Source organism: Tachysurus vachellii, chromosome 11 (genome assembly GCF_030014155.1).
Source record: "Tachysurus vachellii isolate PV-2020 chromosome 11, HZAU_Pvac_v1, whole genome shotgun sequence".
Lineage (NCBI taxonomy): Eukaryota > Metazoa > Chordata > Actinopteri > Siluriformes > Bagridae > Tachysurus > Tachysurus vachellii.
Genome location: NC_083470.1, coordinates 8610169 through 8682257, shown reverse-complemented (window position 1 = coordinate 8682257; position 72089 = coordinate 8610169). Strand labels below are relative to the sequence as shown.

Below are 72089 nucleotides of genomic sequence, written 5' to 3'. Positions count from 1 at the left end.
TGGTGTGGCTTCAGGCTTTCATTTCAACCAGTCAGACGTCAGACCTGTTTCTGTTTGTTTAATCGGTTCTTTCCTGTTCCAATCAACTATCAATTGTGGAATGAATCCCTGAACCCACAGAGGCCATTTTCGGATGAGATATGAAGATGCCTAATCTAAGGACATGACACACTCTTTCAGTGCTCCTTGGGGTTGCATCTCTGCTCCCTAGTGTTGTAAGAACAGGAAGGCATGCTATTGCTCAACCTTGGGCCTTATGATGCGAACCTTGAGGCCTCACGACACGTCAAGAGGACGCTGGCGCTACATGGCCACTATGGCCAGAATAAGAGAAGTAAATTGTGTGTTGAAATCTGGGCCTGTATAAGGGAGGGTCAGAGCTCCTCCTCTTACGGACAGTGCAGATGCCTGAGTTCCCGACAATGGCACCGCCAAAAACCGGACTTCCGCCTGCCGTGGACACGCTGCGGTTTTTCTTAAAGTCATATGAATGAGCTCGCTCGAAGATCACTTAATTCTGCTTGGTAACGCTAAACAGACCAAATGTTAGAAAGAAACAGGGAAGAATATTGCTAGAACTCACTTTCAAGGCAAAGGTTCCCTGATGAATTGCACAGTCAAATTATGACTTCTGACCAAATTGAATTTTGACATATAAACCATAAGGGTCACGAGGTAATATATAATGTAGCACTAGCTACACATTTATATAATATTGCAGTAACAGGTGAAATGTTGTAGATTTTCCACCAACTCAGTGACAGAAAGCACAAAATTTTCCCATGCATATCAGATGAATCTCTGCTGTAAGGTGTTATTGTGATAAATTTCAGAAATCTTCTTTATTTTGTTGTATTGAGGGCACTATGAACCTTGAACAAGACTCTTGTTGTGTCTTTAAGAATGTCAAGATTTTGTCCAATTGGCTTTCAAAATACTCTGTCCATGCTCAGATACCTTCTTATCAGTGTATGTGTTATCATTGCTAAAAAAACAATAATTGATTCTACACAGAACATAGAAACACTGCCACTTTACTCCTTCTATTCTCTTACAGTACTTCACTTTCAATTTAGAAGTCAGTTGGTGAAATATCTGTATAATGATCTACATTTTGCATGGCATGACTGCTGGGTATTTGGCAACACAATTGTTATCTTTTTGATGCATGACTAAGGCTTTTGAGCACATTAAACCTTTTAAAACCATGCAATGTTATTGTTATACAAGTGCAAGACACATAGTGTATGTACTGTTTTAAATATTTCACCCATTTTAAAAATGTAATTTGGTATTTTGGCTAAAGACTTTTTAATGTTACAATCCCCCGACCTCCACTACCACACACCACAAAAAAAAAAAAAAATAATGCTATGGTTGAACAGGGAGGCCCACATCAGGGGCCAGTAGTTCTCCTTCTTTTATAATTTGCACTTTAAAACATACTTAGTTTGTTTGACTGTAAACATTCACATATTGAAATATACTCAAATTTAAAACTGAAAGCAATATTTTTGAAAATTGAATGTTGGCAAAAAGATGAGTGCAAATAGCTTTGTACATATGTTATTAAAAGAAAATACTACAAAGGACAAGTAATATATTTGAATGAGTTTTGGCACTGAAAACATAAAAATATGATCTAGCTGTTTTAATGGATTTTTCATGTCATTTAATGCATTTATGCAAAATTTATTTTATACAATAATTTTTTGCTCATTCTCTTGAAGGGTGCTACATATTTTGGGTTGACTGTTGACTGTCTATAATAACTTGCTGGCTATATTCCTGGCCTTTAAAAACCTTTTTGGCAGAAATGTATTTTTTCTGTCAATTTATTTAATCATTTTTATTGATGCCGTTTTGTCTTTCGTATCAAAAGAAATGTGAATTGATGATTGTGTGGCAAATATGAATCACAGCTGGAGACCTCATGAGAGATGATGCAGAAAGCTGACTTGGCCTGTCATGAGTTCTGTAATGATTTAAGATTTGACTGCATAAGATAGTGAACACCCTCTGTTTATATCTCATTTGAAACATGTTCTCTTTTCCCACAATTTGATTGTGTGTGCATTTAGACAGGATTTTTATATATGTTGTATGCCTTTTTTTTTATATATATATATGTTGTATGTCATACATATGTTGTATGTCTTTTCACCACTGGTATGTATGGATTTCCACAAAAAGAAGACACATTTGGTTATTTAGAATTCATTATCCACAGATATTTTGTCTTATACATATTTTAGTGCTCATGTCAGTTTATTAATGTAGACATGCTCAGAATGTGTGAATAAATGTAAATCAAGTCAAATTGTGACAAGTATTATTATAGACCTCACTGCCAGGACTTATTTGGAAGTTTTTCCCTCGGTTATGTGATGACAGAATGTAGATTACAATGTGGAAAAATACTTGCATACTGATACTATTCAATCAGCTGTGATGACTGGTTATCAACTGACCTCAGATCAGCAGGGGTGTGCAATGCAAATATTACAGGCTAGTAACTGACATAGCTATGATATAAATCCGGAAGTACACAAAAAACATATGACATGACATACTATGTGAGTGATTATGAAGGCACTTGGTGTTGAATTAGACTGCTCCTACATTTACAGCTCCTAATAATGCTGAACAACTTGCAAAATGTAGTAACTTATCAAATCAAGTTAGACTAAGCTTCTTATTTGAAAATAAATGCATAATTAATGTTAGTTTTGAATTTTCATTAATAACAGTTCTAAGGTTTTATTAATAACATGATTTATTATCACTACTGTAATGAAAACAGAGTATAATGTGGGATGTTGTAGCCTAGAGTTTAAGGTGTTGGACTACTGATCGAAAGGTCATGAGTTCGATTCCTAGGTCCACCCGAGCAAGTCCCTTAACCCTCAAGTGCTCAGTTCTATAAATTGAAATAAATTATGTCACTCTGGATAAGGGGGTCTGCTAAATTATGTAAATAATGAATGTAAATCAGAAACTTTGAGAAGTACAGAAAGACTTGTCTTATACATTGAACATTTACCTTAATAACATGAAATGATTTGTGGGTAATTTGATATTTTATTTGGCAATTTGATATACTGTGTATGATAACTTCGCAATTTGATTTATTGTTACATTTCTGCAATTTGGGCCAAAGTAATGATCCTGGTTACAGTGTGTGATTTTGGTACGCTATATTACAAGAAATCCTAGTTTGTGTCAGGACATAGTTTACTAAATCACAAATTTAGGTTATGTTATTCAGTTTGAACTAGTTGTATTATAGCTAAGTTTGTGTGAATTTCCCATTGGCATGAATAAAACATCTATCTAACCTTTCAGTATGTGTGTGTGGGGGACGTGGCTTTCAATGGTGAAAGAATAACATAAAAATGGCTTAAAATAGAGAAGTCAGTCTAACCACTTACTAAAAGTCTGTTAAAGCTGATTTTTTTTTTTTTTTTTTGGGGTGGGGGGGGGGGGGGGGATGTACTACAGTGTTCTCTTAAAACGTTTATTTCGCCCAGATTAATCAGTCCTAACTCAACCACGACCTTCCTAGAGAGAAGACTTCCTGGAATAGCAGTCAGGAGAATGGAGATGGAATGTATTTCCTCTTTTAAAAAAAAGCATTGGAGTGTAAGAGATTTGGAGCTCGTCTCAGCGTGTGGGCTGCAGGAGATATTAGTTTGTTTTGCATGAGGAAAGATTTACGCAACAACCGTTTACGACCACGAGCACCGACACTGCCGGTAAACTCCAGTCGGGAACAAAAGTAGGCGTGGCTTTCTGTCCAGGAGGAGACGCTCATGTAGGAATGATCATGTGGGAAAACCCAGAGTGCGCGCGCTGAAGACACGGACACAAGCATGACTCCAGGGGGCGGGGCTTAATCAACCGCTTCCGGTGATTGACCCATCGTGTGCCAGAGGGTTGGAAAGTCCAAGATGTCGTGTGCTCCGTGTAGCCATAGGTTCACAGGATGCAGTGGTCTTAATAAGGCTTGAAGTGTACATATCAGCATTTTTACATGGTAGAAGAGAAGTTAGAAACGTAATTAAAGACGGAAAAATACATTATGCTCAGTTCTGCCTCTGTGAGAATGACTCGCTGATTCAGAAAACAAGTTTCCCAGCTTCCTATTTTTTAAGTGAAAATGGAGTTAACTATAGTGCAGCTACAGGGGAGATGATTACTTTCGATGGTTTTTTAAACTAGATTTAAGGAGATTAGCTCTTGACCTCAAAGACACAAACTCGGCCTACAAGTATTTCTTGTAGAGAAATAAATAAAGAAAGACACTGATTACGAACACACTGTTCATTCAATAAAAATGGCTTCTACAAAGTCTACACAAAAGTTAATAAAAAGAGCATGATTTAATGTGCATCAGGTTACTATTCTCTTTTACTGCTCCGAAAGAGCTCTGAAATTTATGGATCTGCAGCCTGTGGGAATAAAGAGGTGGGAATTGATTTTCTAGGATATTATTATTATTTTATCACAACACATCATTGCTGCTTTGGATATCATCACTGCTGGGTCATATGTTCTTCCAATGCCCTTGATAACACAAAATATGTAAGATGGTCAAATTATACCTAAAAAAGTATAAAATGTTTATAGGAAAATAATATACAAGAATAGAGTCATCCCTGCTAAAGTTGAATTAAATCTGAGCATTGAATAAAGACATTGCTATGAAATAATAACCAAATATTTTGTACATTCTACTAATTCTTGTAGTTTCGACTATCTCTAGAACTTTTTTTGTAGTTGAGGAATATTGCTTCTGCCGCTTCATTGTTTAGAGATGAAAATGAAAATTAGGGCACTAACTTTTAATTGAAGTACTATCACTATGTGTGGCTTAAATAATACTGTTATTTAAGTTTTTTTAAGTGAGGTTTTTTTTTTTATACCGTAATCATTTTGCATGTACGATGCAATATCATGGCAAATGCTATAAGGTTTGGTAAAATGTGTGGTAACATATCCGTGTTACTATTGTTCTTTTGGTCTTTGTCTAATTTTTGCATCAGTGTAGTAGCTGTTTTTGAGTGGTGCTTGTGATGGTTGGGAAACAGAAAAAGGCTACTTTGAAGGAGAAGGAAGTGGCATTAAGCAACACACAGCTACTCTGCTTTTCTACTCCAGAATGGGAAGTGTTGTGAAATGCACCTTATGCAAAAACAATGTCAGGTCACCAGGCCTGTTAGTTTATTCCACCAAATTTTTGTCAAACAAAAATCAATACCCTTTTAACATTTTTTCTTATGGTATGACACTCTCCAAATAAGGTTTTTTTTTAATTTTTATTATTTAAAGCTAAATAAACATAGCCAAACATAGGCCTAGCTGGTACAGAAGTATAATGCTGAAATTAATCTAATCTTTGGCAGCCACAATATTACCTTGGTGGATCTCAAGCCAAACCAAAGAGCATGAGGCAGAAATATGTCCTGGATTGGATGTCAGATCATCAGCGCTCCATGCACACAAATATTCACACCTAAGTGCAATTCGAAGTTGTTAATCCACCTACTAGTTTTGGGAGTTGGTAGGAAACCAGATGAAACACACATTGAAACCGGGAGAACAGGTGAAACTCCACACAGATTGCTCAGGATCAAACCAGGAACTTTTGAGCTGTGAGGCAGCAATGGTACTGTACCACTGCCCTCACTCCTGAAGATCAACAAAGTTTTTAAAAAAATTGATTCACAAACCTAAAGAATTTTAGAATTTTTGCATTTCGTTTAGTAGGTATTTTAAACCTTTTTAAGTCACCAAGGCCTGCTTCTGTGTGTCCAATTGTAATACAGTGTTAAATGATCCATTATAAATTAACTTCAATGACCTTGTATTATTAATATTCTGTATAATGTTAACAATGTTTAAGAAAGGCTAATGATTTTCCTCTCTTGCTTTGTGAAGAATGTTTAGACAAAAAAGATGGTAGTTTAAAGTTTTATAAGATTTACATTATATAACTTTACATACAATATGTTATATTTAACAAATGTTATATGTTATATTAATAATATCTTAAAGTGTCACAGATATGGTTGACCCCATCCCCCACCCTCCACTCTCTCTCTCTCTCTCTCTCTCTCTCTCTCTCTCTCTCTCTATCCCACCCTTGATTGTCATGGTGATGACCTGAAGGGCTAAAGTTGGGTGTGTGAGCTGTTCTCTTCTTCTCTTCTTCTCTTCTTCATGTGCATGTACCACTGAGCACCTGTCCGTCTGGTTCCTCTGCCCTCACTCTCACACAACAGCTCTGAGAAGTATTTTACCTACAGGGTCAGATATGCGCACACCGCTGGCAACCCCAGTAAAATAAACAGGTTCAACTACCTTGCTATCCAAAAAACTTCAATCGACAATATTATTTCAACGCCAAGTTTCTCATTTAAGCGATCTTTTGTGCTGTGATGCAACACCTTTTAAGATTTGATCATGCAGTTTTAATATCAGTGCTTCTGAAAACCTCTGTGCATGTTTGTTTATTTGATAACATGAATAGAAATATGCTGCCATCATTACACTTTAAGCAAGGAATTGCCAGAAAATGGGTTTTATTGGCTCATAATGGAGAAGTTTATTAAGGCCCAGAGCACTGGCTCATGTGTGGTTAATTACAGCCTAGGCCTTTTTTTTTTTTTTTTAGATCTGGGCATAATACTTTTGCATATTACAACTGTTTTTATGTTAGTAATATGATGAAAGCATTAATTAAGATGATTAAATATTATGTTTGTTTCTGGACTGTTGAGATATTTTGAAATGCCCAAACATAGACATCTTAAATCTTTTGACACCAAGTAAAAATTTTATTCAATAAAACATTTGCATTTACAGCATTTAGCAGACACCCTTATCCAGAGCGACTTACATTTTATCTCATTTTTATACAACTGAGCATTTTTATACAACTTGAGGGTTAAGGACCAAAAAAGACCTTTTTGTATCTTGTGGGTCATAATCTTTATACTAGAACACAAGCTCAGTTTTCTGTTCTTTTTTTCATGTGATTTCTAAAACTAAGCTACTTTGGACTTTTAGGTTTGCCATAATATTAACATTACAATTGTGTGTGTGTTTAGAGAAGCAGCAGCTACAGCTTGGTCGTTTTGGGGCGTTGCTAGTCTAGCCTTGACCCCAACTCTGAGAGAGCACTGAACCCAGTACACTATTGACAATGCCTGTGTGCTTTAGATAATTCTGCTTTACTGCTGCACGAAGTGGACAAAGGACAAACCTGTAAAAAAAACAAACAGCTTTCTTCCAACTCCTCTGAATCTAATGCATCTTATGGAAATGTTAAATTTAACAGATACTACTGTATTATTAACAAATATTTGCAATATATATGGCTCCAAAAGCTTTTACATCATAAAAGTGTAACTGATATTCTAACGCTTAATGTTTAATCTTAAAATTATCACCAAATAAAATGGATTCAAACTACAATCCAGTAACTCATTAACTGAATGATTAGCTTTTATATACGGAATGGTATTTTTTCATTGTCTATCTGAAGTGTCAAAATATGATAAGTCTTTCTACACAGAAAATGTAAGTGTGTCTTGAGTCACCGCCATTAGACAGAAAATAGTCAGACAACCAAGCTCAAAAAGAAATAAAAATCATTTAATTCAATAAAATATTATATAACATTACAAGATTTCTACCATTATTCTGTTTTAGCACACTACTTCATTGCATGGCCAAATACTGTTACAATGCGTTGCATCATACCTCTGCAGTACAACTCTTCCCTCGACAGCCACTGCCCCAGATTATGGGGGAAAAGGTATTTAAATAACAGAGTATTATTAAAACAGTAGACATTTCCACCCGTACAAAAATACTGTACAGACCAATGAATATGAGCGGGCTTCCACAACACCACCAGAGTGACACAGTCATCGGGCATGAGAGAAAGTGTTGCGCAATCCAGGCGCCAGTTCCCTTTACACACTCTTTCGCTCTTGTAAACATTTTTAAAATAACTGTTCGTCATTTTCAGGCAAAATTGACTCATTTGTTAAAAAAACAAACAAACAAAACAAATGGAACTCTTTGGAACCGATGTTTTTAGTCTTATGCAGAAAGGTTGTTGAAGCAAGCGTTAGCACTGGCCGGTGGCGGAGAGCAGGTTGCGCAGCGTGGCCAGCTCTCGGGACAGTTGCTCTACACGTTTCTGCAGACGCTCGTTTTCAGCCGCCAGCTCCAGCACCTTGTGTTGCGTCTCCAGATTGCGCATTTTCGCTTTGTCCCTGCTCTTGCGCACGGCCAGGTTGTTGCGCTCACGCCGCATCCTGTACTCATCGCTGTCCTTGTCCAGCTTCTTCTTGCCTTTACCTGTAGATGGGATTTTACCGCCTGATTGAGGCGATCTGGCATTGCTGTTTGGAGCGGGCGTACCAGGCGGGCTAGAACACGACGAAGAAGCGTTGGAGATGTTTCCCAGGCTTCCACTGGGCGCCGACTGGTACTGTAGGTAGGCGCGCATGTCGAAGCCCCCCGATCCGTCCATCCGAGGGTCTTCGTTCACCTCGCCTCGCCACTGACTTTTTCCGAAGGCGCCCAAGAAATCCGGGCTGAAAACGGTGTCGAGGCGCGTTTCCTGAAGCTCTGGGTAGCCCAACTGGCTCCGGGTGGCGTCGCGTTCAGTCAGTGACGTGTAGCTCTTGTAAGCGGGCGCCTCCGCAGCAGATCGCTTGCTCTTGGCGTCCTCGCTGATTGAGAAGTCCGCGTTGAAGATCTCCTCGCCGTTGACTGCCGGCTGGTGATAGTGGAGAGCGGAGTCCAAGTAGATGCTGAAGTCGATCGCCTTCTCCTGCTCGGAGATGCCGAGTTTCGTCATGGAGTCAGTGGAGGGTTTGTACACACCGCCGTGGACGGGACTCAGACTGTGGCCGCTGTGGAATGCAAGGCAGTCCCTTTCGTAAATACCGACCACTTCCATGGATCTTAACACCCGCCGGATTGCGGCAGGACGCTAAAGCAAGGGCTGATTGCCCTGACAAAAGTTTACACCCACGAACTCGCAAAAACAAACAGCAACAAGCACTATTAACGTTTCAGTATGAATATTCCTGAAACCCTAGTTCTTAAAGTTGCCCAATCAGTCTGATCTGATAATCTTGATATACGCCGCGTGCTCGTATAAGAACGCGCTGTCAAGTCCCATGTTTTGGAAGTGTATTTATACGCGCTTCAGGAAGTGGGCGGGTCGTAAGAAGAAGAAGAAAAACTGCTCCTAGTGCAAACCGGCCTAAACCTGCCATTCTGTGCTAACAGAGGTGGGATGTCATTTTCCCCTTACTACAAAGTACACCAAACAAAACATATCAACTATACATCAACTTGATCCGATCCTCTTGTGCCTAAAATAGCCCACTGAGTAATGAAGGACTGGAAAGTTTAAGCTATTCTGAAACAAACACAATATGGTTCTAATCAGAAAATCTGATCAGCCCCTTTGGCAGATATTAGGTCTACACAATTTAGACTGTTAAACAAAACAGAATGATACAGTAACATAACACCAAGCACACAGACAATGTTATGATCTGGATTGTAAAACTGCCTTCCTACATTTATCTGTCCTTCACAGCACACAAAAAGCAGATTTGCTGGATCATAGTTGTTAAAAAAACACCTGTCAATCACAGATAGGTAGGTTATAGTGCTCTAAACCTACACTGCGAATTTTCCATGAACCATTTAAATAATTAGATACTGTTTTTAAAAAATGGAGAGCCATTCTTATATAATTTATCATTAGAATGTGTTTAGAAGTATAAATAAAGTCAGTATGGTCCAAAGACAGAAACAATCATCTTAAGCCCTCTGTACATTGTTCGATAACAGCAAGCTTATCATATCACACTGTATGAGATGCTGGCAATAAAATCTTGGCCAAATTCTGTCTCAGACTGCAATATCATACATACAAGATTATACAATAAAGATTTTCTGAAGATAAGACGAGAGAAGAAAATGCTTTCAAGCACATTTAGTGTTTTTTAAATGATCATTTATGTTTGGATTGTGGGGTGCACGGTGGCTTAGTGGTTAGCACGTTTGCCTCACACCTCCAGGGTTGGGGGTTCGATACCCGCCTCCGCCTTGTGTGTGTGGAGTTTGCATGTTCTCCCCATGCCTCGGGGGTTTCCTCTGGGTACTCCGGTTTCCTCCCCCGGTGAGGACTGCGTGAGTGAATGAGAGTGTGTGTGTGCCCTGCGATGGGTGTCCAAGGGTGTATCCTGCCTTGATGCCCAATGACGCCTGAGATAGGCACAGGCTCCCCGTGACCCGAGGTAGTTCGGATAAGCGGTAGAAAATGAGTGAGGGAGAGTGAGTGTTTGGGTTGTGTCTGCATGGAACCTGCTTTAGGACGCCAATTTTAACAATCCAGTTCATCAGTGTTTTAATAGAAAATGTGTTACATTAAACAAAATATAACTTTAGAAGCACATTTCAGAGTGCACTCTAGATCAACTTCATAGTCCTGTGGATTAATTTATCAATTATACATCAGGCTATGAATAGAAATCCTAAACCTCTTGAGTAAAGCTGACATTGCTCTTGCCATCATTCATGACTTCCCCAACCTACAGTGTGCCTGGTCCAAGCTTAACTTCATGTAAAAGGTCAACTATGTTGACAGACCCAAATGACAGCCCTTGTTTTTGGTAGCTGGTTAGACTAAGCTGTATTTTTAACAATGAAAGACTCTGTTTTAGTTAGCTACTTAATATTAATAATGCTAAGTGCCGGTGAATGTAGAATATATAGATATATAGTTGGTGTTAAATTTACACTATAAACTGAATAGATTTGATACACTACAGATGTGTCTGCAGATGGGCACAAATAACTATTTGAAGAGTTGATTAAACACTGTAAAAACATAAAAGGTCATTCAATACCTTTTCACATAGGGGGCTTTACATAATCAGTAAATTTGAAAGTGTGCGTAAAATCCAAAGAGCTAAAGTTGGGCGTCAGAGCCTAAAAGACAATTACCACAATGACACCTAGCGGTGACTTTGCGTTACTGTTGGAACAGACGTCTTCAAATTCTCTGCAGAAATATCTAGCGTCATGTCGCAAATTATATTCAAATTATATGCAAATGTAACTTCTACGTGCTTTTGTTTGTTGTGATATATCATGTATACTTATTTACTCTATTGTGTGTGACAGTCATATAAACAGCATTCATTTTAAATGGCATATTTTGTATATTGTTCCTTTGCTACTAAACTAAGCAATGCAGTCAGTATCTAATACGAAGTATGTTAACACTTTTTCCCATTACATCTAAAACACTTTGTTGACTTACTCAGGCAAGATGTTCAAATATTCTTCCATGCTGAAAAATCTGGGAACACACACACACACACACACACACACACACACACACACAAAACTGTCACATGTCCCATTTACAACGTCAGTAAGCTGTTTAAAAAAACAAAATAACAGAACAGGCAGGCAATTAGAAAATTTCCTACACTTACAGATCTGATCTTCCTTTCTTTCTGAGACAATGCTGGCCTATAAGAAACCTGGACTGGCAGCTGGTCACTGGTACTGCATACTGCCTATTAAATCTGTACAGTGTATAGTATATAGTATATCAGAATCAGAGTCAGAATCAGAAGGATCTGATACACCATATACTACACACTGTACAGGGTACACTATAGGCTACAAGTGAGCAAAACACAATGTGCAGAAATGTTCACTAGAGTAAACTATTTGGGAGACTGTCCTTTGGACTGTATTAAATTAGTGTAAACAGATACAGTACAGAATAACCATAATACTCCATTCACTTACGCAGGGAATAGAAAGTGGGGCAGTATTTTGGACACAAACGGATATGTCCATCTCTCTCTCTCTCTCTCTCTCTCTCTCTCTCTCTCTCTCTCTCTCTCTCTCTCTCTCTCTATATATATATATATATATATATATATATATATATATATATTTTTATATATATATATGTTTTTCAATGTGTTTCACTCACAAAACACATTGAAAAACATAAAGATTCTTGACATTTTATGTTTATATGCAAATATAAGTGACGTGTCAATAATGTTTATAAGACCTGAATAATTGAATAATAAATAGAATTACTTGGAGTTGGGGGGTGGGGGGGGGGTTGGCACGGTGGCTAGCACATTCGCCTCCCACCTTCGGGGTAGGGGTTCGATTCCCGCCTCCACCTTGTGTGTGTGGAGTTTGCATGTTCTCCCCGTGCCTCGGGGGTTTCCTCCGGGTACTCCGGTTTCCTCCCCCGGTCCAAAGACATGCATGGTAGGTTGATTGGCATCTCTGGAAAATTGTCCGTAGTGTGTGATTGCGTGAGTGAATGAGTGTGTGTGCCCTGCGATGGGTTGGCATTCCGTCCAGGGTGTATCCTGCCTTGATGCCCAATGACGCCTGAGACACAGGCTCCCCGTGACCCGAGGTAGTTCGGATAAGCGGTAGAAGATGAATGAATGAATGAATGAATGAATGAATGAATGAATGAATGAACTTGGAGCTGTGCTTCACGCGCCCCAGTTAGACGCTAATGACCGATGGTTCTAATGAGCTAAACACACTACATGGTAAATAGGGTGTGGTTTTGTATCTTCTTGTGTTTTTTAAATCTGCTTTCTGATTCGTGGCATAAGAGTGGGGTCATGAAATACGTCGAGACCTTGGGGCATTGCATCGTTTGATGATTGGAGGACGCTACACGTGACCGACAGGGCTAGGGCGTGGCTTGTAGTTCGAGGAACTGATCCGGCTGGGTTGACTTCCTCACCGGGGAAGAGTGAACTAAACCCGGAGCCAACATGAGCAGCAACCGGAGTGAGAACGGGGCTGCGGAGGCAAAAAGTGAGGAAGGCGAGCTGAGCTCTACGTCCCGTGCTTCGGCCAGATGGGGTCCTCAACACGCAGGCGCTCGTGAGCTCGCAAATTTATATTCCCCAGGTGAGAGCGCAGGTTTTGTTTAGCTTGGTAGCTTAGCATGTGACAGTTTTTTCTGCTATCCGGTGATTAGTGATATAAAAATGAGTGCGAATCACGGGTTTCACCTGCTTTGAAATGTGCTGAACTTTCTGCTTTATATTCATATTTAATCTGTGTGTTAATATGTGATGTGTAAGTTAGTAGCTTCTTGGTAAATGATTAGCAGATGTGAAGTGATGGCGAGATGACCTCTTGAATTGCTTAAGTTAATGATATTCTGAGATCCTTTTGTGTTTGTAATTAATTTTATACCGCGTCATCTCAAACAGTAACCCAGTTTACTGCTACACTCCATGTCACTACCATCTGATCCTGCTGGGAGGGGCGCGTGTGTGCGTGTGCGCGCGCGTGTGTGTGTGTGCGCGCGCGCGCGCGCGTGTTTGTTTACTCAACATCTCCATTACTCAGGCCACGGAGAGAAGTTTTGTCACTTCCAGATTTATTTATGTGTGTGTTGGTTTGATCCCCAGGGTAATTGCAGCTTTACAAAAGTGTTAAAAATAAACATATATAAATGTTTAAATGAGCACGATGTAAAAAAAATAAAAATCAGAATCTATAAAAAAATATCTAAATAGTTAAAATCACAGAAGGTGCCAATTTCTGTACATAAAATTCTGCAGTTTCAAACACTGAGATTTGCACAGACTAGTGCACAAGTCTAGGTGTCTAGGTGGCAGATAAAATGTGCCATGAGATAGTTTCACTACTACTACTACTTATAATGCAAATAGTATCCAGTTATGCTTTTTTCCTGTTTTTTTTTTTTTAGATGTAGGTAATTATTTAGTTAAACATGTTTGATAATTTATACCATATAAACACTTTTATTACTTATACACCAGTTCACAGTTTAATGCAAAAGTGCATAATCATAGAACAGTAATAAGGAACACAATTGTTTTACAGATTTCATAGTATTTATGTATGATTTAGTATTATTTAATTTTCAATAAATGCATGGCAGGCACGGTACTAACGACTGAAGGTTCTTATAATTTGCTCGTTCTAATTAGCATTTCTAATAATAATAAAAAATACAAACACTAGTTTTTCAAACACTAAGTGCTCAAAAATGATCTCGAGTTTTCTGATCGAGAAAAGTGTGTCAAGTTAAAGTCGAAGGTGTAACTTTGTTTTCCTACACAGGAAAGTCTTCAGGATGGAAAGCTTTGTGGTTTCACACTAGCATGACAAGTTGTGGTTTTTGTATTATTCATTTCAAGAGATAGAAAAAGAGATGCTGGTAATGGAATGTCTGTTTAGAACTAATAAATATTATTGTCTTGGATATTCCACTACATTAAATGGATAAAACTATGACGTGTTCCTAAATTAAAAAAAATAAATTAATAGAATTTATGGCTGTGGGTCTCTAACTTCTTTTGCCTTTTCTCAGTTGTTTTCAGAACTCAAAATCCTATGAATGTTCTCCTTCAGATTAGCTTTTGAGCGTGGGCAGGTCAAAATGAAACGTCTTGTGAAAATAGACTGGATTGTTGTCTTGTTGCAGAATACCCCATTGTTTGAGTTTTTTATTTATTTATTTTGTTGGGAGATTCTAACAGAGACCTGAATTTTCCCTTTCTTTCATTTAAAATGTTTTTTGTCATTAACTGTTCAGGGGCAGTTTTGTTTTAAACAGAGTCACATGCACACAGCAGTTCTGTTGAGATTATAGAAAGCATTCTGGTAGCATATTATTGAAATTAAGAGTGGAGAGAGAGAGGAGGTGTCAAAACCAGAACATGGCCTTTATTGAGAATAGTTAAGTTGTATGAAGTGTGTGTGTGTGTGTGCGTGTGTGTGTTCTGCAAACATATTCACTTTGAAACACAACATGCAGAATAAACTATAGCCCAGTGAGAAGTATGTTAAAATTAGCATTCAGGCATGATGATGTGGAACTAAAAACTTGTTTGACCAGAGTGTGTGTTAATATTGTGTTCTCTTGTTGGCACTCCTCCTAGGTCCTGTACTCCTGCAGCCATATTTGCATGTAATGGAGAAAGTGATTAAATCCAAATGTGCCAATAATGCACATAGAGGAGTCTGTCCTAGCTATGTGACAAATAGACATGGATAACAGTGCGTAGGGAAATAAAGTCTGTTTTTTTCTTCAACTGGAATGAGTCTGAGAACCTTTTGAGAATTTTCTGAAGACAGTAAATGTTGAGAAATGTTGATTTTTCAGAATTGTAGCTCATTGCAGATTTTTCCTCCAGGTAGTTAAGAGATGAAAGCGTGTTTTGCTGTTTTTTTTTTTTTGTTTCTTTCTTTGATTAAAGAAGACATGTGAGTGGTGCTCAGTGACTGTAAATATGACAAACATAAGTGTTCAGAAAGACACTCTCTAGAGCAGTGGTCTTCAGTCATGTCCACAAAGGACTGGTGTGGCTTCAGGCTTTCAGTACAGCCATATAGGAGGCAAACTTGCTATTCACAACGTGCACACACGTGCACACACACGCACACATACACGCACACATACACGCACACATACACACACTCACACACACATACACGCACACATACACGCACACATACACACACTCACACATACACGCACACACACACGCACACACACACGCACACATACACGCACACATACACGCACACATACACACACTCACACACACATACACGCACACATACACGCACACATACACACACTCACACATACACGCACACACACACGCACACACACACGCACACATACACGCACACATACACGCACACACACACACACATACACGCACAAATACACACACATACACACACACACATACACGCACACACACATACACACACACATACACACACATACACGCACACACACACACGCACACACACACGCACACATACACGCACACATACACACACATACACACACATACACATACACATACATACACACGCACACATATACACGCACACATACACGCACACATACATGCACACACACATACACATACACATGCACACACACGCACACATACACACACACGCACACACACACACAGAGCTAATGGACTACTAGCTGAATGTACATGTCAGGTTACAATGGTCCAGTCCCCCAGCAATTATGTCCTACAACAATATACCCCCACTACTTGTTTTTTCTTTTTTGTTTTGTTTTGTTTTGTGTTTAGTGGAAATCATTTGATGATGTTTTTTAGAGTGCAGTTACTAAATGATAATCCATGATGACAGTCACGTATCAGTGAGATAAATGCATGAAATTACATATATATATATATGTGTATATATATATATATATATATATATATATATATATATACGTATATATATGTATATACGTATATATATGTGTATATATATACACACAGTATATGTATAATTTAGAATTTAATTATTATATAGAGTGTTTTTTATTTAGAACAACCCACCCATGGAACCAGTTTTTCTAAATCTTTAGATTTTAGTTGATATTCTTTATATCCAAAATAACTTGGAAAATGAATGGAAAAAAAAGTAAATCACCATAGACCTGCTGGGTATGCAACATGAAGCTCACGTTGAGAAACATGGCTATATAGGGGTATTTGGGATTTCTTCTAAATTGATTTTATTCAACGGGAAGAAATGTAAACTGAACAAAAATGATTGTGGCCAAATAAAAAATAAGTGAAACCGTATAAAAAACGTCTGAATTGCTCTTAAATACGGCAGAAATGTAGCCAATACTGATGATTTGTGTGTTGAAAGAAACTGACTTCTGCTAGTAAGATTTTGTTGTCTTTTAAAGAAATCAATGAGCTGAACTAATTCTAGCTGAGTCTCATGTATTTGCCTATGTCTTTGTATACGGCACATGACAATGCGGGATCATGTGTAATTAGCCTAGCTCAGTCGTACCAAACCTGCCTCATACTCTTGTGCAGAACATGAAAATTCTCTTGTGGACCTTTAACCTACTGTGAAGGAAAAAGATGGTTCGCTAACTTGTGGAAACCTCTGATGGATTAGATCTTTGTTTTGTGGTTGTGCAGCATGTTGGCGGGTGTCCTACTGCTGAAGAGCTGAGTTGCATGCAGGAGTGTAGAACTGAGATGAGCATGGGGCGGTACACATTGAAAATGAGCAAAAGAGCACAACGCATGGCATTTGATTATTCGACAGATTTGACCCAAACAAATGCACATGTAGAAGATTCACAGAAGCTTTGTAATGTTTTTCTTTCATGGGTATGAATGGCTCTCAGTGATCTGAGTGAAAGGAAAGGGTGGAGGTTTTAACTCATCAGCTAACATACACACTCACACACCCAAATACAGCTGCTTATAGAATTACCGGGTGTGTTTCTGTGTAACCGTATTAGAGAAACATGCTGACACAATAAAATACAGGACATTTGAGCTATTTTGTGTGTGAGTCATTCTCTCTCTCTCTCTCTCTCTCTCTCTCTCTCTCTCTCTCTCTCTTTCTCTCTCTCTCTAATTAGGTAAGAGGTGTCAGGAATGGATCAGTGTTATTCTCTGTTTCACGCTCATGGCCTTTAATTTCTTTTACCTCCTCGCCCACTTCCACCTGGGCCATGCCTGGTACATCCTTCTGGGAATTGGTGAGATTCACACGCACTCACTCATGCATACAAGATCACACACAAACATACCTGTGCTGTACTAATCACCTAGTATGACTCAGCACACACAATTGTGTCCATGTAAGCAGCTAGGCTGAAACTCTAGACTTGAATTGTGTAGGCATGTATATTTAGAACATTGTCACAGTCTCCAGTGTCCTCATACTGTGACAGATTTTTGCAGGAGGAGACAGGTTGTATTTTTTGACATAATTTCAAAATGTAGTTTCCATGATGCAACCTGTATCACAGTTACGTGAAGTGTAAAACGTAATGTGTGCTCTAGGGTTGCACATTACTAGCTAAAATAATGATTGTTATTTATAGTTATTTATCGGAAATATTCAGCTAATTTAAGAACACAATATTTGTGTTTAGAATTTCATCATTTAAAATGAAAATAAAATAGCGTTTTCTTTTATGATGTACATTATAAACCTGGAAAAGCCTTTCTTAAATTGTACAAATATATAACTACAAATGTATAAATGTATAATAAAGTTAGAATCCATATTACACAGTCATACAGCAAGTTAAAATCATTTGAACTGGGACCTCATTAAGCAAAAAATATTTTCAGCTACAGCTTCAGTACAATTAAAATTGGATCTGATTCCCTTTGTGGACTGTCAGGACAAATGTCACTTTTCAAAATATAAACTGTTGTCCAAAAAGGCTCTGAATAACTGCATGACCACTGTTGTATACATAATCAAGGCAGATTTCTAGTCACAGAACAATCTATTACGAATATAGTTGATCATGTTTGATTATGTCCTATTAAATCAACCATAATCAACATTAAGCTGCATTTTGTTGTGTAGCCAATGTTCAACATTATATATGCAAAGTCACAATAGCAATAAAATCACTAAATACATGATGAGTAATAATTTGAACTGTAAAAGGATTTATCTTGTACTATTTCTAGTTATTTTAAATACAGAGAAAAATGTCTGTCTTAAGGATTAGGGCCGGTTGTCATGAAGCGAGCATATTAGAGACTCTTATTATATAGTGCTTATTATACTGCTTTCTTATATTTGTGTGTGTGTGTGTGTGTGTGTGTGTGTATGTGTGTACACAGTGGCAGGAATCCTTACTGCAGACTTTGCCTCTGGACTGGTACACTGGGGTGCTGACACGTGGGGGTCTGTGGATTTGCCCATCGTTGGAAAGGTATGGCAGGAGACAGACAGGGCTTCACTTTTCTACTCTACTATAAATGGTTTTAAAAATAAATGTACATAAACACGCACAGAGGCGTGCCAAGAGCTGTGAAGTGTCAATTTGTAAGGAACTCTGTTCTTATTAATATGCTTAATGTTCTGTGTAGCTGCAGAAACAATAGCAAGATGCGCTCTGTTTCTCTTTCTTTTAAATCATTCAGGTGTTAAGGGGACATTAAAATTTGAACACTGTCAGAAAGATACAGTCAAGCTTTGATGGTGCTCTGTTTTCAAAGCTCAGGAGAGAGCAGAGTGAGAATCTTGTGTTTTTGCACAGTGTAGTGTGTTCAGTCTCAGTGGAACAGGTTACCAGGATTCACAGGACTCTCTCTCTCTTCCTTTCCTCCCGCAGGCATTTATTCGTCCATTTCGGGAACATCATATCGATCCCACAGCCATCACACGGCATGATTTCATCGAGACGAATGGTGATAACTGCATGCTGACGATCATTCCCCTGGCTAACATGGCCTACAACTTCCACACTCTAACACCAGGTAAAGCAGATAACTGTTTTTTTTTTTCATTACTACACAGACCCCAGATGCAATTTGAGAACAGTATTATTCCTTTTGCTCATAGCAAACCACTTAAAATGCAAATAAAAGTCAAAACATGACACGGGTGTATTTATAATCTTTGGTCCTCATGGTGGCAATAAATATAGTATTTTTATATACAGCTGTAGCTCAATAAATTTTGAGATGTATTATATAAATTCTGTACACAGACTGAAGTAGTTTAAGTCTTTGGTACTTTTAATTGTGATGAATTTGACTCACATTTTAACCTGCAAAGGTTTCTTGAGCAATCATAATGGTCTCTCAGTTTGGTTCACTAGGCTTCACAATCATGGGGAAGACTGCTGATACTGCTGTGTGTACTGAATTAATATAATACACAAGTTTCACTATTTGAGTTGAATTACTGAAATAAATGAACTTTTCCTCGACATTCTAATTAATAGAGCTGCACCTGTATGTATTTTATATACATATGATTTTTGATGAATAAGGAGATTTCTTAAGTTGCTATGACCAATAAAAAACCCTCAAAGTGCTACACTCTCTCTATTCAAGACTTTCCCACTGAGGTAAACTTAAAGGGACAACATGGACTGATTGGACTGTTCCAAAGCACTGACACAGGAGACTCCTTACAAGAATTCCAAGTCTACTTGGAGAAAACTATTTTACTTTGTTAAATAACAACACTTTTGTAATCCGCTAATTATTACAATTAGTGTATATGGCACATACAACATACAAGTCCAAGAGACCAAGCATAATTTTGGAACAAATTGGGTTAGAAAATACCACTGTACTGGCAGATTTAGAAAGTCACGCTCCCTATTGCATGTCTCTACCCATGTTAGTACTTTCAAAAATAGCAGCTGGGCAAGGGTGGGAATGGCTCTGGCCCAAAAGCTTGCAAAATGTCAGCCTTATACCATAAATTTACAGGTGCACCAGGATAAAAATAACCCCACAGACTCCATGATAATCCTATACAAGCACCACAGCTATAATACCTTATCTTAATTTTTTTGTTTGTTTTTTTTTTAACAGCGGAGATTTATCATATCTTCCCCTGGTACTGCTATTTATATTCTTTGGCCATCTTTGTTACACTGACCAATCAGATCCATAAGTGGTCTCACACTTATTTTGGGCTGCCATGCTGGGTCACCCTCCTGCAGGACTGCCATATCATCCTCCCTCGCAAACACCACAGAGTTCATCATGTATCACCTCACGAGACCTATTTCTGCATCACTACAGGTACACACAACACTTTATTTCTAAAATTTAAAATACAATTCCTTTGGGGAAAAAAAGAAAATAATTGTATTGCTTTAAACAGTAAATATATTATATAATTCTGGTTATTTCCTGTGAAATTTTTTTTGCAAATGGCATCTGATTGTTGCATAACTTCTATAATGTTTGATTATAGCTTTCTAATGTTTGAACGCTATAACTTATTGAATTGTTTGTGTGTGTCTCTGTGCACGTGTGTCTCTGTGTGTGTGTCTGTGTGTGTATATATACAGGCTGGTTGAACTACCCCCTGGAGAAAGTTGGCTTCTGGAGGACTCTGGAGGACATCATCCAGAGCCTGACAGGAGAGAAGCCCAGATCAGATGACTTGAAATGGGCCCAAAGAACACAGTAATGTTACTCTGGTGTGTGTCCCTCTCCTACCTCATACCTCTGTACAGAGGTCCAGCCTCCATCTGTCCTCCTCATTCAGCTCCCAAGCATTGACCCAGCCAGTGGGGATGATAAGAACTGAATGATGCTGATAATGCAAAATCTTCCAGCCCTCAAAGAGAAAAAAAGGAGGAGAGAAGTGGAGAGTGTGTTTGCAAGCAATACTTTTCCATACTTCTCATCCAGCAACAGCTCTCAAATCTCTTTTTATACTCATCAATATTCTCCCTATTTCCTGCACAAAGAAGCCATTTTACCTCCGCTATAGGGGTATTAAGCATCCAAAAATGCCATGCTGATGAACTTGAAACCCTGAAGCAAAATGAAAAATCCATATTTTTAAATACTTGAACAGTGAGCTGCAGTTCAAACAGATGCCTTTAAAAAAACACACACAAAACAAAAAAAAAGATTTCTGCAGACTGACAAGTATGTAGGAATGCTACTCTTAACATTTTGGTCTGCAGTAAGGAAACCATGTCTTTATTGGCCCATCTTTTATTATTGACATCATGGCTCGTAATAATGGAGGGCTGGAATCGGTGTCTTCACTTTTTGGTTGACGTCTGAACAGACAAAGCTGATGAATATGCAGTCTTTTCTCAGTCTGCCTTACTTATGCAGTACATGCAGCAGAGTCAGTTCACTCTGGTCTCTCTCTCTCTCTCTCTCTCTCTAGCTATCATACACACACACTCCACAATGTACACATTTCACTCCTCACTTACTGTAAGCACTTACTCCATACTACAAACTTTTGGCTTGTGAATCATACACACTTTTGATACAGTATGTTTTCCACATTGTTACACATCCATTAATGAAGATGTGCTATTTCTTTCCTTTTTTTGCACAAGCACATTCTCGCTTCTTAATGTTCTGGCTCTGTTCTGGTGCTCTAAAGACAAACATATAAAAAAGATTTATTTATAAAGAACACGTGCTAGAAACTGACTGTTCAGTGGAGGTTTTAAGAACTTAACACATCCTTAACCTAATTACAATTTAGATGCTTTGAAAAGACTTGTAGACTCATTTAATTCTTATTTTTCTTGTCTTAAATGATCATGTAATTATTTTTAAGCATGGTTGCTTGACTAGTTGGACGTTAATTTACATTGTTCATGCGAGAGACAGAAGGTCTCCTTTGTCTAACACTTTATAACTGCATACAGCTAATGATAATGGGTCTCTAACTGCAGAACAAAAAGAATATTAATTATCATCATATTCCAGTTTTTAGATAACATCAACATTAAGCACCACTTAGCACTAAGCTACTAAACTAGTCACTCACCTTGTTCCACTGGTTTCATCTCAATATGTATTGGGACTGTGAACTATGTGTATATTCTCAACAAAAGATTTATTTCTAATAGTGTACTAATTGCCATAGTTAGAAGGTCAGAATTCCTCCGTACAACTACGTTCTTCAAAATTATTACTTGAAAATCTATGAATCTATAATGATACGTCTGATTTGTCTAGACAGAATAGTTTTTTTGTATAAACAAGGTATTTTATTTATATATATACACCTCTTTATATATATATACAACAACAACAATCAATGGCTTTTTTTGTCCAAAGGTGTTTAATTTGAGCCATTTTTAATTTTCCGTCTTCGTCAACTGTTGAGTTTGTCCCGTTGTACCGAAATATTGCGTTTATTCCTCAGTTTAGACATTTTCCAATCTCCGTCTCTTTGAGAGTTAAATATTAAACCTTGTTTGATCAAATGAAAACCAACAAAGTTATATATAATGTGGTAATAGGTTGCTTACTATGTAGGAAATGTTCAATCATATGACAGTATGCCAAATTTTTAAAGCTCTAGTCTTTGAAGAAACTTTATATTTTTTATGTAGGCCAATATAGAGAAGTATGTAAATAGCACTGTTGGATATTTAAAGGGTCAACATTTTTAAAGGTCATTAATTATAACTGTGTCAAATTACATGGAGCATATGAACAATTGCCAGGATTTTTTTTTTTCATAAAATTATTTGTGAAATGTGCACATTTTCAGACATTTTTACATTAAGTTGTAGTTTTTTTTTTTCAAGTATGGGTTTGTAAATTAAAGTTCAAGTGTTTTTTTTTTTATTGATTATTTAGATGATTGAACTTGATCGGCATGTTGCAGTGTGATTAGACTGGTGTTACTTTCAACTATGGATAATTAAATGGTGGTAAATGGACAGTTTTTATGGCTGCACATAGGAATTTCGGACAGGTATTCTGTGAATTGGAGTCTGTTACGTGAATAATGAAATCATACATTCATAATGGTTCCCATGTGAAAAGCCACACTAATTTGATCTCATTGGTACCTCTAATTTATTGTCAAGATTGATTGAATATTTAATGTATCCACTTATTTCTGCTTGTGCGGATTATTAAGATTTTTAGGAGCACCAGTTATGTTCAAACCTTTAGGTCATAATCTGCCAATAGGTCAACATTTTAAATATGGAGAATTTAGACTATTTAAATTTATTGGTTGGAACAATCCTTCAGTAATGGTGTTTACTAGATGTGACTTTGAGGTTCCACTTTATGACTGTAAAGCTGTTTGAATTGGATTTGTAACCTGCAGGAATTTTACTAACTTGGCCATAAAACATCATAAAATTTGCCTACATGTCTGAAGTTATTATGATATTATTATTGTGGTGTAATGAATGCGGCTTTAGGTGTGTTGGACGATCTTATGATGGCGCTCGGTCTATTGGACTTTTGAAACGGTGATAGGACAGAAACAATAATGTCAGTGTCCATTGATTCATATTCACAAGCATAAAGGGTAAAAAATAATCGGATGTCATAATTCTTTTTTTATTGTACATGTTTTATCTTGATGTATTTGACTTGATTATGTTACAGAAAGAAGAAGGCAGAAACTTGGTACCTAGTATGTCTGTAGCACTTTCATATTTGATTGTCAAACATCTCAAGGTCTCAGATTAGTTAACATGACTCGAGTTTTATTCTGCTTGGACAGTTTTCATGTGGATGTGGTTGAAGTGGGTTTTGTGGCTGTCAAATTAAATATCAAATATAATGCCTTGATGCCTTTATGTTGTCTCCCAATAGGAAGACTTTAATTACATGTATATATTATATTTATAATGAAATGAATAAAGTATCAAATATAATAAAAATGTGTTTTTGTGTGGATTTTTTGAGATTGGTGATTTGGTACTGCATGCAAAATAATTAGCTGACTAAATCTATGTAAGTTAAAGGCAAAGCAAACAGTGGGTAATTTTATGGGTAAGGCACGTGGTGGCAAAATGTGACGGTGGTTTTGTGAAGCATCCTTGTGTAAAATGAACAATCACATAATGCCATTGATGTACTGCCTCCATATAGTTCCTCAGGAGCTCACACCACTGAAGGAATTTTCCTATAATTCTTACAATCTTACAACACAATGATAATTTGCATCTTCATGAGCTGCAAAAGTGATTCCTCAGGGTTCTGTGGTTAGTTTAGAGCAATCTTATCTGGAAAGGGCCGGTGTGGGTGCAGGTTTTTATTCCAACCAAACAGAAGCCACACCAGAGTCTACTAAAAGCCAAGAACAACTGATTAAACAGGTGGAATCAGGTGTGGCTTCTGCTTGGTTGGAATGAAAACCTGCACCCACACCGGCCCTTTCCGGATAAGATTGGACACCGCTGTCCTAGAGAGTTTTTATGTCTCTGAAAGGATGGCATCCCTTCCTCTTAGGAGTTGTATACATATTCCACAGAGAAACACATACATTTAAAAAAAAATTCTTTCCCTTAAGAGTGTACAGTAAGCACCGTTCCTTGGAATGCTGTCCATCGCAAGACACCATGCACATTCATACAATTGCACTTGTTTAAAGTAGCTAATCCACATACATGCATGTAGTAAGTTAAGGAAACTCTCAGGAACAAAGGAAAAACATGTGAAACCCCCCAATAAGCCTCTGCAATGCCACCCAGAGAGTAACACTACACAATGGGATAGGTATATGGAAATGTACTTCGAGGTCACGCAACATTTACTTATACACAAGCAACCTCTTTGGATAGTTAAGGGTTCCTATATTTCTGAGGCGGTTTTACTTTAAGCCCTATCTGAAAGGGAAACTTTATTTTGTAGGGTACTGTAAATATATCCTCCAGAGGGAGCAAATCAAATTACCCTTAAGGTTCTTTATCTTTTAGACCTATTAGACATATATATATAATATAATATAATATTTTCAGGTATGTAAAATGAGTCTTGCATGAAATTTACTGAAAATGTCTATTTTTGATCGTGCACGCGCATTTTGCACGTTTTGAGCGCGTCCATGCTTGCGTGCGCGCACTTGTTAACTGTTTATTTCAAAATGGCGGTCGCCGCCGGATCAGGTAAATCATTTCCCTCATTTTTCAGGTCTACTTTAATACATTGTATGAGACGGTTAAAGCGTTAACGAGAACCAGGAGATTAAAGCTGTGTGTTTGTTTTTTTCATGTTTACGATAAGAACATTCACAAAAGTGTAAATGAGCGTCAGTTCCGTTGAGCTGCAGCGCACTTTGCTACTATTAGCAAGGCTACCGGCTAATAGCGGATAAATGAATGTTAGCCTTCTGATTTCTGTCTCTACAAGAAGCCACCTCACATTTCGAATAATGGGCAAATCTCACCTCAACGTGAAGCTGCTTGACAATTAACAGGAGGAAATGATTTCTAAATGAATCGTCAGCTAATTGTCATGTATATGTTGTGCTAGGTTTATTTATTCATCTACCAGCTGCTTTGTCCCTTAAGCTTTGTTGATTGCCAAATTACATTGTTGTCCAGTTTATCCAGTGAATAATACTGGGCGTTGGATCTGTAACTTTTATCATTGACGTTTATTCTTGAGATTGTAAGTAAGCCTTTATTTAAAAGGAAATGCAACAGAACAGATTAATTGCAACATCACTGAGGCACCATTCTGACAATGCGAATGATGTAAGACTTACTGAAATGACGGTTTTTAACCAATTCAGCTTCAATTTTTGTTTCCCAGAAGCATGCATTACAAGCATTTTTTTTCTTTAAGCAGAATACACAGTGCCAGGAGTTTGGCAGAATTCACACAGCTGATTCACATGAGTGCAGTTTACTGCAAAGGCACTGCCCATCTGCAAGCATCTGATATCTTAAATTTAATTATGGGTTTCATTGTGTAACACTACAACAAAGAATTCATCCTGATATGCTCCTTTTAAAAAAAGTTAGTATGATTCAGCAATATCTTACAGGCCCCTGCGTCTTACTCAGCATTTATGGTCGGTCCCTTTCATTTTTTTTTCTTGTCTTGTCTGTCTGGGTTTTAGGTATCTTTGATGAATGCTATATTGCTGCTTGAAATATTATAGATTTCAACACTGAAATAAAAAATCAATATGGAAGAGAAGTCGAAGTCAGCAGCTGCATGTGTCATTGAAATTTGTGGAGTCCCTCTGTGAAAAAGTTCTTGCCAGCCTAGGTGTGAACTATATTACACAAGAGACTTCACATTAAAAGCTTTTAAAAAATAAATCCAAAAAAAAAAAAAAAAAAGCACTGAGGTGCATTGAAGCGTGTATAAATGAAATGCACATACCCTCATGGTGTAGCTTTGTGTTGTGGATGCATACATTGCTGGCTTTACAAAATCGGGGGACTGCAGTGGAATTGTGTGAGAGTTTGTGAAAGACAGATGAGGTAATGCAAATGGCATCCAAGCTTTCTGGGTGATGCTTGTGCAAACTTGCGGTAGGGAGGACGAGATGAATGAAGTGCACCATGGCAAATGCATCTGGCTAATGTTTAAATGAGAATTTCACAGGTTTCTACCTCCTGGGACAGATGCCCTTGAAAGAAATAGTGAAGGTCCTTCATGCCTGCAACAACAAAGAGCTAAGAATGAAAACAGTGCCATTGAGCTGTGTCTGCTACACCATAACCTTGCGTGGCTTTCAGCTAGAACATGATCAGCAGCAGTATCTGGCTTATGAACATGTGAACCATGTTCATTGTAGGAGCACTTGGGGTTCTCAGAGCTTTTTATTGATATTGACTGAATTTATACACTGACTTAGACAATACAATTCCTAAAAAAGCATACAAGATGCTTAAAGTTCCGAATTTGTTGTTAGATTGCTGTGCCATTTCTATCTACTCTTTTAAGCCTGCAGTTCCACAATGTTGTGATGTGTGTTTCCATGGTTAGGCGTGAAGGTGCCACGCAACTTCCGTCTGCTGGAGGAGCTGGAGGAAGGCCAGAAAGGAGTGGGGGACGGAACTGTGAGCTGGGGGCTGGAGGATGACGATGACATGACCCTCACACGCTGGAGAGGCATGATCATCGGACCACCACGGGTAACACTCTGGTGTCATAATCACTCCTATGGTTTATACGCTTATAAAAACATACACAGTTTTGCTGGGTAAAGCACGAACACTATGTCAGCATTAGCTCACAGTAAATATGAAAATGATCAGACCCCTGTAGGCAACTTGCAAGTCAGGCATCTTCTACCATTTCTCTTTTTTCCCGCATTATTGTAAATAGTAGTTTGCAGTTTGACTTTGTTGCACTTATATGGATTGGCATGCATTGTATTAATGTTTTCTTCAGTAGAACCCATTATATTCCACTTACACCCAACAGGACTGTGTATGATAAATACATTTTACTGTTATACAGGTGGCATATCACTTCTCTGATAAGGTTGAGGTGAGAGCTATAGGATTTTATTTGACATTGCCCAGCACAATTGAGAGTTCTTTTTCTCCTTCACTAGCCTTGGTCTGATTACTTTCATACTGTATCACTTAGAAACCGACAGTGTCAAATGGGGTACTCAGTGTGCTTTTAAAGCAGCAGGAAGTGAAATTTCAAGAAGGTGAACATACTGTTCTTATGGAAACTTTATGCTGTAGTTTCTACTTTCTACTAAAGGAGAAGTTCGCTACACAAAAATGTCAATCAGTGTTTCTGTTCAGAAAGACTCGCTTAACATAGATGAATAAACTAAGGAGCCCACACTTTTATTTTCACTTCAGCAACTACCAAGGAAATACGTATATCTGCATTAAGATCATTGCCTAAAGGTGTTATTGATAGTGAGTGTTTCAGTACCAGCAACATCTTAACCTTTCATTTCAACATTTGTTAGAATCAATTTGGTTTCTTTTCTATATCTAACCACAAAGAAAAGCAGTTTTAGAAATTATAAGAGGCATAGTCTGTCTCATTTTACTAATACGCAGTCAAAGTACTCCACCATCACACTTTTTCCAGGGTGACTTTCTTTACTTGTATTTCAGAGATCTTCCCACTGCTCTAGGAATACACTAGACCTTCCCTTGCACTCTCAGACCATGAACTTGTCATACTGATCTGCCAGTCATGAGGAACACTTGTCGCCTGGTTTATAAAGAATGATGAGTCACATCCTCTCTGTCAATCTGACATTTTTGCTATGTACCAAGAAGTTGTGTGAAACGGTGGTTGGACAAACAGCATATCTGATTTTAAATTTTGGCATAAAATAGATTTTTATTTGATGATTGTGACTGTTCCTATTTGCATACAATAAAAAATGGCTTGGTGTAAATGATCATTGTAGCCTTCTCTTGCATGACTCTCTGATTAAAGCACTAACATTTTTTCACCTACTTTTCCTCTTAGACTATCTATGAGAACAGGATGTACAGTCTGAGAGTGGAGTGTGGACCCAGATACCCAGAAACACCTCCGTTTGTGAGATTTGTGACAAAGATCAATTTAAACGGAGTACACAACTCCAGTGGTGTGGTGAGTTTTGTTTTTTTACTTTCCTTAGGAACATGCCGTAATTATTTGTGCGTTTTGATGGAGCCAAATTTTGTTTCACTGCTTACTGACGGAGCCGTTAAAACTTACACAGAAAAAAAAACTGTTTCTTAAACATTTATAAAGTATCCATCAAATTGCTTCAGAGCTGTTTTTGTGGTTTCCATTGTGTAATTACATACCTCCTATATATCAAACAAATAAATACAGTTGTAGATATTAGCAATTTTACTTGTAAAATGATAAAAATATAGATGACTCATCTTGCACTTGGTTCACTTTGGTTCACTATTCTACTTCTGCAGGAATCTACTTCCAATAGATACATCTTTTGACCTAAAAATATGAATAAAAATAAAATGAATATGTTTAAAAAAAGAAATTGATAAGAAGCAAAGTACTTGGGCACCACAAATTACAGAATGTACTACTTTCATGCAGTTACAAGAGATCTATAGTAAGAATTAATAAGCTTTGTGCAACAGTGTGCTGTAATTCTGGCTGATTCCTTTTAGCAAATTATCTGCCATTAGGTTATGATGGTCCCTCTAATGAACTTTCAGATTCCAACTCGCAATAGAGCTTCAATGGGGTTTAAAGTCAGGAGACTGGCAAGGCCATGCATGATATTCCTGAGTTATTTAAGTTGTGTGTTTGGGGTCATTGTTTTGCTGAAATATCCACAATCTAGCACTTACTGTTCTCTCTGCAACAGTCGTCCCTGGAGCTTTCAGGTCATCCTGCTACACTAGTCGAGAAACTGTTGGCTTCTCTCTTACTTTCCTTATCTTTAATCACAGAATGCATTGTGAAATCTTAAGTGTCGTACTTATCTGGGGATGATTATTTGTGGTAACTTTCCACCTGCATATTATCGAATCAGTTATGCTAAGAGGGATGTTTAAGGTCTTGGTAGGTTTGCTTTGTAGGTAAGTCCTGTAGCATTTTTCCTTCAGTTGTTATAATGCTGTTGCTGAAAACTTCAGGAACCATCCAATAACAGCAGCTTGTATAATGAAACCAAGTGCAATTTGCACGTGAACCTTTTTTGCAGCATTTATATTTTGAATTTGATTTATTATTTTGAGAATATATAATTTGAGAGCTTTTACATTTTACTGATAAAGATTTTAACATTTCACACTTTATTGCACATTTTAACGTCTATTGTAGATTTTAGAATTTCACACGATTTTAGAATTTCTTCCTCTACTGCATTTTTTTAAATTTTAGCCTTTGTTTCTGATTTTAGAACGTTGCCTTGTAATGCAGGTTTTAGAATTTCATTTCACCCACTAATGCAGATTCTTGAATTTTAAATTCAAAATTGAGTTCTAATTCTTCACCATCTCTGGGTTTAGAATTTTGTGTTGACTTTTGCAAGTTGCTTATTGAATAAGATTGAATTGAATGTGGCTTGTGCTCTAGTACACACACTAATCTTACAGCTGCAAGTACCTGAGTTTAGATAGACTTTAAGACCATGTCCCAAACCACACTGTGCCCACTAAGCGCGCCAATGGTGTAGTGACATGCTACACTACTGTGATATGAGGACAAAATGACTGTTATTTTGATTAGAGCCTCCTAACAAGAGCTTGTCTTTTACCAACCACCTAGTTATGTTGGCTTTGTAGAAGCCAACATTCTGTTTTCCTATTTAAGCTTAGACAAGAATTTATAAAATTTAATGCGGTCTAGGGCTTTCGGGCCACATGCACCAAATTCGGATATGTTGTAGACCCTGGTCTGAAGTTTGTTGCTATTACTTTTATAAGCGGTCCGAGTACCAGTACTTCCGGTACCAGGTCTCAAAATGGCCTTTTTTTTATGGGAGCCCATAGACTCCCATTATAAACTTTGGAGGTTTATAACTTGGCAAGCTTTCAAACTATCTACACCAAACTCGGCCAGCTCCTTTAAGGTGATTCTCTGAACAACGTTTTAAATTGGTGTACCGACTGGCCTTCCGGTTGTGCCGCAGCCCCGCCCCCAAAATATGCAAAATCAAAAAACTGTTGTACAACATGGACATGTGACATATCAAAACACTCAGAACAATGAGGAGAACTTCCTCAAGAGTATTCGGATGACGTCACATGCTCGTCTCCACTTACCTCCAAATGTTTTGGCACCCTAGCTTTCTGTCTACTTGCTTCCAAAAGTAACACTGACCCTTATGTCTACTCACCTCCAAAAAGCACCGGCCTTTGCGAATACTTGCATCGTCAAAGCCATCATCAAAGTTTGTTGCGACAAACTTTACAAATCTAGTTTGTTTATTAATTCAGATTCAGACATCTTGCCACACTGCAACAAATAAAGCTCAGCGTTTTTTTTAATGGTCCTACAGTAAATTCTGTAAATGCAGTGTGTGTGTTTGTGTGTGTGTTTTATGATTAGTAGTACATAATGGAATGGTGCTGTTACGACGTTTCTCTGTGTGTTTAGGTGGAGCCGAGGGCAGTGTCATCTCTGGCTAAGTGGCAGGACTCCTACAGTATCCGAGTGGTGCTGCAGGAGCTTAGACGACTCATGATGTGCAAAGAGAACATGAAGCTCCCACAGCCGCCTGAGGGACAGATTTACACCAACTGAGACTGTACTATACCACAAATACACACACAAACACGGTCTGCCTTTAGCATTTTGTTTTCTTCTCATTTGTATTCATTTTCATTTCTCTCTCTGATCAGTCATCCTTAAATTCATAATTGTGCAAACTCTTTCTTGCTCTTTGTCTCTTCGTCTTATTATCTCTCTCACACACGTATCCAAACTCCATCTGGAAAGAATCCATGCCTCAACTCGCACACATCCCACTATGTTCCCCTACTTTTCTCATTTTTCTGTATGAAAGATGAGAGATCAGTTCTTTGGTTGTCTTGGGACAAATCATTTGAATACTGTGCATCTTACTAATCTTTTTTTGTTATTGTTTGTTATAAATTCAGATTGTATAATATCATAAATAATCTTATTGAGTGTGACTTGTGGTTGTATTTTTTGTCATTTTCATATCAAAAATCTTTTTGCTTGAGTGCAATTCAGCTCAGCTTTATGCATTGTAATGTTGTTGTAGATGTTCGGTAGTAAAGTCTTGGTATTTGCAATCTGCAGTTGTCAAATGGTATTTAAAACTGGGTAAACATACAATATTTTCTCTCTGAACCACAGAAATCCATACACATTACAGCTAATTGCAAATGTACTTTATTGCATATTGCAGGCAGAAGAAATGTGCTAAAATTAAATAAAAAGAGAAACATTTATTAAAAAGTGCCCAAGAAAGAAAAAATGATTGTGAAAACCATTGAAATACATATTTTTTTACTGAGTAGGCCTGCTTGCACTCATGATTCAAATAGAATTGCTGTATGGATTGACATCATGACAGCTGTGTCTGCACAGGTTTTCTTCATGTTCTCTGGTTTCTTTCAACTTCCCCAAAACATGCTGGTTTGTGAATGGGCAAGAGTACACTGCCACCAGTTGTGTGTGTGTCCTGTGAAACTCTAATATAGGGTTTATTCCTCTCATGCCGAGTGTTCCTTGGTTAAGCTCTGACTGCATTGTAACCCTGTCCAGCATAAAGGGTTTACTGAAGATGAATTAATAAATCAAGAATAAATCAAATATTTAAAACAATTTACTCCTAGCATGATTTATACACAGACCAAGTGCAGTGCTCAAAGATGCCATAATAACTCATTATTTATAGTAGAGTTGTGTTTCTAGAATTTTGTTCACTGAGCTATAACTGTCAGCTTTACTTAATAATTAGTGAGATTTGTTCAGCTAAGACAAAATTTCAACCCAGTTAGTTAAGCCATTTTTTAAAAAGTTTGTGCTTGTAATAAATCAGTTGAAGAGTAAAATCACAACAATTTTAAGTGTCCACTGGGAGAGTGATGTACTGAGGCAATGTTCTATTTCACTCCTCATCTCAAGGTTTGGTGTAACTGAAATCCTGGAATACGCTGTTAGAATTACGATACAAATGATAAAGTTCAGCACCAGAAGGAAATCTACGGTGGCCGAGAAGTGCAAAACACATTAACAAATCCGAAAACAAATTAACAAATCCAAAAACACATTAACAATTCCGAAAACATTAACAAATCCGAAAACAAATTAACAAATCCGAAAACACATTAACAAATCCGAAAACAAATGAACAAATCCGAAAACACATTAACAAATCCGAAAACACAACAAGAAGTCAGATAACCCGGAAGAGGTTGGTATAGTTTGTGATTGGAACACGTACTGATCATCAGACAAGACACCTGTCACTCAAGGTATACATGAAGTTCAACAGTCTGCCGCAGGGAAAAGTTGGAATGGATGGATGGAATGGATTACTGTGGATTGATTCTGTTATTTTCTTATATTTAAACAGAGAACTTTACACATTACACATAAGATTCCATACCTGTATATCTTGAGTGACAGGTGTCTTGTCCAATGATCGGTAAGTTTCCATCCAAAAACGATACCTACCGTTTCCGGGTTGTCTGACTTGTCGTTGTGTTTTCGGATTTGTTAATTTGTTTTCGGATTTAATTTCTTTTCGGATTTGTTAATTTGTTTTCAGATTTGTTAATTTGTTTTCGGATTTGTTAATTTGTTTTCGGATTTGTTAATTTGTTTTCGGATTTGTTAATGTCTTTTCGGATTTGTTAATGTGTTTTCGGGTTTGTTAATTTGTTTTGCACTTCTCGGCCACTGTAGAAATCCTCTGTGGTAGTTTTCTTCACTGCACAGTTATACATAAGCACATGTCCACCTTCAATCAAATGCAAATGCGAAAACAAAAAACAACTGCTTTTGGAATTTCTACTGTAGACAAAACTAATCATCACTTGTCTAATATTTAATCTATAAGCTTGCCATAAAAAAAAAAAAGAAAGTGCACATTCATAAAGTATAATATAGTCAATCTTATGTGGTGCAAGACTGCTGTAAATCGTAGTCATAAAAACAAGGTTAATATTGAATGGAATGCTACACTAGTAATAAAGAAACAGTGTAACAGTGTCAGTTACACTCCTGCAATGCCCCAGAATCCTGTGAACATGTGAGGGCAAAATAAGGCTGTTACTTTGTTGTCCTGAAGAGGTGTTGGAGAATTTCTTTACTTTTGCTGCTGTTAAAACTGAATAGTGAATCAGTGTGACCTCACAAAGGACCTCTGGACTTGGTTCCTTCAAGTAGCTCAAACTGTGAGTAAAGAAATTTATGGATTGAACTTGGAGAAGTGAAAAGGTTGAGGGAAAATAGGAATTGTATAAAGTATAGCTAAATATGTTTATGTATTATGTATCTACACATGCAGTGTGGTAAAACAACGGGAAAAAAACATTTTTCCAATAGAAAAATCCGGTTGAATTTGTCTGAATCAAGCCAAACACTCAACATTTCATGCGCCTTGGCTCATTCAAGATGCACTGACTTTACTGCCTTACCATCGGATCAGGTTTCACAACACAAGATTCTGATTCGAAAATTAGAGGCTCAGAGATTTCTACAGAGGGGTCAAACTTACGTCGAGATGTCGAGTTGTCGCTCTTCAAAGCTCGTAAAATTTAAATCCCCATCGCATTTAAATGCACCAACTAAACTTTCCAAAGGATTTTTTTTTTTTGCTTTATTTTGGCTTTTTAAACTCGGAAATCGCGCCGAACCGAAAACGGGTGGGTTTAAAAAAGAGGTGTGTTTTCAAATCCAGAAAATCATGCTTAAAGTTTTTCCCCTCCTCAAGATAAACTGAACCGATTACACGGTTACCTTCGGACAGCTAGGTATGTAACGACTGGATTGTTGTGTGTTATTTGAGTCTATTTTGTCATTTTAGAGCTGTTTTGTAACCAGGAGGCACTTGCTTTTATCTCTATAAAGGGGAAGCGTCTCAGGCTGGCAGACAGTCATGCACGCTGTGTACTGTAGTTAGAGGTGGGGAGACTCCAAAACAAACTGAAAACTGTTGGATTTGGATGCAGTGAACACCTATAGTGACATAAAAGTCAATAATATGAAGTTTTATAGTTCGGTATCTGAGGAAAACTCATATACAGTGGTGTGCCAACATGCACTCACTTGGCACAGGAGTGTGTACCACTATTAAAACCTCTCTCTAATATCTCTGATACACAAAGGATAAATAAATCTTGAACCAGTCAATGGTGAGATGTTATAAAATAGATTTATGTAGTTTTTAATATATATTTAATAACAATATTTTTTATATACTGTCTAAAATTTGCTGTGCTCCATCCTCTCTTACTCTGATCTGGTTTTATTTATATATATACTTATTTTAACACTTCTGCAGCAATCCAACACGTGTTACCTTTATTTTGGCACCAGAAGTATTGGAATACATCCTGAGAAACCTCAGATATTGCAGAGTGATGCCAACATGTGCCATCATGAAAACAGAAAGGTCCCCCTGGACATTCTTCTACAAAAACCTCTCTTTAATATCTCTGATACACAATGGATAAATCTGGCTTTAAACAGTTAATGGTAAGGAGTTATAAAATTAATTTCTGGAGTATGTAGACTTAAATATGAAGGCTTAGATGGGGCTATTCTCCTTTGAATTGAAATCTTTTGTCAGACGGAATTTGTTTTGATTATTTTGTCTGTGTTCCAGCTTCTCTTACTCTGATCTAATAATAGATATACTTATTTTAGTAATCTCACAAGTATTACCTTTATTTCAGTACCAGAATTATTGAAATATACTTTGTAGTTTTTGAGATATACTCATTTAAATAGAGAATGTTTTTTTTTTTTTTTTGAAAAACAGCCAGGAAAATAGGCTTAGGCCTAAAGGGGTTAATATCCAAAGGCATAGGCACAGGTCAAATATATTGCTTTTGTTACACAGTTTATACAAATGAACCTTAGGTGGAGGCCAGGTGGAGTCCAGCAAGCGGAAGGTACTTTATTTTAGTTTGAAGGTAAGATGATGTTGGAGGTAATACAATTGAAATTGCTCCTGTTTGAATTAGCATGTTGTTTATAGCCTGCAATTTGCTCTCCTGGTTGTTTTAAACATTCTTGTCTCATGAATGACGAATCTAGCCAACACAGTTTTTGTATAGTTTAACACTGACTTTTGCTCTGCTGCTCATAGCTGTGTTACACAAAGTAACAGATTGTGACAAAAGCTATTTCTTCCAAAGATATTTCCACAAATGGTCTTTCAATAAACACTTGTAGAGAGCTTTGTGTTTCCCACCAGTTTTCTGTTTGGTTCTGAAGGACATCACTTTCATCAAAACTTTATCGTAGGGTAAAGGTGATCATTCTGAAGAACAATAAACAAAACCATGGCAGAAAATGCAGTGGCATTTTCTTTAATTTGTCACTTGTTTGAGAGTGCTAAATAAATAGTGTAGAGTGGTGCAATGGGTAGAATTGTTGCCTCACAGCTCCAGGGGCCTGGTTTTAATCCTAAACTTAGGTTACTCTCTAAATATAACGTGCATATTTAGAGAATAGTTGTTTCTCAGTCATCTCATTTTAGGTTACTCGCAACTCCTTACTGCAGAATGTGGTTACTTAGTAATGAGATGTTAATGTCAGTGAAATTGCTCAACTCTATCTTCATAATTACTGGGATTTGTTAGTTTCAATGGAGACAGGGGAGAAAAAGCATGGCATGTCACACACAAGCCCTTATTCCAGAATGAAGTTAATAATTAATGAGGAGACAGGAGACGTAGAAAGGAGACTTTAACTCCACTAGCATCTATAAGAATGATAAACACTGCTTATGCCCTTTCACCTACTTTTGGGGCAGTAATTCAGAGGCTAAATTCACTTTCTATAGGCATGCATGTCAATAATGTTCACATCCAGTATCAGAATGGTGAAAAACGTGACCATTAAAGCATAAAAATCCAGCTAAACTCCAGAAAGTTAAATCAAATAACCACTCTTTGCAACTATGGTGAACAGAAAATCATCTCAGAATGCACAACATCTAGAACCTTCATGTGGGTGAGCTAGAAAATCACATTGGATTCCACACCCTTCAGCCAACAACAGGAATTTGAGGCTTCGGTGGGCACAGACTCTCTGAAACTGGACAGCTGAAGATTAAAATAAAACAAGTGATGTTTTTCTGGAGGCTGTGCTATGTGCAAATACCAGAAATCATCAGTTACTAATATACTTTAACCAGACCATCTAGCACCAACAACCATGCCATGGTCAAAGTCACTCAGAGCCCCAATCTGGTGTTCAGTGTGAACATTAACTGAAGCTCTTGTCCTGTATCTGCATGATTTGATGTATTGAGCAGATGCCACATGATTGGCTTAGTAGATGATTTGAGCAGCGAGACAGGGAAAATAAAAGGCTGAAATATGTAAGCTGTGTATGCCTCATTGCCTTAATTTTTTTGCATTCAGAATTTATTATTTATTTATTATTTATTATATTTAACCATTTTGTGCTACTTTGTTTGACTGTAATAGTCATCTGAACAGAGAGTTCAGCATTCCCTCCCACAGAAGCCTACATCACCTATATTCTGATAGTTAACCTAATCCTCTGCATATGGATGGGGTTTTATGTAGGTTTCTGGAATTTATTTTCAACAATTGTAAAGGATTGGGCTAACCACTTTTCTTTCTGAACAGTAAAATGGTTTATTTTTAAAAGGTTATAGAGTAGTTTTCAGTTTTGACTGAATTTTTTGTGAAGCTACAGAAAGTAAAATTTAGTCTACAATATTTATAAAGAAAATTGTGTTTTTCTTCCTATAGAGTTTGAAACCATGCACCAGCTAAACCCCAGCCTCCTGGTTATTTATGACCATTTTGAACTAGTTGGCACTCCTTGAGCAGCAGTGTAAGCATCTATGTGATGTCCTCTGGGATCACCCTCCCTTCTCTATTCTTAGAAAAATTCTCAAAGGTTGCCGTAATATTTATGTTTCTGCTCTTCTCACAGGAGTCGTGGACCAGTATATTCATGAAGCAAAAAGACAGATATCTACCATACAAAAAACTTCAAAATCATTCCTAAAAATTTCAGACTAGGACATCCCATAATGTCTCTGTATGTCCATGTGTTGGCCTGTGCCTTTGGCCTGGGTTCGTGGGTGGCCGTTAATGGAATGTGGGTGGAGCTGCCACTAATTGTCAATGTTCTACCAGAAAGATGGGAATTACCATCGTACCTTACAGTCATCATCCAGCTGGCCAATATTGGCCCTATCCTAGTTACCCTTGTGCATAAGCTGTATCCAGGTCGGGTACGTGAGAATCTGGTGATCTATGCAATGCTGACTGTTGGTATATTAGCATGCATTCTCCTCACAGTGTTCTGGAAGAAGACAACCGTGATTTTGGGCCAACCTAGAAGCACAGCTTTCTTTATAATCACATTTTTTCTGTCTTTGGTGGATTGCACATCCTCTGTCACTTTCTTGCCTTTCATGATGCAGCTCCCGGCCAGATACATCACCACCTACTTCATTGGTGAAGGATTAAGTGGGTTTTTGCCTGGGTTGGTAGCTCTGGCACAAGGAGTTGGCATGGCCAAATGTGTTAATGTCTCCCAAACATCAGGGAACCTTTCAAACCCGGACCATAATAACTTCACATTGGAAGTTCAGTACATTCCTCCTAACTTCTCCACAGAGATCTTCTTCTCTTTTCTAGTGGTCATGATGTTGATAAGTATTGGTGCTTTTGGCTTGCTAAACCATATCGCTAAGACTTTTACACTTTCTACTGAAGATCTGGTGTCTGAGGCAGGGGCTGTTGTAACAGTCAATGGAGGTCTGGAAGACCAGGCAGAAAGCAATACAGGGAAAAACAGCCAAATTGCTGCCACTGAAGATCAGCCCAAGCATCTGATAATAAAAAGGTATTATTCCTGTTATGAGCTAGCCTTCATCTACTGCATGGTGGTGTGGGTAAATTGTGCCACCAATGGACTACTGCCATCGGTACAGACGTTCTCCTGCATGCCCTATGGGAATATGGTCTATCACCTTTCAGCTTCTCTGTCATCACTTGCTAACCCACTGGCCTGCTTTATCTCCATGTTCGCTCCCAAACGGTATGCTATAATTTCATAATTACTTATGTTATAACAGTGATATTTCCAAATTGACCATATTGGTATTATACACTCTTAGAAGATAAGTGCTCAAGGGTTCTTTGAGCGTTTAACACAATCTTTTTTTAATGGGAAACACTGTATGGCTCACTATCGGGCCCTTGTTGAGGTTTATAACTTTTATCCGTCCAATCTGTCTGTCAGTTGGATAAATAAATAATTGCCCCTTCCTCAATAATCTAATTCCACTCCACAGTAATTACATAATCAGGATATGCTTATAAATTTTTTTCATGTGTGGCATCTCATTCTTTTACATAGCTCACTGTTATTGCTGGGTATTCTGTGCATGCTGGGTACTGGTTGTGGTGGATACAACATGGCTATGGCAATTATGAGTCCTTGTCCGTTGCTGCAAGACTCAGCACTAGGAAAATCTCTAATTGTAAGTCACTTACTCACTGATGAAGCTGACCTCTGCCAAGTTCTGTGATAGACTAATTCATTATAATTCTATAATTCTATTACTATTCTTTACTACTACAAAAATATTTACTTTTTGTACATAAATTAAGATTCAACCTTCGCACAAAGTCTGCAACTTGTCCTTTTTGTTATTCTAGCAAAATGTCAAATGTTTTTTCCCTTGTCCCTTGTACTAATGGTTATGCTCAATGCTATGTTATTAGTAAATAATTATATTGGAGGCACAAGGCAGCATCTGGAACTCAGTATTCTTAAAAATGTCAGTCATCCCGTTCAACATCGTAATGCTTATATGTCTCTTAGGTCTTGTCATGGATTCTTTTCACTGGTCTGCTGAGCTACGTAAAGGTGATGGTGGGAGTCATTCTAAGGGACCAGAGCCACATCGCCCTGGTGTGGTGTGGAGCTGCAGTACAGGCAGGATCTCTAATGGGATCTTTCATTATGTTTCCCCTGGTCAGCGTTTATCATCTGTTTAAGTCAGGGGATATCTGCAACAATAAGTGCATATAATTCTGATGCTTTCCTGTGAGTTTGCATACAAATGTAATGTACAGACAAATGTACACACAAAAACACACATATTCACACCTAGGGGCAATTTATTCCACCAACCTGTACACTTTTGTGAAGCATTCTGAGAGTGGAGCAACCCTTTTTAATTATTTAATAGAAGCCAAATGTGTGAAAGCACGTATTTTACAGTTAAAACAAGTTTAATATTTGACACAGTTTCTAAACGTATAAAACAACAAAACACATTTAGCGTTGCCAAACTATTCCACTGATGGGAATGGAAATCATTTGTACTGTTGTATTTACAATAATGCACTACGTTAACCGGACATTGTTGTTACATTTACCATTTTTAAAATGTAAATTTAAGGCCCCTGACTGAGGCTTTGAATTTGAATGAGATCGAAGTCTCAACAAAACTATAACTTTTAAAGGAACAGTAAAATATACATGGTTGCCAAAGCAATTTTAAGATAATAAACATTATAGTGCACAATATATATCAGTGAGTTTAGAATGTGTGTGTGACTTAGTGAAAAAACACTGCTCAAAGATGACTGAAATATGTGTTCAGGCATCAGAATTTCCATGTGAATAAGCCATGTAAGTGTCTGATGAATTTCCAGACTGTAAATAGGTGTTGTGTGTGCTAAAAAAAAAACCTTCTTCAGAGTTGCTGCAATGATCATCATCATCATCATGGCCTTGATGTAGTCCTGGCCTGAAACAGAAATTTCCCATAGGATTCAAGAATTACTTGAAACCTTTTGCAATAATTAAGTAATTAAGGCTGGAATTTGACATTTTTAGCTTGGTTCCATACTAATCATGGATATGAATGTCACGTTATTAGAAAATATAAACCTGATGTGTTTTTAGAGATGTGTTTAGAGCAGGAGTCTAGAGCTCGTTCTAGAATTTTGAAAAATGAAAAAATCAATTGAAAAAATAATCTTTTATGATTTTACAAAGTGATGGGAATATTTTGGAAGAATATAGCAGCAATCAACATTAACATTGTATGTCACTAAAGCACTTCCACCAGAGACTTGCTGTACCCACAGCATATCTGAATTTACATTTACAGCATTTGGCAGACTCCCTTATCCAGAGCGATGTACAAAATTGCTTTTGAGTCTCTATCATTGAATACATGAACACTGGTTCACTAGGTTACAGATTTAAGATACCATGAGGCTTAAACAATGTTTTTTTTTTTTTAATATATTTTTTAAATACACACCTACAACAAACAGAGAAAAGAAAGTGCTAGTTCAAGTATTTCAGGAAGAGATAGGTCTTCACCCATAGTTTGAAGATAGCCAGTGACTCAGCTGTTCGGACATCTAGGGGAAGTTTATTCCACCACCTCGGTGCCAGAACAGAAAAGAGTCTTGCTGTATACTTACCTCTTATCCTGAGAGATGGTGGAGCAGTGAGCAGTGCTGGTAGCGCTGAGGGAGCGAGGTGCAGTGTGAGGAGTTATAAGAGCTTTGAGGTGAGTGAGCTGGTCCATTTTTGGCTTTGTAGGCAAGCATCAGTGTTTTGAATGTGATGCATGCAGCTAAAGGAAGCCAGTAGAGGGAGCACAGCATTGGGGTGGTGTGTGAGAACTTAGGTTGAAAACAAGTCATGCAGCTGCATTTTGAATCACTTGCAGAGGACAAATTGTGTTCATAGGTAGAAGAACAAGTACCTGAGCAGCCTGAATTGAGCCTTACCCAGATCCACATCAAGTCAGCAGAGTAACTATGTCTCCTGTTTTGACATTTCTTTGTACTGTATTTGAATATAAGCTTGTAATGATGCATGCAAATCCCTTAAGGGTGGTTAGTTTTGACTCTCTTTGGAAACCCTTCAAAGGTTTCAAGTAGATCCCCACGCTGACATGAAGAACTCGTAACTATCTAATATTCAAAGCACCCTCGAAAATCCCTTTTCACTTATAATAGAGACCTGTGGCTGAACAGGGCCCCACATAAATTGTGTTTTATTATTATTATTATTTTTATTATTAACAACAACGACATTAATAATAATGATAATAATAATAAAGATCAAAATGCATAACTGTTTAGAACTTTTTAAACTAATTTTAAATTTTAAGATCATCGTGTTTGAAACAATATAATAAATCCACCACTAGGTGGCAACAAAGAATCACTTTGGTAAGCTCGTCTGACTTTTATTGAATTTTTATAAAGGAGGAAAAAATACAAATGCCTTTCACTGGATGTCTGATCCATTGAAGTGTTAAAGGCTGTGAGGCTGTGGCTTTCTCTGTCTTCCTCCAAATCAAGATGCTGGTGTGATCAAAAGTGTATGTTATGCCGGCTTTAAAAGGAGTGCATGTTAGATATGCTCAGGCAGGCTTTGTGTATAGGGGAATTTTTATATTTATCTTATGTATTTTCCACAGGACTTTTAGTTTACAGGCCAAGCATTAGCTGTTTTAGTGTTTTAATAACCATAAGTAGAAGGTCCTCACTATGATATTAAGACAAGTGTGTGTGTGTCTGTGTGTGTGTGTGTGTGAGCGTGTGTGTGTGTGTGAGCGTGTGTGTGTGTGATAAAGAGAGAGACTGGGGGTCTAATCCCTATTCTCTGGCACTTGTTGACCCAATTACACATTAAGACTATACAGCTCTTACTGCTGTTCTTGTAGACAAAGTCTCGATGGGAACATGCCTCTCTGCTTGAGTGTCCGGTCCACAGCTGTCCTGCTTCCTCTTCCTCATGGGCACATGGGACTGTACAGACTCATGGGAGGTGGGGGTGAAGGAATGGGTGTGACAGACACACTACAAGGAAGAATGGTAGCAACATAGTGACAGATTTGGAATTATGAAAAAAAAAATGCATTCAAAAGAAGCAGTAGAGAAATCAGCCAAAGATTTCAAAAGCAACAGTGCAGTCAAGAACAAGGATGATTAATCTGTATAAAAGCATTAATATGTTGCTTTTGGACTTATAAGATGGGAGCCAACATTGACAGTAGAGCTTCCACTAATCTGGTCATTTCTCATAAGTAAAATATCCTCAGTGTGTGTTGATCCACACCCATTCTCATCTCAATAACAGGTGGATGGACTCTTAAGAGAGAGGGATGGGGGAGTGATGTCAGCTGCTGACCCTGGCTTCTGGTCACTCTGCTTGACTAACCCTAATACTGGGCTTTAAATAAAGACCCCCAAACCCGTGTTAATCTTAAAGGTTAAAAGGTCATGGAGATGCCACATTCTCACTGTAGCCAAGGTCTCACATGACCTGGAGCTTCTCCTGGTATCACTGTTGCTGAGCAGCTAACAAGCTCTGCCACATCACACTACCCCCATGCCATCACAATGCAATCAGTATTGTACTGAACACAATAAACCAGATATCAGTTAAAGGCATTTAGTTTCAAATGAAATTTCATTATACTCCTGAATTATGAACCAGTAGCTATTTTTTTAATGTTTTTTTTTTCCTGTCTGCAGTGCACAGGCCTTTCCTCTATAACAGTTTAGTGCAGATATTGTTCATTTACATTATGGGTCTGTTATCTCATTATCCTCTTGGCACCGTGCTCTGTCTCGAGTACTCGATTGTGCTCTGATGAAAAACTGGAAAAAAAAAGAGCAGACTGTCACGATAATTAGCTCCATTCCTTGATTGGCCTCCCCTTTTCTGTGTGTTTTATTGTGCCGTGGACGTATTGACATGCAAAGTGTGCGGTGTGGAAAGTGTATCATTTTCTTCCTGAATGTCAGATGGCCCATCACTCTCGCAGCTGGTCCGAGGGGCCAAGGCCACCTGGCTTCCTTCTTGCTGCTCATGTGGGACTGCAGTGGCCCTATCGAGGGGCGAGGGGTCCCCCTGAAAAATGCTGCTGCGAGGCCCATCTGCTCCAACCATCCAACACCTACACAACACTAACACAACCTGACATTTTCTAGACAATCTATGAATCTTAGTCAATCATATAGACAATATAAATGCAATTTTCCTGTTTTTATTCATTACCTTAATAAGAGTTGAAAGTATACAGAAGAATGTGGATGCTGTTAACTAATTAAAGATTGAACTGATCTTTTTCATTTTTGCACGTACAACCTGTAATGCACCATGTTCACTTGCATTGGATTGCTGTGTCCTTACAGATGTTTATTATGATGCCATGACAACTTACAATAAGATATTTTGCACAGTTCAGTTTCTACACATTTATTTTACTACTATTTATGAATTTATGACCTTATACGTTTTGCAATTTTGCTCATCTCTTGCACGGAATGCTATCAGTACTTCCTCCTGTGCTCCTGTCACATTCTGGATTGCACCATGGTACTGAAAAGCTGCCAATCTGAAGAACAAGCTTTATCTTCCATACAGGTTTAGAACGATGGCTCTTATTCTGCATGGCTGATAATTGACATTTACAATACTGTAGAAATTATAATACAGAGTATCAGCTGCAGTTGCACCTTGCTGAGCTTGTTTGATTGTGAGAAATAGTAAGCCTGAGTTTCCTTGGACAACACTGACACACACATTGATGATTTGATCATATAATGCCATTACTTGGAACACTCTTTACTACTTCAGCAGTATACCATAATAAAACAAATATGTAAACACAAATATGTGTTAAATATATGGGGTAGTAAGGATTGTCGAGCAAGAAGAATGATGAGGCTGTAATATGCTGTAGGCTGTAGTTACTCTTCATTTAACAGCTCATCCTATTGTTGGTATTGACAACCCTGTTCATTGTTCTGTGTGTGTAGGGTGCAGTTAGTATAGTATATATGTGTAAATGTTTCCCCCTTCTGTTGTACTGCACAGGTTCATCAAAGGTCAGCACTCTTCCCCTGGGGAACCTTTATATTGTGAAGGTTTACAGTACCACATATGGGCTCTGCTTATGGTGCGACACAAAAGGGGAGGAAAAGAGAATGTGTAAAGTCTTTTATTGAGCTCATTATTACTCCATCATGTTGTCAAAAGCCCAGATTGGTCCAATTGTGCTCGAGGACAGCCTTTCAGCAAGAACCCACTATTTTACAATTTTACTGGATAATTGTCTCTGGAGAAGCATGGTGAGGATAGAGTTCTGTTTAATGAGGTGGAGTATGCTACAAAACCTCTATATCTACATAGCATTTGAATTAATAAGACCAATACCCAAAAGTAAACACCTCAACAAACTCTCAATTTATCACAGCAAGCTCTGAGTATAGAGTCTTGCTGCCACACTACAGTCACAATTTCATGTACAGCTCAAAGCTTTACATGTTTCTATAAAGCCTGCATTTTATTATTATTATTATTATTTTTTTTTTTTACAATACTGGTGATTTATAATGGTTTATACCACACTGCTACCGAATTTTAAAAGCTGATTGGTCAGAAGTTGCTATTTTTTAACTACACAGGTCCTACTGTAGTCCTGGCTGCAAGGCAAATCTCAGCTCATTATAATACTAAATTGTTTCTATAGTAACTACAGTACTCATTCACAGGGAATTAAAACAGGAAACACTACATTTTCAAAGCTTATTAATATATAGTTTACAACATGTTATTTATTTCACTGATGTGGTCATGCTTTCTCTAAGGAAACATTTATTTAACATTCATGGAAAGTAGTGCTTTGTAAACATTACAATTTTATAACATAATAACTGTAACTTGACAAATTGCTGCGTAATTAGAGGAGTAAAAGTGAAATAATTGAAAATAATGAACTTTAAGATATCACACAACCCTTTTGTTTTACTACTTTTCACTAAAACCTGACTTTTATTGTGTTAAATTCTTTAGACACCAATTTCGTTAAATTCTTTTCTAATAGACACCAACATTGACCACAGAATGCATTTCATCCTGTTAGGATTTAGGTGCTACAGGACAATACATTTCAATGCTTCGATTGGATCAATGCATTTTGGAAAAAAACACGGTCAGAATTCTTTATTGTCTCAATACAACACTAACATACAAATACACCGAAATCTAAAAAAGCCTTGCAACTACAACAGATATGATTGTATATCCACATAGGTAGCTCAGTATTGCACAATACACTGCAACTATTGCATCTTTTCCCTGTATTGCATAGTAGTTTTTCACATATAACTGTCTATACAGCTGCCATCAAGATTATTTGAGTAATAAGTAATATTTCTTAAACCTGGCTGTCAGGACACTCAACAGTCTGTTTGAAGGCACTGTATAATTAATCCTTGTGTGTAAATCCAGCAAGCTGTCAGGAATACCATCTTAGCTCAGCCTGGCTTCAAATTAACTATGCCAGCTTGTAACAGGTACAGTATTGCATCACACTCAGAATTAGGGGATCGCTCATTTTTCTTATACTAGTGGAAGTCATAATACATCATTATGGAAAATTATTATTAATTATAATTGAGTTATTAGCCTGCTTTACTGGTCACGTAGATTAAATTACTTAAAATGTGCTACTGTATGTCGGTAGAAACACGATGAATGAAAATCTGCTTGAAATAACAAATTTACTGCATAAACTGTCAGAAGATGCAAGGACCATCACTGGTGCCACTGAGCAACCATGTCTGAGTGAAATAAAGCAGCAGGTGTCCTTGCTGCTAAATATTTCAGCATGAAATTCATAGCCTAGTGATATACAGTAAACTTTCAGAATGTTCTCATTTTCCCACAATGTAAAGTTTTTCATAAATACAGTACATAGTGAAAAATGGATGCTACTTGCTAAATATTGCAAACACAGTGTAAACCACTAGGAAATTGATCTGCATGAAAGAAACAAACTTCAAGACAGTCAAGACAGACTTGATGACGTTCAGTGAAGAGGTGAAGCTTTAAAGATGTACGTCTTGACTGCAGCTCTCAAATTATTATAGACTTAAAAAAATGGAAAAAGTTAAAGTTTGACAGAGGTGCAGAAACCTTTAATCTGCATCATCAGGGAGTGCAGGACTTGTGGGGTCTAGTAAGAGCTTGTTTTATACTGCTTGTGCTGCAGTACTTAAATAAAACATATTACTTCCATTCCAGTTATGTGGCCCATTCCATAATTAGTCCCTTAAGTAGCCAGCAGCCTGCTGACCTATATGTGTGTTGGGTTCATGTCTGTATGAGTACGTGGGTGCATGAGACAAATAGAAGAGACCATCCGTCTTCCGTCGGTGCTAAACTGTGCTCCCAGTGAGGGTGATTAGAGAGAGTACGGAGAAATTGTGATTGGGAAACAGAGGACGTGAGCAGCTGGGTGGTCATATGTGATACATATTTCTGAAAGTCCACAATATCCTACACTGCAGAGGTGATTACTGAATAAATCCTTGCAATTTGAAATCAGAGATTTTGTTTTGAAAGTGCGTTTAGAGAAGCAGATGGTTGGGAACAGTACATATCAGTGAACATCCAGCAACCTACCTGACCTCCACAAAGAAATGCTTATGATCACAGAAGCACTTATGCTATGCATTGTTGCAAGTCCAACATTCTCCTAGCCTGTAATCACATCAGTGCACTTTTATAATGTGCACCCTAATTGTGCAAGTATGTTTCTGCTAGCATAAAAGCTCATCCTTAGCCATTAGCCCAAAGCAGCCTGAATACTAATAATGCTTTATTATAAGGTAGCAACAACCTTGAGGACATGCACATCTGGAGAATGCTACATTAGAGAAGCGTTAGAGAAGTGAATTAGTGTAGCATAACCCCATTCACTTTCTGCTGACCATCATGCTTTTCACATCAATTTCATCTTGCTTAGGCACATTTAGCAGACTGGGGAAGTGTCTGACCTGAATTATGAGCAGGATCTGAGGCTAGTTTGCATCGCCATCACTGTATAAATCTTCCGTTCACCTTTCCTTTACAGAAGCCAATCACTTCTCTTAGCCAACTTCTCTCTACTGTGTGTCACAAGGGTTAGCAGATGTTTCTGCTGTTTTTTGTATTTGGGCTTTATGGCCTGGTTGCTTCTAGATTTTTAAAAACTTTATGACAAGTGACAAGTGAATTAGATCACTTGAGGGATGTTTGGACAATCCAGAATATACTGAATAACTATAATAACTAATCACTGGACAGCAATGTCACAGTTCTCCATGTCCATGCCATTATTTCTTCGGCAATTTTCGACAACATTCTTTAAAATTCAAGAAAATGCTAAAAAAAATTTTATCAAGTGAAAATATTTTAAATATAGAATAATCCTTAAAATATTTCACATTATGAAACATGATAAGGTTATTAAAATTAATTGTAGAGGTTGCTAAATATTTGCTTTGTTTTCACACTTGCCATAGTCTTGTTCTATTGGCATTATTTATATTTTTTTGTGTCTTTTATTAAATGCTTAAAATAAGCAAATCATTAGACTATTTCCAGATTGAAAATGAAAAAAAAAACAGACAAAATGTTGAGAAATTGTTTTCTCTTTATTTGCTTTATCACAATAACAAATACTTGCATTTGTTAAATTTAAGACCAAGTTTACTGCAAAGTTTACTCTTCTCATAACTTCTCTTTAACTCCAGACACCAGCTCTTTGATAATGTTCTTAATATTTGGTAAGTTCAGTAAGATTACTTTTACAAATAAAAGCCTTTATTACAATGTGACTAGCTTGGCAATGTTGCTTGAGGCTTCTGTTACGTTACCTTTAAGTGTTACTTCAGCATTTAATGATGAATATGTTGTTGTAAATTCAGGTGTGTATGCTGTGACTTTATTTATCTATCATTCTTATTGATTTATGTTATATATATTTACATCACCAGCTACATACAGAAATCCATGATGCTTAAAACAGAGCTAGTTTGCATAAAAATTAGTTGAATATAAAGCAAGTTTCAAGATTTTCAAATGCTGTTGAGTGAAAAAGATGTATTTTTAACTGTCATCTGTGTGAGTGGTTCATTTGAGTGATCTTTGTTAAATTCATTTGAGTGATCTCTGTTAAATTAAATTTCATTAATCAGAAAGTTAAGCAAGATTTGATTAAATGATTTAATTCATAGACAGGCAGGGAGCATCAACTTGGGCAGTTTTAAAAAAAAACATCAACAACTACTAAAGTTGTCAACTAGTCAAAGAGACAACATTTAGCTGTGAGTTTAAGTGATTTATCTGATTAATTATAAAGAACCAAAATTAGAGTGGCAAATGCAGCATCTAGGTTTGCTATAATCTACGAATGTAAGCAAAGCACTTCTTCTGGCTACTATTTGATAGGCTTGGTACATTTTCTACTCTTGTTTACCTGTAACAGTTTTAAGTCGAACAGTTTGAGGTAAGGTGCTTTTTTTATTCTCTCCCTCTTTTACACAGATGTTTTCATGTTGCTGCACACACACACACACACACACACACACACACACACACACACATATATATATATATATATATATATATATATATATATATATATATATATATATATATATATATATATATATATATATATATATATAAACAAACTAACATAGTGGAGCTCATTTGTTGCATTCCATTGTGACCAGTGGGAACCATACATACTTTTTGACCTTTCCAGAAATCAATTCACTCAGCTCAGAAAGGTGACAGGCAGCCAAGACTGGCCTCCATTTCTCTGTCAAACCTTTCATCCCTTTGTCTCTTCTCTTGTGTTTTCTAATTTATTCCCCGGGTCGGGCATCTGGAAAGGACACTGGTAGGTTTTTAATAATCAGTGATTTGAGAAGGTCCATTTGGACCAGGACCAGATGAACACAGTGTATCATTATGATTGGCATGACTTTCAGAGGCAAACTCACCTTACAGGATGGAGATCATGCTCAGAGTCACCTTCACTGTCTGATGTATTTATTTATATACTTGAGGTATTTATTTATCCCCACCAACCAAACCATTTTGAATAAATAAATAAATAATGAATTACAATGACATTAATTTATTTTAATGTTTGAAATTAAAGAACAATTTAGCCATTTTGAGCAAACATATTCATATGGCACACTGAGGTTTGGATTACAGCCATCAGTGCTGGAGTGAGAGGAAGAGGTTGCGTGTTAAGTCTGGAAGCCTGGAAGTCTTTGGTCCTTTGGGTTGTATAAATAATGTAGCCTGTACCCCATTCAAACCAACTGATGCACAACAACCACACAGCTGAAAAATTGAAAAATGCTGGAAGCTAAAAGCTTCCTCTCAGAGACTGCATGACACACTTACATGCACAAACACACAATAGCAGGGCTCTATGGATATCAAGGCTAGTTTTCTGGCTGGATTGCTGTGTTTGCTGAGATTGCAAGTCTAGAGGTGAACCATTAGCAATTAGAACTAATCATGCTTCACAGTTCAGACACACTCAAGGTTTATGGTGTCAGGTAAAATCTTATCAGCAATCAACCTCTCAGCTTCCAAACAATGATTGAACAAAAACATTTTGTTCTCCAATTTGGTGGACTGCCAGTTCCCACCTGCCAGCTTTTATCTATCATAAAAACTACTACCAACTGGGGATAGTGAAGGCCTTTTGCAGTTTTATGAACTGTTGTATATGCTGTGTCACAAGGTAGCATAGGAAATGCTTTCTACCATCTTCTCCATACATAAGTACACAGTCACACGCAGAGAGAACTGCCATTTACACTTTTTGACTCCCACCTACAGATGGGTGTGGCATTCCTGGGAACTAAACTTGTGGTGTTTTGCACTTGTGATCCCAACAACTGAAAATATTTGAAATATTTGAGTTTACTTTGTATCTTAGATTATTTTCAAGTGTGTTTTTTAACAAGGTCAGCATCCGATTAAGAGAAGTAGCTCCCGGTTGCTATTGGTGACAAGAGAAGATTCTGACTGGTGGGGGAAGTGAAACACCAGGCACTTTTTCCATACTGACCTTCTGCTTGAGTGCTCCGACAAGGCTGGCATGGACACGACTTCCTGTGAGGTCTAGATTAATAAACACCTGTTACACAGCCTGTTTGTGAAGCTGTGCAACCACATAATCTATATGACCAGGCAGGAGAAACAAACTGTCCATGTATTATGATTTTTTGAAGCTGCTGATTTTTTGAGATTCATGAGATTCACAGCTGAAACTTTTGTGTTGACATTCTGTGAAATTGTGTTGTCCACAGTTGGATTTTTCTGCCTAAATAGTATTTTGATTAAAAAAGTGTGTGATTTTGTGACTAAATTGACCCAAAAGCACCTTGGTTTACCCAAGTTTACCACCTTTTTGTTACCCAATGAATGCCAGGCACTGATCACCTTTAGGAGTAATCAGAATTTTAAATGTTATAACGTTAATAATGATTCCCAGGTTGCTGTACAAATATACTAAGAGTCTGTGTCTCTGTCTGTCTCTACTTATTTTGTACCTTTGTCCTTTATACCATTGCATGCACTAAACAACACAGATTGGGCTACTTGCTTTTAGCTAATTCCAGTCCAATATTTTTTTAATTACATATCATTAATACAGACTACAGTGTTACTAAAGGCAGAACCAAGAATATACAAATGGGGACATGTAAAATAGTTAAGGGAAAAGTTCACACCAAAACAAAGTTATGAAATAGCTCAGATTTAAGTAGGACGCTCCGCCTTCCTATTTAATTTCCTATAAATTCCCAACATTCCTATTTGTTCTTTATCGCCTTTTTATTGCGTACTTTCAAGGTTTCCTACATTCATGAAATGAAATTTGCACTTTCCACTTTTTTTAAGCTAAAACATTGCTTGTGCCTAATGTTTGCTTCTTTAGCTTTACACTGAGGCCAATGTAGCTAAAAATAAGTAATCCTTTAAACTTCAGTATAGCAGTGTGAAAACTGCATAAATTAACACACACTCAGCTCAAAGTGCAGCGAGTTATTAAATATACCAAACAGACTTACCTACATTCTTTCAGACTGTAGACTTAACATTAGCGTTACAACTCTGATGCAAACTTCTGATATTAAACATTTCTTGGCTAATTGACTATATTTAAAGGAAGAGGAAAGTTGTGTAAACGTCTTTTTTGGCTGAACTACTCTTTAATGTGTTTACATTTTGCTTCATGGGACTTATAATGCTTTCATTTCCTGTTAAAAAACAAGATAATTTAAAGACGAAGTCAGTTAGAAAATTAGTCACTGAATAATCATGACCGAATATGCTAAACATTTTTACTTACAGCCACAGAGTGCATTTTCATTAAAATTTACAAAATGTCATATCAGATACAAGAAAAAAAAATTCCCTGAAGCTGCTAAAATCCTTCACAGACGATCACCTATATGTAGACATGAAGTCACGATTCAGCAGTGATCGAGCATGGATTGTACAATAATAAAACACAAACTTACATGCCAGTAACACAAGCTTTTCATTTCAGCTAAGCAGTTCTTATTCATTTTAAAATGCATGAATATTTAAGATTTAAGAATTGGGTTGGGTTTATTAGTCATAGTGTTTTGTTTGTATGTTCAGTACATGGCCAAAAGATTGTAGAGCCCTGACCTTCACACCCACATGTGCTTATTGAACGTCCCATTCCAGATTTATTCCTTTCTTTGCTGTTATAATAACCTCCACTCCACAAAATTGTTTGCTTCATCATTGTGGTAACAGTTTGTGGAACATCACATATGGTTGTGATGATCTGGTGTCCATATACTTTAGTTTATATGGTATACATAACAGGCTTTTGTTTATATGGTATATGTGCAGCTCAAAAGGATTATCCTTGAGGATTATTCTTTCAGCTATTAAATCATGTTACCAGAATGGTTAATGTTGAATAGTTTCGACTAAGGTTAAGCTTAAATGTTACATAACTAAACGCTTTTGCAATGTTCTAAAAACATACACTGTCACAGCTCCATTTTCTTAAGCTGTTATGTAGAAAACTTTGCCAGTTCGACCCAAGAAAACAATATAGAATGTTAATTTACTGCATCAACAAGTATTTCTGAAAATAACAAAAAGTTCTCAAAACACACAGAAAGCTTTTCAGATTTAACTATACTGTTCAGACAGTGTTTGTTAATCTAAAATGTAAATACATTTAATTGAATCTTCTTCTTTTTCTTTTTCTTCTTCTTCTTCTTCTTCTTCTTCTTCTTCTTCTTCTTCTTCTTCCTCCTCCTCTTCTTCTTCGTCATCGTCTTTGTCTTCATCTTCTTCTTCTGTCACTTTCATTGAGCTCACTTTGGATGATTTCCACTAACTCCATCTGTAGATTAATGCTTCTTCATGGCAGAGATGGGCTTAATTGGGGCTGGATTTCTGTAAAAGCATGTCACCTCTTTTTCTCTGTCAGTGTGTCAGGCAGGAAAAGTGCTAATCTGTCAGTGGGAAATCAAACAGGTGTTCGGGTAGAAGGAGGAGTTGGGGGGGGTGGAATGGACAGATTGGATGGATGGATGCAAATAATTGTGCAGAATATTAGAACTGTACCATATGTCTGGTGTGTTTGTGTATGTGTGTGTGCATGTCCTGGTGTGTTTCCTGTTTGTCCTTGCTGTCTTGGACATTTCAGCATCCGCATTAAGCATGTCTGAATGGAAATAGCTCACTCATTTTCTGTTTTGTTTTTTTCTTCCATCCTTCGTTAAATCAACTGCAGGGTTTTTGATGGAAAGGTTTTGCGTTCGATGCCTGAAGACTGCATCCTCCATTACTTAACCATTTGTGCTAATTGTATCATCATTACACGGTGATCTAATTAATGGGCTGATGCTTAATATTTGCATTTTAATTTATTATTATTCGTCTAGAAATTTGTCGCTTGAGGCATTTGTTGGCTGAAAAGCGTGTAGAATAAACTTACTGCTCCCGCGTGTCTGTTATTCGGTTACTCTGGCAAGTCAGAAGAATTGTGTTTTTAAATAGTTTGAGTTCAAATTTAGAAAACATGAGCCATCAAATTAAAAAGAGAAATTGTTTAGCGCCAATTTGCACAGTCAAGTAAGACAAATTAATACTTAGCTTATCTCAGGAAACCTATTTTTGGCAATATTGTTGTTTGCTGAGAGCTTGTCACTGTGGACTATTTTAGGCTTTATAATAAGAGGCTCAGCAGCTGTCAGCTACAAGTTCACTGTTGCAGAAAATAATCCAACTGGGAATTAGCTTCATGATTTATTAAACAAGGATACATAATAACTTGCATTCAGGAAAAAGGACCACTCTTAAAACTGTACTTGAATGTAATTTTCTATAATATTTAAAAGATTAATGCACACACCTCGCTTCGCTTGTTCTCATATTGATTAATCACACACACCACTTCCCTGACTTCTAGTGAAACTCACCTTCATCCCCTCCTTTTTCCTCACTTTTTCCCTCAACTCTTCTTAGCTTTTACTTAGTGACTTTAATGATTTGGCAGCCCGAGCTACCTTCAAATATCATTACGGTAATTCATACTTAGTGTTATATAATAATGGTCACCCTCCAAGGTGAAAAACTGGTCAGTGGACATGTTTAGAAACGGATGTCTGTGTTTTGGGAATCTGTCTGGCATTTTACTGCATACACAGGCAGTACTGTAATTATTCTAAAGCCAGTTTGATTGCTGTACTGTCAGAATGGAAATCGTTGTGAGTTATGCTCATATCTGCTTGTTTTTGTATGTGTGGCTGATTGTGTGAGAAGCAGTCACATGAGATTCCATGTCAGAAGTAAATGACACTCCATCGTTAGGCTACATTGAGCTTTTTGTTGAAATAATTCCTTATAAACATAGGATATTTAGGTCTGTTTTTGCATGCACTCAGGTGGGTGTCCTGGGATATTCACATATGTGTGTGTGGAGATGTTTGTGTATGTGTATAGCAGGGTTATACCAGGATAGCCTGAGTCTCAAAGGACCAAGGCAGCCCATCTGGGCTTGAGTAATTGGTCTGCTATTCTTATTGCAGCAGTATAATGGCCTAAGGCTACACACACACACACACGCGCGCACACACACACACACACACTAGTGTGCTAGTTAGAACGAAGACAACAGACAGAGACTGACCTTAATGTCTTAAAACTGTGAGAGAAACAGAGCCTGAGAGAAAAAAGAAGATAATTGTATGGGTCAGAATTGGGCAAGTCTCCTTAATGACTAGCCTTTTAGTCATATCTGCTCTGGATGGCATTCAAAAAACTGTAAATGAATATATGGGTTGCCAGATCATTTGTGTGTATGCTTGGTCAGAGGTAGCTTTTTCAGTTTCTTTCAAATCCTGCTAAAAACATTCATTCATTCATCTTCTACCGCTTATCCGAACTACCTCGGGTCACGGGGAGCCTGTGCCTATCTCAGGCGTCATCGGGCATCAAGGCAGGATACACCCTGGACGGAGTGCCAACCCATCGCAGGGCACACACACACACACACTCATTCACTCACGCAATCACACACTAGGGACAATTTTCCAGAGATGCCAATCAACCTACCATGCATGTCTTTGGACCGGGGAGGAAACCGGAGTACCCGGAGGAAACCCCCGAGGCACGGGGAGAACATGCAAACTCCACACACACAAGGTGGAGGCGGGAATCGAACCCGACCCTGGAGGTGTGAGGCGAACGTGCTGACCACTAAGCCACCGTGCCCCCCTGATAAAAACATAAAAAGTGTAAAATAAACACCGATGACAGTACACTTTTTTCTGATTCTAATTTCATGTTTCTCTCAGCTACCTTCTAGTGAGCACTCCTCACACACACACACACACACACACACAGCCAATTATGCAACAGCAACACAATACATAAAATCATGGTGATTTTTACATAGAATGGTGCAAAAACAAAAATGCATCACAGATTAGAGCTGAATGACCGGACTGGTTCCAACTAACTTCAGTAACTCAAATAACTACTCAAATAACTACTCTTTACAACTGTAAATGTTCCACTCCTGACATCCAGAACAGGAATCTGAGGCCCAAACTAGACAGTTTAAGACTGCACAAATATCACCTGGTCTATTTTTCACTCCAACTGCCCAGATGAGCCTGTGCCTACTCAGACGCTTGTTCTTAACTGGCATCAGTGGAACCCAATGTAATCTTCAGCAGAAGCCCCAAGGTTCTGCCTCAAGGTTTGACGTGTTTTACATTTTGAGTTGTTTTTCTGTTGTAACCTATATATCACTGACAGTATACTTTTAATGATTGTGATAATAAACAAAAACAAAACAAAAAGAACAGCTCTTTTTTCTCCATGATCTGTAACACTATAGATAGTTTAAAGATGATCTATCTATCTATCTATCTATCTATCTATCTATCTATCTATCTATCTATCTATCTATCTATCTATCTATGCGTCGTTCGTTTGTTCGTTCCTTTGTTTGTTCGTTCCTTCGTTCCTTCCTTCGTTAAATCTACAGGCTGCTATGCCACAAGTGGTCAACTCTAGCCTCTCTCTTAATCTCCCATTCATTTCTTACCACTGAATCTGGTGGTCAGGTCATTGAGAGGCACTGAATGTTAGGTTAGTTTGGAGTGTTGTATTTATTACAGTCTGTGAGTGTGCATGTGTGTGTCTGAAGTGGTTTATTTTACACCAAGTGTGTGGGTGGTGGCACACACACTGATTATTCTAAGTGAGAGACAGAGACAGTGAGCGAGACAAAAGGAAAGGGGGCAGCTGCAAAAAAATCAGGAGAAATACTCCTGCACACACACTCACACACACACACACACACACTCAGCAATTCTGATATTTTGACAAACCTAAAAAACCTTCTAAGCTGTTGTGCTGTTTAAGCACTTATGTGGACATGAAAGTCCACACAAATAAAGATAATAAGTGTCAATCAGTGTCCCCTTTATTCTGCTTCTTATTTCATGCTTCTCTCTGTCACTGTCTTCTGTGGTTTCTCCCTCTCGGTTTGCTCTCTCCTCTTTGTCACCTCCCAGCAGATGGATTTTTGGAAACAAAGGGGGTATGTGGGCCCCCCTTAACACACCCAACCCTCCACACACATACACACACATACACACACACACACACACACACACACAATATTACTGCAAGAATGACACACATTACATTCTGTTACTCACACGCACACCTACAACATGCAGAGTATTAGTGACAGTTTTACACACATTATATTCTAAAACACACACAAATAGATAGATAGATAGATAGATAGATAGATAGATAGATAGATAGATAGATAGATAGATAGATAGATATCAAATGACAATGACATTAAGCTGAAGCAAGTAAAGAACAAAAAATTTTAACCTCATCTCATATCCTCATCGTATATAAGAGACAGAGTGAATGAGTGAGAGAGTGTACCTGTGTGTGTATGTGTGCGTGTGTCTGTATGTGTGTGAGAGAGAGATAGAGAGAGAGATTCCTTATCACACTCTCTGCAGGCTTTATAAGTGCTGGCCAATCACCCAGATAAAATCATCACCCTTTTTCCACTCCCACACTAACCCTATCATTCCCTCTCACTATCTCCCCCTTTCTCTCACTCTTTTTCATTTAGTTCTTTCTCCCTCACTACCTCTTTATCTCACCCATTCTCTCCCTCTCTCTCTCTCTCTCTCTCTCTCTCTCTCTGCACCATAATTGTTTCTTTTTTAAACAAGTGTTTGCTCTCTTGTGGGGGTGTGAATGCAGTAATCGGGGTGTTGTCTGTTTGACAGCTGCTGTGCATAGAGCATCCTGGTTTATCTGTGTGTGGACGATGGTGTGTGTGTGTGTGTGTGTGTGTGTGTGTGTGTGTGTGTACTGCCTGTTGGGCAGCTGGTGTGTAGTCCTCCAGGTTAGCAGGTCAGCAGTAATATAATGAAGAAGACAGAAGTTAATTTGCTCATCGACAAGCTGTACATCAACACCCTTAAGCTCTGATCTCTATACATCCATGCCACCCCAAAAACATCCAGCCCACAGGACAAAGAGACCCATCCCATACAAAATTAGAATCATTTTAATAAGAATGTCCTATAAGATGAACACATGGGGCTACAGTCATATTTAATTAACTTTTTTGTTGAATATGTTGAATTTAATCAAATATGAAGGTTACATGTGACTATTTGTAAAAAATACAATATAATATATTTATATAAATAAATTATATAAATATAATATAATGCCTTAAGCAATATTTTTGGTGTAAAACTAATCATATACTAGATATTGAGTAAATCTCTGCCAAAAAGGAGACATAAAACCTCATAACCCCAAGGTCTTGATAACCTGATGAATATACAGTATTAAGTGTGTGTGTGTGTGTGCAAAATATATCCTTTAATTCCTAAATCCTATTAAGTATTCCCAAAATAAATAATTTGTAATAAAACTGTCTCCTTTTCCAGTAAGTCTCTTTTCCCCATCATTTTTGTGTGTGAAATATAAATATGCTTCACTGAAGTTTTTACTGTACAAGTAATTGTACATAATTTTCCTCTTTTCGGAAGAAATGTCACATGACCTCAAGGTAAATAGATTGTGTTTAATAGTGCACACACTTGGACCCAGTTATTCTAGAATGTTTCATGTGTTCTAGAACAGTGTGTAATTGAGGAGAGGGGAGAATGTGGCTTTGATGTTCAGAGGTGACTTATTGATTGACATTGGGTTCTCTTGGGAATTTTGGCCTTTGATCCTTATTGTATAAAAAAGGTTAACCAAACCAAAGTAGCTACTAAACGTAAAAACACAGCACCCTGTCTGCTGTTTACATTCAAAGACTCTATATATGATCCTATCAGCAGCAACATGTCTGACGTGCATGACATGATTCATGATTCATTCATTAAAAAAATTCAGCCTCTTGCTGTTAGAGGTTAAATTCCTAAATTCTAACATTTTAATTATAGATTCAAGAAGCTTAATGCTATTGTTCATTTCTCGGGCATCCCTTGACTCTTTTCCATGTATGTGTTTCATCTCCAGAGAGATTTACGTGTTTCTTCTTGATCTTTCGTTTGAACACCTTTAAAGTACCTTTCAAGTTACATTCTTTGTTCTATGCAGGCCTCAAGAGCTCCTTGTGACAACCAGAGCCATGGACTGAAAAAAAAGGGAAAAAAAAGTATTATTATTTGTTTGACCCCTTAGCAGATGTTTAAACCACTTACAGCAAACAACAGGCCTGCAAAACACCTAGATTTTTTTATATGATGGTGTTTTATGCATTTGTTTCCCAGAGAAAATACTTGATTAAAATACTTGATTGGAATACTTGATTAAAAAAAGTAACAAGCGTCACACTTCACCTTGACGGACATTAAATTTAATTTGTCATTGAAGATTCAGTCTTTAAAAAAAAACCTGATTAACCAAGTGGCCCATCAGCTGCTTTATAAAGAGCTCTGTTCTACCTCTCTAGTCAAACACAAGGACACCTGCATACTGACCCCCCTCCATCAGTCCTCCTTCAGTACCCTGTTAAAATATTAAGCACATACTTAAGTGCTATCGGCCCGAGAGCGGGTCACTCTGAAGGGTTCTCCAAGCTCTAAAGACGCTTCAAGAGACTCAATCAAGAAGTGAGTGAACTGGCTGGAATAAAACTGGTACTATCAATTATTTAACTCAATACTGAAACATTTATGCCATTTTATTGCCTTCTTGAACATTTGTACTAACAACAACAAAAAAAAAAAGAAATAAAGGCTATAAAAGTTTTGTTGGAAAGCTAAAGCTAAATATATCAATAAAGTAGTGCTATTTATTTTTCACCACTGATAACATAATGAGCTTTACAACCACAATTAATACAGCAATATCTTTACAACAATGATACAATGAATGCTGATATGAATGCATAGATTATAATTAAGCCAAATGATTTGTAAGTATCTGATGTTGCCTGGGCATAAAAGGGAAAAACAACAACAGATTTTTGTTGTCTCATTCTCTCTATATAAGTAGCACAGTAGTACAGTAGAGTGGAATGCATATCCCATGCCGTGGATTACATGAAATACCAGCGGTAATAGAGAAGAGTGTGTGTTATTTGGCGTGAATTCATGAGGATTCCTGTCATTAGTGTATTCACATCCACCGTCTCTCCTAACAACAGCCGAACTCAGACAGCTTTCACAGCTACAAGCACAAGGCCATTATGTTCTCACTGTGAAGAGGTCTCGTTATAGCAGGTGGGTGTGTGTTTGTGAGAGAGAATGAGAGATGGGGTTAGACAGAGTGCATTAAGCACTATTTCTATTTTTTGACCTGTGATTCTTGCATATACACTACCAGTCCAAAGTTTAGTCACACAAGATTGACTGTATATCTTCTGTTGGTATGAATTTGCTAAGGCTACTGGTTTAAATTTATTTTAAAAGTTATTTCCTGATTAAAATTAGAAAGCGGATTTCATTTGGAAATGAGAAACTTGGAAGATGTGGGGTATTTAAGAAAAGGTGGGGAACCTCCTCATGAAGCTGTCTGAGACAAGGCAAAGTCTGCTTCATGAGGCTTTTTCAGGAACACTGTTGTGTATTGAATGTATAAAGTACTTATTTATTCAACACTTTCTAGGTCACTGCATAATTCCCGATCATCATTATTATTAATTATGAAACTGAATATGAAGCTGAATAAAAATTCATTAAAAAAGAAGACTCTTAAATGAGAAAGCGCGTTCAAACAGGTAGTGTGTATTTGTAGTATGAGGTTTGGTTTCTGGTAGTGAATTTTACAGACATTTTAACAGAATACTCCTGTGGTTTTCAACTTAATCTCTAATTACCACATCTGTAACCTATGTGTGATTAAAACAGCAAGAATTTTGACACATTTTACTTTACTGAGAAAAAACAACAACAACCTTTTCTTAAAACACACTTATGAGGAAGACTGCGAGCAGTTGTTGGAGAAGTTCCTAAATGTTGAAGTAAAACAATAAGATAGAAAGCTTTTTTTAGTGAAATGTTTAGTTAATGTGTTATATGTATGTCTACATATGTAGAGTATAAATCATGAGCTCTGACATGCCACTACTTTTTATCCTCTACATTTATGTTCTTAATCCTAACCTCCTTTGTATGTGATGTGATGTGTATGTGATCATGCGTATGTGTGTATGTGATCATGCGTATGTGTATGTGATCATGCCAACAAAGTCACGTTATGATGTATAATGCCGCATTTAAAAATGTAAATGTCTTATCGTGGTGCGGTGGGTATCATTGTCACCTCACAGCTCTACAGACTTGGTTTTGAGCTCTGGTTACTGTCTAGTGAGTTTTGCCTGTTCTTCTACTGTTTGTGTGGGCTTTCTCTGGATTCTCCGGTTTCCTCCCACTATCCCAAAACATGCCACTAGAAGGTCTGGCTACTCTAACTTGAAACTAAGTATGCATGAATCTGTGAATGTGTGTGTGCATTTTGCCCTGTGATGCCCTGGTATCCCATCTTAGGTTAATTCTACAGCCTTGCACCTGGGATAGGTTCCGAATCCACAATGACCCTGACCAGGATAAAGTGATCACTGAGGCTGGCAGCTTTTGTATGATTTCTGATCATCTGCCAACTTAAGACTTTCATTGTTGCAACACATACTCAAAAACAACAAAAACTCTTTAACCTCCATTTAGGATGTATTATTTATTTTACATTTATTCTCGCTACATGGAAATGTCTTGAAATTCTTGTCTATGGTGATTACACTGATATGATGGATGGAAATGCTTTAATGTTTATTTCCAGTTCTCGCTTATGAAAAAGGTTAAAGTAACTAATAGTTTAATATTTTTTCAACAATATGTCTATCTAGGATCCACAGTCTATTTTTTTCTATTGACATATTTGCAAACCATCAGCTTATTATTTAGTTATCTCTCTTAATGAATATTAAAATGATGTAGTATTTGTAGTAATACTACCTAGTAGGGAATGTAAAGCTAGATTTAAAATAGGACCTCAACCTATAATGTGGTTAGCTAGAAAAAGATGCTAGTTCACATTTGCCTTTGATTACAACTGATGAACTGTGATGCTGTCTGTCTTTATGTGACCCTCACATTTGGATTTTTCCCAGCACCTGTGACATGGGGCCTCATGTTCCCCAGACACCCCCCACCATACACACACAAAGACAGAATGAGGGAGAGGGCACCCCTGATTGATGAGCAAGTGAATGAGACAGCGAGAAAGATGGAGAGAATCTCCTTATCGTGGTGGAAAATGAGTGGATTATAATGTAGTTGTATGCCCCCCTCTGGGTAAGGCAGGATGCAGGAGCACTATCAGCAGCAAGCAGACGCCTGGGGTGTCACCCCAACACACACACACACACACACACACACACACACAAACACACACACAAACACAAACAGACACACCAAGCTGACAGATTTACTGTTACGATCTCTGAAAATTTAGTTTTATCTACACAAAAAAAACAATAAAAAATCATATAAACCAAGCACTACATTATGTATTGTTCGAAATGCATTTTAATTAACACATTTTAAAACAACCTATAAAAATATTTTCATATTTTCTATACATTTACTACTTTTTGTTTCAACCAAGAAAGGCATAAAATAGTTACTGTTCAAATAGTTCAAATGATGAGAGATTAGAATTGGAAATGAGTGAAAACTAGTGAATTTTGAGGCTAATGAATGTTTTAGCTAGCATGGAAAGACTTTTATACATACTGTCAGTAGGAACAAGTCAAAATGGCACTTAGCATTGATTGTAAACCAAAGGTATCTGACTTTCACTCTAAAGTTTGTTCTAGTTGAATACAGTCAACATTACCGTATTGTATTGGATTGTATGTGACACATTATGAAACAATCATAACTATCATAATATCATGTTTTATGAGTATTGCAAGAATGTTACATCCTACTAATCACAATAATAAAAAAAATGCAGTAAAGTAAACCAAAGTGATGGTACATTTTTCTATACTGCACCCCTTCATATTGCACCTGATGATTAAAATCCCAAAGAGGAGTTCTTCAAGTTCTAATTCTGTTGTACCTGTTTTAATAAGAACCTCCTGAACCCACATCCTTCTGATTACCAGCGTGGGCTATATCCACTGAGGCCTCATAAACCACAGTAATGAGGCCAGCAATGTGTGGGAAAGGCTGAAATGTAACTAATGAGGGCTAATTCATGAGAGAAAAACATAACTCTTAACAAGAGAGGCAAAGTAAGTGGCAGTGCAGGACAAGAGAAGAGAGAAGAAGTGAGGAGATGTGGAAAAAGAGAATAGAAGACTGTAGTGCAGAGTAATTATGTGGAAATGAGCTATCTCCCAGAATGCCTTTCTTCCTCAGTGAGGTAGACAGGAGCCATTTGTCATCTGGCCCAAAATGGCATCTCTGGAGCCTACTTTAGAGAACGAGGGATTAGGGAGGAGTGACGCTCATTCTTTCTCTTATTTCTCTTCTCTGTCTAACTCATATTCTTTCACATACAGTTATTCTTGCCCTCTGTCTTCACTTCTTACTGTGATGGGTGTTACCACTGCTGTCTCCTCAAAGGTGAACACAAACAGAAGGGTTTCAGTTTATAGGGTGCAAATTTGTCTGCATGCACAAATGGAGCACAGGTCATTTGTAGGGTGTGTGCTGTGGAGCATGGTTATAGCAGCCAAATGCTGGCAGGTGTGTGTGTATGTGTGTGTGTGTGATTCCAGCTACACAGTTAAGCTTCACTGGTTGCTTCACTGCATGTTAACAATAACGTTTTAGCCCAATCATGCTGAGACCGGCAAAAGCACATCAGAGTGCAGGGCTGGTATTTCTCATACATGCATGTCATGTACAAAATACCACTTTTTAATTTGTATTTGAAGGTTATTTCAGCAGTATACAATTTATATGATCTGCAAGGTTACATAAACTAACAATTGTGTGATTCTGATGGATTTTTAAGCAGATCCTTGCACCAAAGATGAAAATCTCAGCAGCAACAAAGACAGATTGAAATTGTAGAAGATGTAAATGTAAACTGTCCCATTTCAATAAAAAAAAAAAAAAACAACAACATTTTCCCAGTGGCTGGTGGTCGAATATCTATGAACAGCTTGATAATGACACTATTAAGACTGACTAATGCATCATGCCAAAAGATCTCATCAATGGCATAATAATGCTGCATTCAACTATGCATTTCCAGCCTCTGACTAAGAACAACCAAAGAAAACCCTCTCAAATTATCTTGCTAGCATTTTGCCAGCAATAGACAAATGTGGAGGCATCCATGGTCCTTTCAAACTTTGTAGCTCAAAGCGCTGAGACAATATAAATGATTGACTGTTTATGATTCAGTGCAGATCTTTGTAGCTTTTGAAGAATACCTAGCTTTGAATAGAGAATTCCTAAAGAATTCACTGTTTGGATACATATGCAATCATATCATACATTATATTTATATACAACCTTCATACATGCTATCTATCTATCTATCTATCTATCTATCTATCTATCTATCTATCTATCTATCTATCTATCTATCTATCTATCTATCTATCTATCAAATGTAGACTTTCCACATGTGATTTTTTTTCCAATGACTCATTTATTTTGCATAATTCATTCTATTTATTTATCTAATCTTATTCACATGATATGACTTCTAGTTCATATGCACAGTTTCCAGAACATAACATGGTGAATTTTTTGTTCATGAGTTTATCCACATGATCACATATTACATGTGAAAATCATATAAGCGCATGACATTTTTGTGTCTTAATGAGTAAAAAGCTGATCTGCGATTGAAGATTGCATTTCTACTTTAAAGGACTAAAATCATTTTGCAGTAGGATGCTGTTCAGTCCTTCAGTCTTCACTCCCCCTCAAGGATGAGCTGAGCTTCAGATCAAAGTGTGTCCTCTGAAGCAGAGTGGGGGGATGGAAGGAGGACAGTGTGGACTGTACTCGTTTTTCTTCATCCCTCTTTCCTTGAGGCAGCAGGCATGGGTAACTTGTGGTCTAAAAGCCATGACAGATAAAGAGAATGGTACATAGAGAATATAGAGAGACACACAGGGAGATGTAATGGAGACTAAGAGGTGTTTTGACAAATGTCATTTGGGCCTGATTAATGGAAGAATAACACAGAGCTATTGATTCTTCTTTCTGCTCTTCACACTCTGGAAATGTGAGCTCATAATGAGCAAAGAATCATACTCATTACTCAACCCCAAGCTTTTTCTGCGAATAAGTATATGGTCTGAGAATATGTGTATTTTATATTTTACACATGAACATTTGAAAAGGAGGAAGGAGGAACCCCAGATTTATTGATGATAAATCCCTATCTCTATGATATTGGAGTTGAGGGTCAGTTATCTTGCCCCGCAGTTCAAGTGTGTGCTTGTATGTGTGTAAGGTAAAGAGAGAGAGAGAGAGAGAAAGAGAGAGAGAGAGAGAGAGAGAGAGAGAGAGCAAGAAAGAGAGAGAGAGAGAGAGAGAGAGCGAGAGAGAGAGAGAGAAATTGAATGTGAGAGGAGGCTTTTATGTCGGTTATGGAGGATGACTCAGAGCCAGATCTTGCTGATGGTGAGCCAACGGTCCCTCGACATCGTGCCAACATTTGTCACACGTTTAGCATTCATGCCAGCTGCATCGTCTGCACACACACACACACACAAACACACACACACACAAACGAGCCTAATATAAGAAGCATATTTATTGTGACCATTTGCAAGCTTTATTATTTATACACCAATGGATATATATATATATATATATATATATATATATATATATATATATATATGCATACTGCATATTAAAATATATTTCACATTCTTGTTCACTTCTAGATTTCAGATGTAAAAATATGTGCATGTAAAAACGTGTGTATTTCAGCTGTTCAAGACAGCATGAACCTTTGCAAGCACATGTTGAAAATGTCATGTTATTGATATGCAAACAGTATTAGGAACTCTGTCGTTTTCTAAATATGTGAGGCCCAGTGAAGTGCCGACGCTGCAAAATTTCAGCAGTCTATTCCAGTAAATAAACAGCACAACACAGAGACTCACACAACTGAAAAGATGTGTGGGCTTATTCTCAGTGGAGCTCTGAGCAGCCGCACTTATTCAGGCCAGTGCGCACTCATTTAGTCCTTCTCTCTTCTTTTTTTCACTCAGTCATTTTTGGTTGTGTGACATTTCATGTTTTGACATTTTCACCACCACCCCTTTATTTATCTTACACACATCCACACATAGTACTTTGCTACTGTCTTCTGCTCATTCGTCCATGACGGACAGAAGATGTATTCAGACGACTGATAAACTGTTTCGTCCTCATGCTTCACAGGTCCACACCTGTTTACAGCCTGTGCTGTACAAAAAGTGCCTGAATAAGCAGGAAAAGTGAATGTGAGACTGTATGCCCCTGACATGGACTAACAGAGTGAGGATAGCCCTGTCCCAAGTGGTGTGCTTTGGTGCACACCATTCCTCATTTGTTGAGTCCAACTACTGTAGGTCAGTGAGGTCATAGGAGGTAAGGTTTCTCATTTAAGGTTCCAAAAGGTGCACAGAAGCTCCCTCTATTTACATTTATGCCTCTTTTTTTAAAGCCTGCACGAAAGCATACTAAGCGGTGGTTTCTTACATCTCTTCCTAAAATCTCTTTATGGCTATTTGGACCAGCCACAAATACTGTGAATGGGTTTGCTCAAAACAAAGTGCAGGGCTAAAGTAAATTTATTAATTGAACTTGTCAGAAAACATTACGTGAAAGAGACTCGGTGAAATTGCTTAAGTGTGATAAGTTAATTAATTTGCTTGCTACCGTAAATCATTTCATACTGTATACAACACATTTAAATTAGTCAGTGTGATCTTATGCAATTTGTTTATGTAGGATTGATAAAATGATTCTGAATGTAATTTGAAAATGAAGTGTAAAATTTCATTTGCTGTCACATCGCAACCATTATCTCTATTTCTCTTATAAGCAGCGCAGGCAATTAAGTGAATAATGACTGTAATTTCTCTGGCAGTATCACAGAATTGCAAGCCATATTGAAAGCATGGGTCTGAAAAAAAAGGGGAATGTAATAAAGCTTAAGCACTGCCATAAATGCTTGCTTTTACACCCTTGTACCTGGTACTGAAAAGGTTAAACATCTAACAAAATCCATCCACATTGTCTTTGTACAAAGTTGTGCAAACTTTACTTCAGGTCACAAAGCTCACTTCAGGGTTACAGACTGACATTGTCGATCCAGTATACTGGGCTGTTACAGTTACGATACAACTTATACAATTTTTGGTAGGTCCTTTAAGTCCTTACCTCTCAGCTGCCTGGTGTTTCCTTTGGCCACACACCCTTAGCTATCTGAAAAAACTTCACCCAAGCCTTATTCAACTCTCTGAAGTTGTTCACTTTGCCCTGTCTTGCCAATGCAGTCTATTGTATCTGGGTGGTGCAATGTAATCATAAACAGTATAGCACCATCTCCACAACTGACTAAACAAACCACCACTGTGTTTTAAATTGCATACGTATGTACTATTCTAGATAATTATTGAGTACTAACACTTACAAACTAACATTTTTACACTATTTTATTTGAATTTTACAATTTTACATTGATAGTCTTCTGTATTTTCTAGACTGGTAAATACTTTGAACATTCAAGTCTTATTGATGTGAGATTCAGCTCATGACAACAATCACACCGATGGTAGAAAGTTTTCTTTAGTTTCTTTAACATCACTGTGCACGGAACTTGTCTTGGAAACTGACAGTGATAATTTGGCACTCACATGCCATATGGATGTCACTTTTAATCCTTCAGAGATTAAAAACATTAACACAGGTGAGTATGTAGACAGTGCTAAGTTATATGTTAAGTATAAACAAGTCTTTAGCTATCTAGTGCGGAGGCACGGTGGCTTAGTGGTTAGCACGTTCGCCTCACACCTCCAGGGTTGGGGGTTCGATTCCCGCCTCCGCCTTGTGTGTGTGGAGTTTGCATGTTCTCCCCATGCCTCGGGGGTTTCCTCCAGGTACTCCGGTTTCCTCCCCCAGTCCAAAGACATGCATGGTAGGTTGATTGGCATCTCTGGAAAATTGTCCGTAGTGTATGATTGCGTGAGTGAATGAGAGTGTGTGCCCTGCAATGGGTTGGCACTCCGTCCAGGGTGAATCCTGCCTTGATGGCCGATGAAGCCTGAGATAGGCACAGGCTCCCCGTGACCCGAGGTAGTTCGGATAAGCGGTAGAAAATGAGTGAGAGAGTGAGAGAGCTATCTAGTGCTAGACAGTTTGCTCTGCCCTTCAGGTATCTGGAATTGTTTACATTACTTTTCCTCTTAGCTGTCTGATTTAGTTATCAGGCCTTGCCTGGATGTAAGATAATCTGTGAACTTTCTTATATTTACAGTTGCACATTTTAAGTGTCTGAATATACTGTAGATTTGCAAGTTATAAAAATACAAATCACACTGTTGCATTTACATACATTTGACAGTAAAACAACTCCATAGTTACTGTTTCCATTGAATTTCAAATGTATATGTACAAATGCAACCCTAAAATTAATCCTTTGCACCACATCCTTGATAAACACTGAATCTGTCCGGACAAAAAAAACCCTCTCAGAACAGGAACAAAAAGCCAGTCTGTTTCATTAGTATGGCAGTCTTGGTTTTGTAATTATCTCTCCAAAATTAGCTGACACACACACACACACACACACACACACACACACACACACACACACACACACACACACACACACACACACACAAGGGAATGGAGGGACTTCCAGATCCCCCCTTTCATCATCATCACCCCCTTCCCTTCTCAACCTTAGCCCCTGAAGCTCTACACCACTCCAACACCACCACTAGTGTGAGCAGCTACACTTATAATAAACCAAAAACGTATGTTCTCAATATATATGCAAATGGTGGCAGGTCCCAAGGTGAAGCCACCCAGGCCTAGTGATCTCACTCTCAACTGTGTGTGTGTGTGTTTGTCTGTCTGTGTGCATGCATGCACATACACATTTTATGTTCATTTTGTTTTGCTCATTTGCAGTGATATGGAGGAGAGTCAGCAATGAGAAGACAGGGGACTATTTGAGTATTGGAATAAGCTGTGTTTCCCCTCAGGAGCCTCATATTTCATAGCAATATCTCCTCACCTCCCAGAGAGATGCTTTTAAGTCTAGAGGCAGAACACACCATTCCTCCTACGCTCTTTAGTGTGTTTACCTTAATTTGCTTTTCCCCCCTTATATACAATTTGATAAATGACTAGGCAACAGAAAATGCAGAATAGCCTTTTGTTTGCTTGGATACTTTATACTTTTGCATTGTGCCTTAGGAGTTTCAGAGTACTTAAGGGACTAGTCCAGCATTTTTCAGTGACCATATCTGTAGCCTATGTGCAATTATCCCAAGAATTTCACATTTTGTTTATACCGAAAACTCATTTACCTTAGAACTTGCCTATTATTGATGGATGTCTAAGGGCAGCTGTTGCAACAGTTAATAATCATATTACTGTATGTGAAATGTATTTTTGTAGAAAAGATTCATGCTGTGTTAAGACAAAGGTGTTTGTAAATAATTTTTGCACATTTAATCCTTTCAGAGAGGGGAGCACATTTTCAGAGTGGCTTACCAACAGAGTTCGTTTTCACCTGCATATGAACACAGCAAAATATTTTTTAAAGGAATTAATTTTTACTGCATTGCACCAGTGTTGGTAATTTAGAAAGAAAAAACCCTTTATTAAGACTTTCTCTCATATACAGTGTAAAGGTTGTAATTCAGAATTTGACTTATACTGTACTTTCTTCATCAACTAGAGAGTAAGCTAGACTTTGTTCATTACAACTGTTTCATTTCATCCTGTACATTTGTGCTAGAAGTCAAGGCTAAGGAAGAAAAATCTATTTTTTTCTCAGTTCTCTGTTTCTCTTCCAATGTGCTGATGTAATCTTACACTCCGTTCCACGTCTCTGTTTCAGCGGTGAGCTGTGCACATTTTGTTCCCGACACATTGTGCGCACCTGATATTAGCTGTCAGAAACTCTGTATTATATATAACTCCATATATAGAAGTGACATATTAAGAGAAACTCTATTATTCGATCAAATGATGTTTGATGGTCAAAAATGAATCATAAATGTTGATTTCTGGTGACTGCGATGGCAATAACATGGTAGTTACTTAATTTCTGTCCTCGTCAAACCATTCAGTGAACCATCATACCTTGGTCATCCTGCAACAGAGGAGTTAAAATAAAGGTGTACCATAAAATAAAGGTGATCAGTCAGAAGATCACTACTGATTCTATTGATTTGCAGTGAAGCTTCTCTCTAAGCAGACATGTGGATTTACTCATCCACAGCATATTAGATTCACCGGGTTTTCCTTTAATTTGTCTTCTGTGTGTGCGTGTGTGTGTGGGTGTGGTGTGGGTGTATGTGGATGTGTGGGTATGAGTGCATGTGTGTTGAACCTTTGTAGCTGTAGCTCTTCTGCATCATGGACGATTACCACACAAAAAACGGCAGCATTTACACTTTTACCCTCACAGCATGCATTATCAAATGACCTGCCTGCTCTTTTTGTCAGAATGCGGCTCTTTTGATGATTAATTAACCCGATTAAAAAAAGAATAAGACTTGTGACAGCATCATTTAGAGATAACTAGAGACAAGGTACAGAGATGACCAATGTAATTATCATTAAATTTGCATTTTAAAAAGGCCTGCCTAATGCATATCTCCAGATCGACTTTTGAGGATAGCGCTGTAGGGAAGTGGTCGGCGACGCTGACCATATTAAAATGCTAATCTAGAATGATGGATTTGTGTACTGGTTTGTCAGAGCAGGTATGTGGGTGCATCTTAGCCCTGTGGGCGAATATTAGGGTTAATTGGGTATGGCTTAGAGAACGCTGTTGAATAATATAAAATCCATCAGTATTTGATGTTGCGCTGGTGTTTAGCTGAGGCAGAAAAACCTGATATATCTGTGGTCAGGTTTTAGCATTGCTGACGTGTGATCCTGATTTCAGCGCTGTTCCATTAACAGCGTATAGAAATTCATGCAATTTCTGCTTGCTTTCATCTGCCATACTATACCTCTGCCTTCGCACACACACACACATACAGATCCACTTGCAATTCCTCAAATCTTTTTTTATACAAAATCAGTTCTCTGAAGAGCTGAAGGCATGGTACCTAAAGTTGTGGACTGGTGGGTGTTTTCCTCTGTGTGTGGTGAGATCGAGCTCCAGACCCCTGCATGGCTGATGACAGTGGTGGTACATGCTTATTACTCTTAAACACAACCCTCCAGATGGAGTTATTTATGAGCAACACCATGACTACCCCTCTGCATGTCTGCCATGTAATCAAAGAATTTACACTGCTGCTACAGCCTTTTGGCTTAGAGCATATTATGCATATTATAATGCATTATACATGCACCATGTTGCAACATTCCCTGTTTGAAAGCGGCAGAGAGGAGGAAAGAAGAAAAGAACGACGGAGGGGTTCTTTTTGGGAGGGTGCCATTATTTGTCACAATAACAGTAGTTTCAGGAAAGGTGCAGCGATTTGAGAGATGGGCATTTTTTTTTTGAGAAAATAATGTTATTTAAGGGGTAAGAGGAATGTTAGCGAGGGTGTTATTTGAAGGTGGGGGAGCGAGCTATAGAGAAGACCCTATTAGCATAAATTATCAGTACTCCAACATCAGCTCAGCAGCTTTTCACACTTAATTGGGCATCTCAGTGCCGGGCTGCCTGAGTGGGTAACAAAAGCTCCGCTTTCGCTTGCTAGGCGCCAAGCTGTGCTCAGACAAATAGGGCATGAGTGATCTGACGCATGCTAACATGTTCACGTGCAGCTGATCTAGCTACAGCAGCTTCGCTCACTTCCTGTAGCTCGGAATGGAGGAGTGAGAAAACGAAAGGGGGGAAAGACAATTTTATGGATGCCATTAGTGCTCGGTCTACCATGAAAATTCATTTAGAGGTTGTTAAGAAATTATGATCATCAAATGGAAAGAACTTTGGCTCTAAATGTTTTGTTGTTTTGCACAGCAAACCTTGGTGATCAATGAAATAACAAGTCAAGATTATTTATAAAGCCTG

At 37.7% G+C, this 72089-nt stretch overlaps 4 protein-coding genes across 9 annotated transcripts; 3 read left to right on the top strand and 1 right to left on the bottom strand.

Annotated features, from left to right (window-relative positions):
- Positions 1-7638: 7638 nt before the first annotated feature.
- On the bottom strand, positions 7639-9215 carry cebpb (CCAAT enhancer binding protein beta). Its single transcript, XM_060881163.1, has one exon. It carries the CDS (start codon positions 8978-8980, stop codon positions 8141-8143), a length of 840 nt encoding a protein of 279 aa, XP_060737146.1. The 5' UTR covers positions 8981-9215; the 3' UTR covers positions 7639-8140.
- Positions 9216-12793: 3578 nt separating this feature from the next.
- On the top strand, positions 12794-24265 carry peds1 (plasmanylethanolamine desaturase 1). The gene is made up of 6 exons (XM_060882526.1): positions 12794-13014; positions 17519-17638; positions 18747-18838; positions 19241-19385; positions 20457-20669; positions 20942-24265. Exons 1-6 carry the CDS (start codon positions 12876-12878, stop codon positions 21061-21063), a joined length of 831 nt encoding a protein of 276 aa, XP_060738509.1. The 5' UTR covers positions 12794-12875; the 3' UTR covers positions 21064-24265.
- A 1112-nt stretch (positions 24266-25377) lies between these two features.
- LOC132854236 (ubiquitin-conjugating enzyme E2 variant 1-like) lies at positions 25378-32050 on the top strand. Its single transcript, XM_060882527.1, has 4 exons — positions 25378-25492; positions 27330-27478; positions 28794-28919; positions 31389-32050. Exons 1-4 carry the CDS (start codon positions 25432-25434, stop codon positions 31533-31535), a joined length of 483 nt encoding a protein of 160 aa, XP_060738510.1. The 5' UTR covers positions 25378-25431; the 3' UTR covers positions 31536-32050.
- Positions 32051-33974: 1924 nt separating this feature from the next.
- slc52a3 (solute carrier family 52 member 3) lies at positions 33975-42189 on the top strand. Of its 6 annotated transcripts, XM_060882109.1 has the most exons (6): positions 33975-34162; positions 35272-35465; positions 37721-37805; positions 37908-39023; positions 39345-39468; positions 39813-42189. In XM_060882109.1, the coding sequence occupies exons 4-6, from the start codon at positions 38008-38010 to the stop codon at positions 40020-40022; spliced, it is 1350 nt and encodes a 449-aa protein (XP_060738092.1). In that variant the 5' UTR covers positions 33975-34162; positions 35272-35465; positions 37721-37805; positions 37908-38007; the 3' UTR covers positions 40023-42189. The 6 variants fall into 6 exon arrangements, with proteins under 6 accessions (XP_060738092.1, XP_060738090.1, XP_060738094.1 ...); XM_060882107.1 differs by lacking the exon at positions 35272-35465; XM_060882111.1 differs by lacking the exon at positions 37721-37805.
- The last annotated feature ends 29900 nt before the right edge of the window (positions 42190-72089 follow it).

Excerpts from the sequence above, each read along its gene's own strand:
- cebpb (XM_060881163.1), bottom strand. The coding sequence starts at position 8,980 with ATGGAAGTGGTCGGTATTTACGAAAGGGACTGCCTTGCATTCCACAGC.
- peds1 (XM_060882526.1), top strand. The coding sequence starts at position 12,876 with ATGAGCAGCAACCGGAGTGAGAACGGGGCTGCGGAGGCAAAAAGTGAG. Across the intron at positions 18,839-19,240 it reads ATTTGCCCATCGTTGGAAAG|GCATTTATTCGTCCATTTCG; the intron begins GTATGGCAGGAG and ends TTCCTCCCGCAG. Across the intron at positions 20,670-20,941 it reads CTATTTCTGCATCACTACAG|GCTGGTTGAACTACCCCCTG; the intron begins GTACACACAACA and ends GTATATATACAG.
- LOC132854236 (XM_060882527.1), top strand. The coding sequence starts at position 25,432 with ATGCTTGCGTGCGCGCACTTGTTAACTGTTTATTTCAAAATGGCGGTC. Across the intron at positions 25,493-27,329 it reads GGCGGTCGCCGCCGGATCAG|GCGTGAAGGTGCCACGCAAC; the intron begins GTAAATCATTTC and ends TTCCATGGTTAG. Across the intron at positions 28,920-31,388 it reads TACACAACTCCAGTGGTGTG|GTGGAGCCGAGGGCAGTGTC; the intron begins GTGAGTTTTGTT and ends CTGTGTGTTTAG.
- slc52a3 (XM_060882108.1), top strand. The coding sequence starts at position 38,008 with ATGTCTCTGTATGTCCATGTGTTGGCCTGTGCCTTTGGCCTGGGTTCG. Across the intron at positions 39,024-39,344 it reads TCCATGTTCGCTCCCAAACG|CTCACTGTTATTGCTGGGTA; the intron begins GTATGCTATAAT and ends TCTTTTACATAG. Across the intron at positions 39,469-39,812 it reads CACTAGGAAAATCTCTAATT|GTCTTGTCATGGATTCTTTT; the intron begins GTAAGTCACTTA and ends TATGTCTCTTAG.